Here is a 72,089-nt window from a genome sequence, read left to right on the forward strand (position 1 = left end):
ATAAAACTCATAGATAATATATAAAAGCATCAAAGGGTATACAGGGAGTGCAGAATTATTAGGCAAGTTGTATTTTTGAGGATTAATTTTATTATTGAACAACAACCATGTTCTCAATGAACCCAAAAAACTTGTTAATATCAAAGCTGAATATTTTTGGAAGTAGTTTTTAGTTTGTTTTTAGTTTTAGCTATTTTAGGGGGATATCTGTGTGTGCAGGTGACTATTACTGTACATAATTATTAGGCAACTTAACAAAAAACAAATATATACCCATTTCAATTATTAATTTTTACCAGTGAAACCAATATAACATCTCAACATTCACAAATATACATTTCTGACATTCAAAAACAAAACAAAAACAAATCAGTGACCAATATAGCCACCTTTCTTTGCAAGGACACTCAAAAGCCTGCCATCCATGGATTCTGTCAGTGTTTTGATCTGTTCACCATCAACATTGCGTGCAGCAGCAACCACAGCCTCCCAGACACTGTTCAGAGAGGTGTACTGTTTTCCCTCCTTGTAAATCTCACATTTGATGATGGACCACAGGTTCTCAATGGGGTTCAGATCAGGTGAACAAGGAGGCCATGTCATTAGATTTTCTTCTTTTATACCCTTTCTTGCCAGCCACGCTGTGGAGTACTTGGACGCGTGTGATGGAGCATTGTCCTGCATGAAAATCATGTTTTTCTTGAAGGATGCAGACTTCTTCCTGTACCACTGCTTGAAGAAGGTGTCTTCCAGAAACTGGCAGTAGGACTGGGAGTTGAGCTTGACTCCATCCTCAACCCAAAAAGGCCCCACAAGCTCATCTTTGATGATACCAGCCCAAACCAGTACTCCACCTCCACCTTGCTGGCGTCTGAGTCGGACTGGAGCTCTCTGCCCTTTACCAATCCAGCCATCTGGCCCATCAAGACTCACTCTCATTTCATCAGTCCATAAAACCTTAAAAAAATCAGTCTTGAGATATTTCTTGGCCCAGTCTTGACGTTTCAGCTTGTGTGTCTTGTTCAGTGGTGGTCGTCTTTCAGCCTTTCTTACCTTGGCCATGTCTCTGAGTATTGCACACCTTGTGCTTTTGGGCACTCCAGTGATGTTGCAGCTCTGAAATATGGCCAAACTGGTGGCAAGTGGCATCTTGGCAGCTGCACGCTTGACTTTTCTCAGTTCATGGGCAGTTATTTTGCGCCTTGGTTTTTCCACACGCTTCTTGCGACCCTGTTGACTATTTTGAATGAAACGCTTGATTGTTCGATGATCACGCTTCAGAAGCTTTGCAATTTTAAGAGTGCTCTGCAAGATATCTCACTATTTTTGACTTTTCTGAGCCTGTCAAGTCCTTCTTTTGACCCATTTTGCCAAAGGAAAGGAAGTTGCCTAATAATTATGCACACCTGATATAGGGTGTTGATGTCATTAGACCACACCCCTTCTCATTACAGAGATGCACATCACCTAATATGCTTAATTGGTAGTAGGCTTTCGAGCCTATACAGCTTGGAGTAAGACAACATGCATAAAGAGGATGATGTGGTCAAAATACTCATTTGCCTAATAATTCTGCACGTAGTGTACATAACAACAATATAAAATGTCCAGCAGAGTGCATTTAAATATATAAAAATAATGTTTTGCGCAATACATGCATAATAATAAATACTAAAATATATGAATATATAAATATGCAGAGAAAAACACAAAACCTGTACAGGTAAAATATAAGTATCAAAAATAAATAATTTAAATCATCACTTGAATAAAAAAGGGGAAATTTCAATGAATGATATTCATAAATGAATAAAATATACCCTCAGGCGAATCACCCATAGATAAGTACACAAAAAATCTATAAAAAGGAGAGGAAGCTAATATATTACGCATGTATCCAATCTAATTACGTAGACCTATAAGTTTATTTAAAATGCTTCGTTCAAGCCATTTAGGTTGAGACAATTAAGTTTAACAAATCCAAAGCATTTCTTGTTTCCTGAGGGTCTTAATAATATTACGACAACCGTTATTCATCTGTTCGATGGGTGTTCGTGTTGCTCTGCCGCATGTCGTGAAATGCTATGCTGTAAAAATTTCCTTTTCACGTTAAACCTGTGCTTATTCAGCCGATTGCGTAAAGTCTGGGTCATGCGGCCTACATATTGCAGGCCGTATGGACATTCCAGCAGATAAATAACGTTCTGGGACCCACTACTTAAATGTTTTTTTTATGGAGAAAGATTCTCCAGTGGAATTACTGCAGAAAGAGGAAGAGGTACTGATGGTAGCGCAACACAAACATATTGACAAATTACATTTATAGCTCCCTGTGGGTCGTGAGACTAGGCCACTCACAGTAGGTCTCAATTTCTGTAAAAGCGTAGGTCTAGGTCTACTAGGTGCCAAAATATTCTTAAGGGTTTTGGCCCTCCTAAAAGTAAGTAGGGGTTGTGCTGGTAATATTTTCTTCAGATGGGGGTGCCTTTTCAGTATATGCCAATGTTGGGACAATGGTATTATGGTTATTGCCAAATGTCATCAAGAAATTCATACTAAAGCGTTCATTATTGGTTTCCGTTACCACGCTCTTTGTGAGGCATATATCTTGGGATAGGCCCCTGGCGCTTTCATAAGCAGCTTCTATGATCTTAGATGGATAACCCTTCTGTAGGAATCTAACACAAATAATCTCACTTTGGAGGAAAAAGTCCTTGTCAAGGGAACAATTCCGTCTCACTCTTTTAAATTGGCTGAAAGGGATGCTAACCTTCCATTTCTTATAGTGTGTGCTAGAATAATCCAAATAACTATTACAATCCACTTTTTTTTTTTAAAGTGCGTGTGATGATTTCCTTTCCTACAGATTCCAATTCTAATGCAAGGTACTCAATCTTGAAACGATTGTGAGTCCCTGATAAGTTGATGCCCCAGTCGGTACAATTTAATTCTTCCAAAAAACGTGGTGATGGAAGTATTATCACCATTCCAAAAAAGAATCAAATCATCTATGTATCTATGGTAAAAGATGATATTATCATTCCAATATCTAGATCCGTATATGAATTCATCCTCAAACCTCCCCATAAAAAAAATTGCAAAACTAGCCGCCAATTTTCATCCCCATCGTGACCCCCTTCTTCTGTAAGTAAAGGGTGCCCTCAAACGTGAATACATTATATGTTAATATGAACTTGATGCAATTCTGTACAAAAACCTTTTGCTCGTCAGGCAGTAGAGGATCATTCTCTAGGTACCATTTGATGCATTCGATACCTTTTTCATGTGAAATATTTGAATATAGGGCTGTCACATCCAAAGTGACCCAATGATATTTGTTCCCCCATTCTATCCCCTTTAGAGACTGTAATAAGGCTGTGGAGTCCCTAAGATATGAGGGTAACTTAATATATTTTTGTAACAGAACATCCACATATTGCGAAAGGTTACAAGTAAGGGAGGAGACCCCTGATATAATTGGTCAACCCGGTGGATCTTTTATATTTTTGTGAATCTTTGGCAAATGATAAAACAATGCTGTCACTGGATTGGATATTAGAATATATATTTTTTTCCTTTTTGTCTAATATATGTGATGCTGATTCAATGTGACCCTTGAACTCATAAATGTTCTGTTCAATGGGATCTATATCCAGAGGTAGATAATATTCAGTATCTAACAGAATGCGGAGTGCCTCCTTAATACAATCCTCCCTATCCTGGATCACCACTCCACCTCCTTTATCAGCGCTGCGGATAACAATATGTGAATTGTTTTGGAGATGTTTGACTGCTATTTTTTACTTAGTGCTGAGACTATGACTGAAAATGGGTTTTTGGTGTATACTACGAAAGTCAGGTGTCAAAAAATTGGGTAGAGACAGGGTGGATTTCAATACTGGAAATATCAAATATTGGCTTAAAGACCCGACCAGCAATAGGCATGTCACCACATCTTCCAATAGAGACAATGGTTCTGGGCCTCCTTCCCTACATACCGGTGCCACCTATTCTAAACAGTGCAAACCACCTCCTCATCCCCCTTGCACTAGGGGACCAACTTTTTACAATAGTCTCAGACTTAATAGGCCATCCAATACCAAATTACACCCTATGTCTGTCCGTTCAGGGCCCTCAGACACTACACCTGTAACCACCTAGACACAAAGCACATTTGTGCCCACCAATTGTTCATTCAGGAGCCATTCCATTGGCCCAGTCACCCCTCAGGTTATTCCATCCAATTCCTACAAAACACCATGTCTTGGAATGGACAACACATCCAAATGCGCTCCACTCAACCTTCCTCCCACTTCCTTCTCCCCCCCCCCCCCCCCCCCCCCCCCAGTTCATGTTCTCAGAAAAATCTATCCCATCCAGGCCCTATACACATTCCATCAGGTCCATTATCACCATCCTCTCCTATAGACCTAGAAGCGGATTCTCTTCTAGCCATCCATGATGTCTCATCCTCCAAATCCCCGTCTCCACCTACCAACCGTCCCTTGGGTGCACCAGCACAGGACAATACATTACAGACCGTTCCAGATCATATTGATCTACTTGACAATACCGCTTTGTCCACTACTGGTCCTTCGTCTTCTTTTTAATCCCTACCTCCCATCCTGAACCCTGTTATGGGCTACCCGATTTTGAAAAGCCTGAATACAGTAATGATCACCAATTATTTCCATCCCTTGGGCCCAAGACCATCAATAAGAAAAAATATAGGAGAGGATGTAGAGGGGGCAAAGGCAAATATAGTTTGCCCTTCCTCCACCCCCCAGGAGATCAAAATCTTCAATCTATCTAAGCATAAATTGACTTTGGAAGAGGTGTCCCTTTTATCTAAAGGCCTCTCCCTCTGCCACTCAATGTCTATTAAGGGCTTTGATCTGTTTTCAGGTTTACATAACTTCATTAGGAAGCTTACTATAAAAAGGCATTTTAGAATCTTAGAAAAATCTGTATAACCGAAGGGCAGTTCTGACTCTAAAGACGTTTCAGAAATTCATGGCCATTCGTATAGGCATACAGGGCTAAAACCACTGTCTAAATATTACCCAATACAACACAAGGGAAATTTAATCGACACATTCTATAATGTAGTAATGGATAACTTCCATAGTATACACCAAAAACCCATTTTCAGTCAGAATCTCATCAATAAGGAAAAGATAGCAGTAAAACATCTCCAAAACAATTCAGATATTGTTATCCACAGTGCTGATAAAGGAGGGGGAGTGGTGATCCAGGATAGGGAGGATTATATTAAGGAGGCACTCCGCATTCTGTAGAATACTGAATATTATCTACCTCTGGATATAGATCCCACTGAACAGCACATTTATGAGTTCAAGGGTCTCATTGAATCAGCATCACATTTATTAGACAAAAAGGAAAAATTATTTATTCTAATATCCAATCCAGTGACAGCATTGTTTTATCATTTGCCAATTATATCAGGGGTCTCCTCCCTTACTTGTAACCTTTCGCAATATGTGGATGCTCTGTTACAAAAATATGTTATTAAGTTACCCTCATATCTTAGGGGGATAGAATGGGAGAACACATATCATTGGGTCACTTTGGATGTGACAGCCCTATATTCAAATATTTCACACGCAAAAAGGTATCGAATGCATCAAATGGTACCTAGAGAATGATCCTCTACTGCCTGACGAGCAAAAGGTTTTTGTACAGAATTGTATCAAGTTCATATTAACACATAATGTATTCACGTTTGAGAGCACCCTTTACTTACAGAAGAAGGGGGCCGCGATGGGGACGAAATTTGCGCCTAGTTTCGCAAATTTATTTATGGGGCGGTTTGAGGATCAATTCCTCTATGGATTTAGATATTGGAATGATAATATCATCTGGCAGATACATAGATGATTTGATTCATATTTGGAATGGTGATAATACTTCTATCACCACTTTTTTGGAAGAATTAAATTGTACCGACTGGGGCATCAACTTATCAGGGACCCACAATCGTTCCAAGATTGAGTACCTTGCCTTAGAATTGGAATCTGTAGAAAAGGAAATCATCACACGCACTTTAGGGTCCATTCACACGTCCTGTTTTTTTTCATCCTGAAAAACGGTCCGTTTTTTGCGGATCCGTTGTTCCTGAAAATGTTTCCGTATGTCATCCGTTTTTTGCGGATCCGCAAAAAACGGAAACATGTATACATTTCAATAATCAAATAAAGTTGTTTGGATTTCTTTGAAAAAAAATTGAAAAAAATAAATAAAAAATAAATAAATAAATTTTGTTATGTGTTTCCAGGAACGGAATCCGCAAAAAACGGATGACATACGGAATGACATCCGAATGTCATCCGTTTTTTGCGGATCCATTGATATTGTATTGTACCAGGATCCGATTTTTCAGGACAAGAATAGGACATGTTTTATATTTAAACGGACATGCGGAACGGAACAACCGAAACGGACAGCACACATTGTGCTGTCCGATTTTTTCCAGGACCCATTGAAAATGAATGGGTCCAGATCTGGTCCTGATCTGTTCCTGAAAAAACGGAACAGATCAGGAAAGAAAAAACGGACGTGTGAATGGACCCTTAAAAAAAAAAGTGGATTGTAATAGTTATTTGGATTATTCTAGCACACACCATAAGAAATTGAAGGTTAACATCCCTTTCAGCCAATTTAAAAGAGTGAGACGGAATTGTTCCCTTGACAAGGACTTTATCCTCCAAAGTGAGATTATTCCTACAGAAGGGTTATCCATCTAAGATCATAGAAGCTTCTTATGAAAGGGCCAGGAGCCTATCCCAAGATATATGCCTCACAAAGAGCGTGGTAACGGAAACCAATAATGAACGCTTTAGTATGAATTTCTTGACGACATTTGGCAATAACCATAATACCATCAAAAACATATTGTCCCAACATTGGCATATACTGAAAAGGCACCCCCATCTAAAGAAAATATTACCAGCACAACCCCTACTTACTTTTAGGAGGGCCAAAACCCTTAAGAATATTTTGGCACCTAGTAGACTTAGACCTATGCTTTTACAGAAATTGAGACCTACTGTGAGTGGCCTAGTCTCACGACCCACTGGGAGCTATAAATGTAATCTGTCCAGATGTTTGTGTTGCGCTACCATCAGTACCTCTTCCTCTTTCTGCAGTAATTCCACTGGAGAATCTTTCTCCATTAAAAAAACATTTAAGCTGTGGGTCCCAGAATGTTATTTATCTGCTGGAATGTCCATGCGGCCTGCAATATGTAGGCCGCATGACCCAGACTTTACGCAATAGGCCGAATAAGCACAGGTTTAACGTGAAAAGGAAATTTTCACGACATGCGTCAGAGCAGCACGATGGTGGTTTTTCTGGCTTTAAGGTTACACCCATCGAACAGATGAATAACGGTTGTCGTAATATTATTCAGAGCCTCAGGAAACGAGAAATGTTTTGGATTTTTATGCCTAATTGTCTCAACCCGAATGGCTTGAACGGAGCATTTGAAATAAACTTGTAGGTCTACGTAATTTGATTGGATACATACGTCATATATTAGCTTCCTCTCCTTTTTATTGATTTTTGTGTGTACATATCTATGGGTGACTCGCCTGAGGGTATATTTTATTTATTTATGAATATCATTCATTGAAATTTCCCCTTTTTTTATTCAAGTGATGATTTTAATTATTTATTTTTGATACTTATATTTTACCCATACAGGTTTTGTGTTTTTTTCTACATATTTATATATTCACATATTTTTATATTTATTATTATGCATGTAATACGCAAAACATTCTTTTTATATATTTAAATGCACTCTGCTAGACATTTTATATTGTTGTTATGTATACCCTTTGATGCTTTTATATATATTATCTATGAGTTTTATGTTAAGATATCATATCTTTTTCATATTGTATTATATCTATAAGATCCCCCCTCTTTCTTGTCCTCTAGGGCTATGCCTAGCCCTTTTTCCAGTGAGTGGCTCCCTGCGCGCCATACTGACAGCGCTGCAGGCAGCAGCTTTAAAATCATGTGACGTCCGCCTCTCCTTAGTGCCGGGCTCTCAGTTATGCCGGCTCGGGAGCGTCGCATTGCTAGGCAACGGCTCGCATCGCTGGGTCACGCTGTGGTCACATGGTCGGAGTAGCGATCATGGGACCCATGGTGACGTCAGCGATCATCCGATGTGAGGTGCCGCTCTTGTTTCATTCAGGAGCAGTGTGTGTTCTTTTTATATCAGCAGTAAATCTATTTCATGTTTCATAAGCCCAATGTGACATGTTATCTTTGTATGTGTTTCACATTTTTGTTTAATTGTTCCTATCATTTAGTCATGGGGTTGCTTTGGGGAACTGCCCACCTCCCCCTTTGACCTTGATTGTTTGCATGTGGGTGTTTGTGTATATATACCCAGTGTGTTTGTTAAGTTTGTTATGCAACACTATTCACCTGATGAAGGGGAAGTGGTCCCTGAAACGCGTAGTGAGTTTGCATTAAATACCTCTGAAGATTCTCTATTCGCATCTGGTTGGTTCCTTGCGCCGAGGGAATGTTCCTTTCTTTTACTTTGCATTAATCCTCCGTGAGGGCCCAGGCACACTCATCTGAAGAGACCTGCATCCGTGGCTGCATACCTACCTTTCCATTGGGGATTGATTTTATTCCAGACACGTCATCAATAGTATTGTGCCTATCATTTGCACAACCATTTAAGGTGAGCCTCCAATTTGGAGTATATTTTACTTTTCCCATACGTTTTCACCCTATGGTGCGCCCTGTCTTTTTGTTTATATAGCAAACATACGCCTGAATATTTGAGGTAATTTTTCAGGAACCTCTGCACCACCAAATTCAGCAGATGCACCAGGCAAGGGATGTGCATCAAACCGGCTAACCCCAGTGCTTCTACGGGATTTCACCCGTTATCGCACACCACCAGGCCAGGCTTGGGTCTCAGCGGCAACAACCACACATTGGTCTTTGTTCCATGCCCATCCACAGTTGCTGCGTGGTGTGGGGTTTTTCCCCCAAACACATGAGTTTCAAAACAGCCTGCTATTGTTTCCCCCTGGCTGTGCTGAAGTTGGTGGTGAAGGTATTACGCTGAACGAATGAGGAGGCAGTAGAGGAGGAAGTGGAGTAGGAGGAGGAGGCAACAGGAGGCATCGAGAAATGTCCTGCAATCCTCTGTGGCGAAAAGACATGCGCCAAACTGCTATCCGCCTCAGGCCTGCATTTATTCAGTGTGCAGTTAGGGAGATATAATGTTCCTGCCCTTTCCAACTGGTCCACGTATTGGTAGTTATGTGGCCTTGCCACAGATAACGTAGCGCAGTGAACACCTGACTTTGTCCGCCTCTTGGTTGTGCAGGGCAGGGATAGATCGCCTGAAAAAGTAATGGCGGCTGGAAACCACATACTTTATAACAGCCACAGCTATAAGGTTTTTAAAAGTCTCTGTCTCCACCAGACGGAATGACAGCATTTCAAAGGCCAGGAATTTTGAAATGCTGGCATTCAGGGCCAAGGATCCCTGGTGGGTAGGGGGGTACTTCCTCTTTCTCTCCAATGTTTGGGGGATGGACAACTAAACGCTTCTATGGGACAGTGTGGACATGCTGAGTGACGATGGTAGAGGTGGAGGTGTTGCTGCCACATCCTCTTCTTGCGGGGTGGCAGGTGCCACTGTCACTCCAGAGGGGGAGGAAGAGGCCGAGACTGCAGCAGAAGAGGGACAAGAGGAGCCTGAGATCTTTTGTGGTTTTTCAGGTGTGTACTCCACTGCAGCTCGTGCTTTGCATTTAGATGCCTGGTCATGCAAGTGGTTCTCAGGTTTAGAACATTTATGCCTCGCTTCAGGCTCTGAATGCACTAGAGTTGTTGCGATACCAAATTTCTGATTCAATTTCGATACCATAAAAAAGTATTGCAATACTCAATACCATTCGATACCATGCGGAAAAAAAATAAACCCAAAAAACCATGTGCATTCCGCATTTTTTAAGAATAGCGAATCACGCAGTTTTTCTTTTTCTTTTTTTTCTTTTCTGGCGTTCACCGCATAGATTTTTTTCATATTTTAATAGTTTGGACTTTTTGGACGTGGCGATATGTGATATGTTTATTTATTGTTTATATATTTTATGTTTAAAATTGGGAAAGCGGGTGATTTATACTTAATATTTTGTTGTTGTTTTTTTTTTTTTTTTTTTTTCTTTTATAAATATTTCCCCCCTCAGGGGCTAGAACCTGGGATTTTTTCATACCTTGTAATTTTCACCCTGATAGAGCTCTTTCAGGGTGATAGGATCTTACACTCTTCCTGCTGCCCTGTGCATTGTGCACAGAGCAGTAGGGATGTTACCATGGCAGCCAGGGCTTCAGTAGCGTCCTGGCTACCATGGTAACCAATCGAGCCCCAGGATTACACTGCTGGGGCTCCGATCAGAAGCTGCCACTTCACCACTAATGAAAGGAGGTGAGGGGACTCTGTGGCCACTGCCACCAATGATTTAATACTAGGGAGGGTTGAGGGGGGGGCAGGCGCACCAATGATAATTAACAGTTAATACAGGAGGCAGGTAGTTGCAGCAAATTAGCGTCAGTTAACCCCTCAGGTACCGCACCTGAGGAGTTAACTGCCACTGATCACAGCTCCCTGCCATAGGCAAGGTGTCGGCACCTGCCTCCTGTATTAAAAGTTAAAGACAACCTTTCGTGGGTTCGGACTTAGTTAAGTTAGCAGGCTACATAGAGCGGCACCCAGGTATCTCCCTGCACCTACTATTATTCCTGGGATCCGCTCCATTTTCCCACTGTGCCCCAGTTACAGTCTCCTGCTCCATATGCTAATTACTACTATCGGAGCAATGGGGAGGAGACATCAGCTTCTCTCCTGGGCGTTCCGAGAAGGAACACCCAGGAGAGAAGCTGATGTCTCCTCCCCATCGCTCCGATAGTAGTATTTAGCATACGGAGCAAGAGACTCTAACTGGGGCACAGCGGGCGAACGGAGCGGCGCCCAGGAATAATAGTGCAGGTAGATCCCTGGGCGCCGCTCTATGTAGCCTGCTAACTTAACTAAGTCTGGACACATGAAAGGTCGTGTTATCATTGGTGACGCAGTGCACCCGCCCCTCCTCCGCCTCTCTCTCCTCATTAGTGGCAGCGGCACAGGGGGGAGGGAGAGACTGCTTCCTTCTCCCCTGTGCTGCTGAGGGAACATGAGCGCAGCCCAGTATCGAAAAAATGGAAATCCTGGTATCGTATCGGAACAAAAGTATCGATTGGGGGGCGTGGTCTGGCTGCCTAGGCGGATGGGTGTGTAGAGTCTGGGCTCCCGTGCCGGCACCGAGTAAAGCGACTGAAAGCGAACTCAGCGTTTAACATTGAGACCCCACTGCACTTCTAGAGGGGAGGAATCCTCTCCAGCCATGACGGGACGAAGAAAGAAGGCGGCCAAACAGCCCAAGCTTACGAAATTTAACTTTTCTAGAGACGCCGGAGAAATCCAAGATGGTGCCGGAAACGACATGGTCCCTCCTGGTAAGCGCGCAGTGACTGCAGATGCGCCGCTGACTTCCCCTGCAACAAGCCTGCGGAGATCACTGTCCGACTCGGCGCTTCATTCCCAGCTAGATCTGGTGGACGGAGACTTAGACGCAGGCGGGGGACCAGACAAAGCCGCAAGTCGGAACGATGCATATGGCCAGGTGAGCAGAGCCCATTCACCCAGCAGAACTTTGCGGGAACTCGCCTCGGGCCACCAAGACATTCCGTGGTCAAAGACCAGTTGGGGGGCTGTTTTTACACCTCCGAAGGGGGCCACTAAGCCTGCCCAGACAACCCCGGATGATGATGGGGAAGCGGCGCTGCAAGCGTTACCAGTATCTAATACTGCCCTCACAGACACTGCCATGAGGGACATGCTTATTCTACAGAGACGCTCAATGTTGCTGGACATAAAGTCCATAATAGCTCCGCTACGCTCGGATATTGCAGATCTGGGGGCCCGGACGGACCACCTAGAAAATAAATTTGGGGACTTTGCGGCTTCACATAATGCGTTAATTGACGCGCACGCAGACCTGGAAGCAGGCGTGGAGAGCATTAAAGCCAAAATGGCCGACCTGGAAGACAGAAGCAGGCGAAATAATATCAAGCTGAGAGGGATCCCAGAGTCGGTGTCCCCCAAAGACATTCCTGATTACATGCGGTCTCTTCTGAAAGCGGTGTTACCGGACTGTCACGAGAGAGATGTGGAAATAGACAGAGCGCACCGTGTACCGCGTCCGCGCCACCTGGAAGAATCGATACCCCGAGATGTACTAGCTAGGGTGCATTTCTTTAAAATCAAAGAACAGCTGCTGGCGTCGGCGAGGAAAAACGGAGGCCTTCCTGCGCCTTTCCACAAGGTGCTCTTATATGCGGATCTGTCTGCAGCTACCCTGCGACTGAGGAGAGCCTTTTTACCAGTCACATCGGCCCTTAGAAGTGCGGACATACCTTATCGGTGGGGTTTCCCGGTACGCCTGCTGATCCATCATGGTGGAGAAATCCATGCTGTCAAAGCTTTGGAAGAGGGGCTGACGCTACTGCAAGGTTGGAATATTCCTGTCAACACAGCTGAGGAAGCTACACGCCAGGCCCCTGCTAAAGTCCGGAAAGACTGGTCGAGAGTTCGCTGAATACAGCTTCATCCAGGGTGAGTGTACCTCGCCAATCAGGTGCTGTACGTTAGTACAGGTTTTGTCACCCTAACATGCCTTGTTGTCCTAGGTTGCAGACAGGACATTTGCCCTACACTTAGTACGGAGTCTTATCAGGCTCTATATGTTTTATGTTGAGATGTTATTGCTGTCTTACCTCCTATGTTTTGGGGGGCTTCAGATGTTTAGTATTAATGATCTGCCTGTATCTGTGAGTGCTACCTTTGTCAGGAAGACGCGGACGTCCTCGCTGGGAGTCGTTCCGTGTTTGATATTTCTTTTATTACCTACTACTATGCAATTGTTTATTCTGATATATAATGGTAATAACCTTTGCTAGTCTGAATGCCAATGGCTTAAACAGTCCTATGCGTAGGTCCCATTTGTGGAGAGAAGCCAAATTGTTGAAATGTGACATTTTGGGAATTCAGGAAACACACTTGCTTCAACGGGATAGGTTTAGATTGAAGCACCCGCTGTTTCCCCACATATTTAAATCACACTTTCACGCTAAATCTAGGGGGGTCATGTTAGCAGTTAAGAATACAGTTGCGTTTAAGCATATAGCTGATCAAGCGGATCCTATGGGGAGATATGTTATATTGATCTGTACACTGAACAACGTGTTGTTCACGATAGTAGCATTATATGCACCCAATAAGGGTCAATTGCATTTCCTCCACAAAGTGTTGAAGGTGGTTAAAAGACGGCAGCAGGGAAAATTGGTGGTTTGTGGGGACTTTAATTTAACCTCTGACCCTACGGTTGACACCTCCTCGCCCACGACAAGGGCCACCCCCTCCCTGGCAGATACTTTCTGGAGAGAAGAACTTTATGATGTCTGGCGTATACACCACACGTCTGCCAGAGACTATACATTCCACTCGGGAGTTCACAATATGTACTCCAGATTGGACATGTTTCTAGTGGACAGAGCACTTCTCCCACACGCCCAAGCCTCCTCCCTGGAAACTATCAAATGGTCAGACCACGCTGCTATCACTCTGTCAATCTCAGAAAAGGTTAGCTCCCCCCAAACATATATGTGGAGAAGTAGCCCATTCCTATTGTCTCATCCCCAATATAGGTCAAAAATAGAAGCAGATGTAAAGGAGTTCTTCCAGCTAAACGATCCGTCACAAACGGACCCCGTAATTCTGTGGAACGCCCACAAGGCATTCGTTAGGGGATCCTTTATACAGCAGGGGGCGATTAGAAAAAAACGTATGGAAGCCAAAATGACAGACATATTAACCAGATTACGACTTGCAGAAACTAATAACAAGGCGGGCCCTTCTCCACTTTTAGCTGAAGAAATAAGAGGCCTCAGACAGGAGTTGAGAGGGTATATGCTTTCCACCTTTGAAAAAATGCATAGAAAATCGAAGGCGTCTTACTACTCGCAAGATAATAAGGCGGGAAAGTTGTTGGCTTCGCGATTTAAGGCCCGGTATACTAAAAGTAGAAAACCTCATATCTTTCACCCACACACGCAGGAGAAGGTCTATTCTCCAATAGATATTGCCAATGGATTTAAGGCATACTATGCTGATCTGTACAACTTGCGCAATGCCCAACCTACGCCAGGTGAGATCAATGCTCAAGTTAACCAGTATCTCAGGTCCCTGGAATTGCCCACACTGGATAGCTCCCAGCTTCTAGGTCTTAACTCTCCGATTGAGACCGTGGAGGTGGAAGCAGTAATTACGTCTCTTCCAAGAGACAAAGCGCCTGGCCCTGATGGCTTTGCAAGTCACTATTATAAGGAGCTTAAACAGATCATCAGCCCCTATCTAAAAGAATTCTGTCAGTCGGCTATGAACCAAGGATCCCTGCCAGCGGAAAATCTGCAAGCTCTAATAATAACTCTCCCTAAACCGGGCAAAGAACCGGACAGGCCCCAAAATTTTAGCCCAATTTCCCTGCTGAACCAGGATGTAAAGATCTATGCTAAACTATTGGCCACTCGTTTAGCTAAAATTCTCCCCTCAATCATACATGTAGACCAAGCGGGATTCGTCCCGACCAGGCAGACTTACTACAACACAAGACGCCTCCTAGGTATTTTACACCATGTCCAGAAGTATAAGACCCCTACATTGGCTCTTGCTCTTGATGCGGAAAAGGCCTTTGATAGGTTACGTTGGGCCTTTGCCTTTTCGGTACTGGAAACTATGGGGATAACAGGACATATGCTCACGGCCATTAAGGCACTTTATAGCAGCCCTACGGCCAGGACATTTGTGAATGGAGCCTTATCAGATATATTTGAGCTCACAAATGGGACCCGTCAAGGGTGCCCCCTCTCGCCCCTTATATTTATAATAGCCATGGAGCCATTAGCTCAGGCGATAAGAAGGGACAACAACATAACAGGGGTTACCATAGGTGGGTGCTCTCATGTCATATCCCTGTATGCAGATGACGTCTGCTTGACCCTGACCAATCCTCTAGTGTCTCTGAAGGGGGCAATGGCTCAAATTTCCAAATATGGGGACCTTTCATATTATCACCTGAATGCTTCCAAAACGCAGGCCTTGCCTTTTAACATGCCGGACCACCAGGTGGTGACTCTGCACGACTCATGGAAGTTTGACTGGAGATTGGATAGCATTAAGTACCTAGGAGTAAATGTGTCCTCATCCCGAAGCCTGCTGTACACCCAGAATTATGAAGCTTTATTGCAGTCCACAGAGAAGGAACTCTCAGAATTTGCCAAGCATGACACCTCGTGGTTGGGGAAGATTGCCACCTTCAAAATTTTTGTCCTGCCCAAGTTCTTATATTTGTACCGCACCCTGCCAATTCCCGTCCCTGACAGGTTTTTCTCTAGAGCACACTCACTGTTATCTAAATATATATGGAACAAAAAGCACCCTAGGATAGCCCGAGAAATTATGATAAGGGAACGCAATATGGGAGGCCTAGCGCTACCAGATTTGAAAATGTATTGTATCACTTCATTAGTCTCCATGTTAAAGGGGTGGACAAAACCTTCCCAGGATCTACCATGGGTCCAGCTTGAGGCTTACCAGGCCGCTCCATATTCTTTGGAGGGTCTGTTAAGCTTGCCATTTTGGACAATACCCACTCCCACACAGTTAGGCCCGACGGTGTCAGTATCTTTGAAGGCGTGGTCCAGATATCACGTTCTAGCAGACGCAGACAACCCCTCTACAATTGCTTCTCTCCCTTTTTCAACAATTCGCGCGTTGCTTCCCCAAACAGATTTGTCACATTGGGCGTCAGCAGGTATACAGAATGTGGGAGACTTGTTGGTGCAGGGGGTGATGCAATCATTCCAGTGGATCAGAGACAAGTTCTCCATTCCTAACCAGGAGTTTTTCAAGTATCTCCAGCTTCGTCACTTACTGCAGGGCCTGCAGCCATCCGGAGTAAAAATGGACAGATTGGCAAGGATGTATCTTACCAGTGGTCTGAAAGGCCTAAAATCCCTTTATAACACCATTCTTCATTCAGGGTCCTTTAAACGTTCGCATCTGATGGTGGCGTGGGAGAAGGACATGAATCTGTCTATTTCTGAAAAGGAATGGCTGCAGGCCCTCAGAACGATACACAAATATTTGAAGTGCGTATCTCATGTGGAATCTGCTATTAAGACAGTTTTACGGTGGTATTATACCCCGGATAAACTAGCAATAATGTATGACTCGGTTTCAGACAGATGTTGGAGAGGTTGCGGATGTAGAGGTACCTTGTACCACATTTTGTGGCAATGCTCTGAGATACAAACATATTGGTCGCAATGTAAAGAGTTATTGGCCGAAATTGTACCGCGAGGAGTGGTTTGGTCACCACAAATGGTCCTACTATTGATAGGTCTTGACGCTTTACCGGTCCGCTTAAGGGCCATTCACTGTATCTTCTGTGTAACAGCGAAGCTACTATTGTTGCGTAAGTGGAAAACCCAAGATATACCAGATATCTCTGAACTGATAGCTGCAATTAACACTTCGTATACATATGAGAGAATTATAGCTATGGGAGGAGTTGGGTATGATAAATTCCTCCAAAATTGGAGACCGTGGTCAGATTCTAGTTATAGTATCCAATTTTAGCATTCCGGGGCGGGATATGGGGAGGCCTTACTGAAAGCAGACGAGCCTGAAACTGTCTTGGGCTGGGAAGGGATTCTATGGAATTTTTGAAGGTTGGCCACTGGCTTCAGGAATCTTAGACTTAGGTAGCCACTTACTCCAAATCAATGATACCTTCGCTGATAACAGGCATTTACTGTATTTGTATTGATACATTATATTGTTTGCCAATCGGGAATGCCCGAGGCTTTTTTGTTCATTTGTACCTTGATAAACTTAATAAAAAACTATTGAATAAAAAAAAAAGTATAGATTGGGTATCGAAATTTCGATACCCGCAACAACCCTAGATTGCACAGCGTGCAAACCACTTGAATCTTGTCGTCAACACATTGTCTGAAGAACTGCCATGCCATGGAACTCCTTGGAGCTGGCTTTGGTGTGCTCAGTCCTTGGGTGCGGTGGGCACTAGCAGGCATACTGGCTAGGGGATGGTTAATCTGCTTGTGCACCCTGCTCCCTCTTTTGCTGTGCGGCGGGCGCTGTGTGACCACCACTTCTTCCTCCGAACGCCACATGTCACTCGCATGAACTTGATCTCATTTGGGGTCTAGGACCTTATCATCCTCCACATCATCTTCCACCCACTCGTTATCCCTGCCCTCCTTGCCAGTCTGCACACGGCAGAAAGCGGCAGCAGTTGGCACCTGTGTTTCGTCATCATCATCAGAAACGTGCTGCAGTGGTCCTCCCATGTCCACATCCTGAAACATAAGGGGTTGGGCATCAGTGCACTCAATCTCTTCCACTTCTGGGGCAGGGCTAAGTGGATGGCCCACGGAAACTCCACCAGCAGAGTCATCAAAGCATAAGAGACTGCTGCATGACTTGGGGCTCAGACTGCTTGGCTGATTAGCAAGGGGGTGAGGTGAAACACAGTGAAAGGTACTCTTTAATTATTATATTTCTGTGTCTGGGGTACAAAGCCGGTGTTTTGCACCCACAAAAAATTATTATAGGTCACCCACAAAACAAATAGCCAAATTACTAACACTCTCCCTCGCTTCAGCTGTCTGCTTCCTGTCCCTGCACTACTCAGAGCTGATGGGCGGTGCTACACGTGATCCAGCTTGTATAGAGGCTGGGTCACATGATGCAGCGGCCAATCACAGCCATACCATTACTAGGCATGGCCGTGATGGCTTCTAAGTGCTCACAGCTTAAAAGCTTGTTGATTGGTTGCCCTGCAGCCTTTCAAAAGCTTTATTAAATGCCCGAACACCGAACTCGAACCAGAACTTTTCTGGCAAAGTTTGCAAAGTTCAGTACGGACCCGAACTTTACCGTTCGGGTTTGCTCAACTCTACTTATGCATCAATAGCACACATGGAATGCAAACTATGCTGTTTTTATAGTTCTCTATAATCCGTCATACATATAGGTTAAAAAAAACATTCAGATGTAACAACTGATACATTTGTAAAGTTCTAATTTACTAGTCTTCTGATGTCATAAGCGAAACTGCGGAATAATAGATTAGTTTAGCAAAGATCTACAGTATGGAATTTTCCAACTATATACAGTGGATATAAAAAGTCTACACACCCCTGTTAAAATGTCAAGTTTCTGTGCTGTAAAAAATGAGACAAAGATAAATAATTTCAGAACTTTTTCCACATTTAATGGAAACTATATAACTCAATTGAAAAACAAACTGAAATCTTTTAGGTGGAGGTAAAAAAAACATAAAAAACTAAAATAATGTGGTTGCATAAGTTTGCACACCCTCTTATAACTGGGGATATAGCTGTGTTCAGAATTAAACAATCACATTCAAAATCATGTTAAATAGGAGTCAGCATACACCTGCCATCATGTAAAGTGCCTCTGATTAGCCCCAAATAAAGTTCAGCTGCTATAGTTGGTCTTTTCAGAAATTTTCTTAGTCACATCCCACAGCAAAAGCCATGGTCCACAGAGAGCTTCCTAAGCATCAGAGGGATCTCATTGTTAAAAGGTATCAGTCAGGAGAAGGGTACAAAAGAATTTCCAAGGCATTAGATATACCATGGAACACAGTGAAGACAGTCATCATCAAGTGGAGAAAATATGGCACAACAGTGACATTACCAAGAACTGGACGTCCCTCCAAAATTGATGAAAAGACGAGAAAAAAACTGGTCTGGGAGGTTACCAAGAGGCAACATTAAAGGAGCTGCAGGAATATCTGGCAAGTACTGGCTGTGTGGTACATGTGACAACAATCTCCCGGATTGTTCATATGTCTGGGCTATGGGGTAGAGTGGCAAGACGAAAGCCTTTTCTTGCGAAGAAAAACATGCAAGCCAGGCTACATTTTGCAAAAACACATCTGAAGTCTCCCAAAAGCATGTGGGCAAAGGTGTTATGGTCTGATGAAACTAAGGTTGAACTTTTTGGCCATGATTCCAAAAGATATGTTTGGCCCAAAAACAACACTGCACATCACCAAAAGAATGCCATACCCACAGTGAAGCATGGTGGTGGCAGCATCATGCTTTGGGGCTGTTTTTCTTCAGCTGGAACTGGGGCCTTAGTTAAGCTAGAGGGAATTATGAACAATTCCAAATACCAGTCAATATTGGCACAAAACCTTCAGGCTTCTGCTAGAAAGCTGAACATGAAGAGGAACGTCATCTTTCAGCATGACAACGACCTAAAGCATACATCCAAATCAACAAAGGAATGGCTTCACCAGAAGAAGATTAAAGTTTTGGAATGGCACAGCCAGAGCCCAGACCTGAATCCAATTGAAAATCTGTGGGGTGATCTGAAGAGGGCTGTGCACAGGAGATGCCCTCGCAATCTGACAGATTTGGAGTGTTTTTGCAAAGAAGAGTGGGCATATCTTCCCAAGTCAAAATGTGCCATGCTGATAGACTCATACCCAAAAAGACTGAGTGCTGTAATAAAATCAAAAGGTGCTTCAACAAAGTATTAGTTTAAGGGTGTGCACACTTATGCAACCATATTATTTTATTTTTATATTTTTTCTTCCCTCCACCTAAAATATTTCAGTTTGTTTTTCAATTGAGTTGTACAGTTTATAGGTCATATTAAAGGTGGAAAAAGTTCTGAAATTATTTATCTTTGTCAAAAAAATTTTTTTGCATCACAGAAACCTGACATTTTAACAGGGGTGTGTAGACTTTTTATATCAACTGTATATTGTGAGGCAGTGAAAGGCCTCATAGCTATTAGGGGAGGTGTATGTCAGGATTTTCCATATCTTCCTCATCAGTTGCCAGGCCTGAGGCAATACCAGGTGCCACAATCACCTGAGAATAAAAGAAACGTCAGAGTGAGAGACGGTGGAGAGTGGAATCCTGGGAAGTGTGATCCTGAAGATTGTGGAAGCAGAGTCTGGCAGAGGCTCTGGAAGTGTGGTTTCAGCCAGGAGGCTGAGAGACCACGAGGCTGGAAGAAAGCCTGGAGTTGGGGGACAAAGTGATGCCTGGGAGGGTACCAGGGCCATAATCAGGTGGACTACTGAGCCCCAATCCCCCACAAGAGACATTGAGCTTGTTACAGCCAGGAGGCTGTGTGACGGGCTGGCTGGGAAAGCCGCATCGGCTCACGAGTATGAAATGGGTCTTATAAGTGAGTTAGGGATACATTGTTTATGTTTAGTTGGAGCCTAGACGGGCAGGTGTTCATTTTGTATTATTTTTGTGCGCTGGCATTAAAATAAAAGCACGATTTGGGACATGAAAACCTGTTGTCTGCGAAGGTATTTGTGAGTTTGTGAGAATGATCCCCTGAAAGAAAGCTACCTGAGAGAGAGAGCACAACAATGGGTATACAGAAGCACTCCAAAGAAAAAGCCCAGGTGCAAATGATTCCTTTGGACAAAAATCCACAGTAAATAGAACAATATGAAGGCAGCACTCCGGTATAGTGAAGAAGTGGATCCTTTTATTTCACCACACTGCAACGTTTCAACTGCTCAATGCAGTCTTTGTCAAGCAATGACTACAAGTGTTTCTCACATATAAGAACTCGTATCAAAAGTGAATCAACAATAATGACATAATTGGTATAATAATGATAAAAGTGTATAATTTCAAAATAATAAATATCATTTTTACATAATTAATTAAAGTGACATGGTGTTTAAAAGTGACTAGTGAATAAAATTCCATATTTCCAGAGGAATAAATCAGTAATTTTCATAATTGTGTTAATAATTAATCCGATATACACCTGTGAAAATCCATAAAAAAATTCCAATTTGCACATGATCTGAATCAACATACCCTGACTTCAGACACACCAAAGATCAAAACTGCCACATCCGGAAGAAGCAAGTACGCCTGCGCTAGCATTACCTACAATAATGATGCAAAAGAACAGGATGTGGGTTCAAAAAATTGCAGTGCGCATGCGCAGACGTCTGCGTCATACGTAACCGGGTTCATTGCCAATATTAACTAAGGATAAGTTCAGGCACTCCAAGATATAGTGCACATGTCTCAACCAGATCATAACCTAGTAACCAATAAATAAAAATACATAGCATACGGGAAACCAATCGATGCTTATAGACAAATAAATATATATATACACATGTATATTGATTATCTCTATGACAGTATAACTCCCATATAATCTACAGTTACATCAGCAAATAAACCTATGTAGTTGTAAACATAGACTATATACACTTTAGAATCTTATCAAGAGAAGCCCTCATCTAGACGCCGTCCAAGTCGGAGCGACCTCGAGCAGAGAGAGGGTGGGCTGCAGCCCCAATCCCTCACTCATGAGACCCAAAGTGTACCCAGACATTCAGTACATGAATAGTCCCCTCACCAAAGGGACACCCCAACTAAGATTATTCATCACAGGAGGGGTGACCCCGATATTGGCAATTGCATTTACGCGACAACGACAACCCGCTCATAGGGACCAAAACATGACCTTCTGTCACAGCGAGTTAACTTAGATTCCACATAGAGGGACCACTCATGTGTTACACAGATGAAACCCTCACAGTTATAAGAATATTAATAATTTGAGCACTGTATACATGGGAGCAGTGTCATCAACATCCAATATTTAACTAATCTATGTCAATATCATCAGACTGGATCCCAATATCATATCATGTAATATATAAAAAATAATTTAACAATATCGAGTGCATGAAACCGACCCATATATATTGGCATATGCATATATCAACAAAACAGCAAAAATTGGTGGTCTAAGGTAAAGATGGTAGTCCGAGTCATGATCCAGATGGAATTCAAGCTTGATATATTCTAAAAAAAGGAGATAATAAAACAATTAATTATAATAATATTTGATGCACAACCACAATACATTACACTTGTATTTCCTTACAGTCAAAATCCTGAGGTCCCAAACTATTACTCCAAATCAGACTACCCTAAACTCTACATTTAACCCATTCGGTTTCAGCGATTGTAGGTGATAAATATAATAGAGTTCTCTCCTTTTAAGGAGAGTCACCCCATATCCTCCTCGTCTGAGTACCGTAATCTGGTCAATAACCCTAAAACGGAGATCTTTTTCTGTATGTTTCGCCTCCGTAAAATGTTTAGAATCTGGCAAGTCCATCCTTTTTCTCTAATGGAAAACCGATGCTAATTTAAATGAGTCTTCACATTCCAAGTCGTCTCCCCCACATAGAGGAGACGACATGGGCACTCAAGAACATATACAATGTGGGTAGAGTCACATGTGAGGTATCTCTTAATTTGAAAGACCTCACCAGTGACCTTCTTAGTCCCTACATCCGCTTTAACCAGCCGGTCTTTGAGATTATGTGTGTGGTGATATGACAACAGGGGGTATTTTAAATTCAAGGATCTGTTTAAGGATACTCCCCAAGATCCCTCAATATTTTTTTAAGGATAACACCATTCTGTGGACTCTGAAGTGTATAATTAGAAACAAAATGGATCCGGGATTTCCTCTGACACTTCTCTTCCCTTGTGATAGTAGAGACCCTATCTTTATGTTGTCTAATGAGAGATCTTGGATAGCCCCTCTGGACAAATTTCTGCCCCATCTCATCAAGACGTTTATTGACCAAGGTAGTATCATCAACAATTCTTTTTACCCTTAATAGTTGACTATGAGGTAAGGACCTTATCATAGGTTTTGGATGGCCACTATCATATCTGAGTAAGGTATTACAATCTGTATCTTTAGTAAAAAGGTCACTATGTAGGCGACCCCCAACTAGAGAACTCATAGTGTCCAAAAACTGTATCTTTGTGTCCGAGTAAGTCAAAGTGAACTGGATCTTATAATATACAGAATTGAGGAAATCACAAAACAGTTCCAATTCTGGAGCAGTGGCAGTCCAGATGAGGAAGACACCGTCTCTGTATTGCCACAACCCCAGTAAATAACTGGAGTGGTTACTTACATAGACATATCTCTCCTCAAACCGCGACATGAAAATGTTAGCATATGTTGGTGCCATATTAGAACCCATCGCGGTTACACGTAATTGGACGTAAAAATCATCCTGAAACATAAAGTAATCATGCCATAAAACACATTGTAACAAGTCAATCAGAAAATTTTGACATGAATTTGAATATGGAGAGTCAGAAATGCATTCTTTCCCCACTTCAATACCTCTATCATGACTGATAGCGGTATAAAGACTCACAACATCTAATGATGCCAAAAGGGCCCCTTGGAGTAATTGAAGAGTACTTTTTTTATTCAGAAAGTCAGAGGTGTCACTAATATAAGATTTTGCAGCAGTAGCATGTGGACGTAAAATACGATCCAGAAAGATTGCAATATTAGATAACAAAGAATCACATCCCGAAACAATGGGATAACCCAGTGGATTTTCGAATGACTTGAGAATTTTAGGTAATATGTATATTATTGGTGTTTGTGGTTGTTCTACCAACAGAAAAGACCACAATTTCTCATCAATAATCCCTGTTGACTTCGCTGAATCCAACAGCATCCTAATATTTCTCAAAAATCTAAATTTGGGATCACCACTGACCTTCTGATATACCGTCTCATCCTGTAGTTGTCTGGTAATTTCCTCAACGTTTCTGTGTGTATCCATAACAACTACAGCCCCATTCTTATCTGCTGATTTGATTGTAATGTTAGCATTATCCGATAACTCTCTCAATGCCTTAGTTTCATCCTTAGATAAGTTGAATTTTTTGGCACAAGCAGTATGTTTCAGTGCCTCTAAATCCAACTTAACCGCATTAATGAATGTGTCAACTGCCGCATGATTAATAACTGGGTTAAAGTCACTTTTCAAACAAAGATCAAAGGCATCAAGTCTAAGCTCCTGATTAGCAATGGATTCACCCAACACCCCATCATCAGGTCTGTCATGAAACCATAGCTTCAGCTTGATGGACCTGAAAAATCTATGCAGGGTCCAGTTCAAGCTGAAACCAGTCAGTCATAGCAAATGGACAGAAGGACAATCCCTTACTAAGTAAAGCATTTGTGCCGGAGTAAGAGTAATAGATGAGATATCTACCACTATATCATCTTTTTTTGTGGTCAGTTCTTTTTCCTGAGATTCATAACTCTCTGTGATTTCTTTAGTTTGTCTCTTCCTCCATTTTTGTTGCCGACGACCCCCACGTCTGGTCCTGTTGGTTCTGGGCCTTGTCCTAAAAAATCTGAGGATGTTTAAGATGTATTCCCTCTTTAAGATTCCTTCTATGTTTCTGTAGATCTCCTTGCCACATATATACATATACATAACCATTGGTATAATCATCCATATTCATTTGCCATTTTCTTTTTTTTTGCTGTTTGCAATTCACCCCTTAATTTATCAAAATGAATTTTGCAATTGGAAGAATATTTCTCTAAGACCTCAGCAGATAACAGTCCTTTTAATTCCATCTCTATTTGTTCAATCTTTATTTTGAGTGCTGCTATCTCCATTTGGAGGAACTCAACATTCAGCAAGATATTTGAACAAAACATGCGCAAAAATCTGCATTATGAATAAACAGATCTGGACATAAATGTGAGCGGATACCCCTCGGTATTCTATGTAGATGATGGTACTCCCACAGTAAAATTAAATGTAATTCCAGATTAATTAACCGTTTTGATTCAGACTTAAATTTTCTCTTCAAGTCAACAACAGAGGGTGTACAAAGAAAGGAAATGTCCCATCCGGCCACATCCGGTTATTTTGTATCTTTGTAGTAGGTAACGCCAGCAAAGGCGTACTTGCATCTTCCGGACGTGGCAGTTGTGATCTTTGGTGTGTCTGATGTCAGGGTATGTTGATTCAGATCATGTGCAAATTGGAATTTTTTTATGAATTTTCACAGGTGTATATCAGATTATTTATTAACACAATTATGAGAATTACTGATTTATTTATCTGGAAATATGGAATTTTATTCACTAGTCACTTTTAAACACTATGTCACTTTAATTAATTATGTAAAAATGATATTTATTATTTTGAAATTATACACTTTTATCATGTTTTATCATTATACCAATTATGTCCATTATTGTTGATTCACTTTTGAAATGAGTTTTTATATGTGAGAAATACTTGTAGTCATTGCTTGACAAAGACTGCATTGAACAGTTGAAACATTGCAGTATGGTGAAATAAAAGGATCCACTTCTTCACTATACCTAGGTGCTGCCTTCATATTGTTTTATATATATATATATATATATATATATATATATATATCATTCTAATTATGTTACAACCTCTGCCTGATGTTCCCTTTAACTATTTATGTAATGAAAGCTGACAACAACTGAGATGCAGACTGAAATGAAAATCTTTAGAACATCTAATCCCCATGTTGCTGTGTAGAATATTACTTGACAGGAATAGAAAGTTTCAGTCTTGCTTGATGTCATATGCATAGTCATCAGCAATGTATTCTCATAAAATCCCACTCCTCCCACGTAATTTATCTTTCCTTTCAGCTCTACACAGGTGTTGTGCCTAGATGAATACATGCAATTGCTTTCTGGAGATTCATGAGGTACTATCCCCACCTCTGACACACTTGTCTGAACCAGCTTAGTGTGCCTGAAAAAGCTTTATTTAATATGATCTCCACCAACATACCAAGGACTGGTAAGTAAAGCATTGACTGAAGGGGATGTAGCATCAAGTGAGCCATATCATTGGTAATACTGACTACTCCTCCTATGACGTTGATCTGATCCTTAGTTTCCATACTCCTCAAGGCACGTACGGCATTGCAACAGTCACCCAAGCGTCATAAAAAATTGTAACTCACTGGAAAGGGTTTCCAGTGAAGGTAAATTTGGAGATATGTTCTACTCAAAATAGAGTAATTGGATCATTAACACGTTTCACCTTGTTATTTATAACCATAGTAATTGCTAAGACAAGAGTAGGTTACGTCAAGAAACCAAGGTTCCTCTTGTCTGGTAAGTGTTGATGTTTGTTAAGCATTCAAACTAATCATCCCTTCATAACCTTAATTAATCAATTAATACCAACAACCACAGGTTATGTGTGCAAGGACAACCAGATGAGTCATGGACACTCATCGAAGACTAACTTGTCTGGATCGAAAACCTACTGTAGCACAAACTACAAAAATAGTTAATGCTAACTATGATAGGAAGGTGTCAGAACACACAGTATATTGCATCTTGCTTTGTATGGGGCTAGGTAGCCACAGGTTGGTCCTAGTGCCCATGATGACCATGTCTACTGGCCAAAAGCTCATATAATGTACATGTGAGCATCAGAACATGGCCATGGAGCAACACAAAGTGGTTTCTCTGATGAATCACGTTTTTAACATGATATGCCTGTGGATCTCTGCCTACCTGGGGAAGAATTGGCAAAAGGATGTATTATAGGTAGAAGGTAAACTGCCATTGTGAGCTGTCAGAGGCTGTGTGATGCTTTGGCAAAGTTATGCTGGGAAACCTTGGGTCCTGGCATTCAAGTGGAAGTAAGTTTGACAGTTACCACCTACCTAAACATGGTTACAGACCAAGAACACCCCTTTGTGGCATCAGTATTACCTAATGGCAGTGGCTTCTTTCAGCAGAACAATGTGCCCTGGTAGTGTGCATGCATGTCCATCTCTCAATTTTCTCAATGGATTCCTTTGCATCAATCTGGCTGTGGTAAAAATGGCCATGACCCTTTAAAAAAAAAATCAGATAGTTTTTATTAAACAGCTTTTCCAAAATTATATAAACCATAAGGACTCCTTCTTAACAGATAGTATTACAGCCGATCAAATGAATGACATATAGAGCCATTATTTAAACCCACATAAAACAAAAATAAATAAACCCTCCCAATCCCCCCCTACCCCCTAGGGAAGAGACGGTCCGCCATTTGTAATAACCATATCGTATCTCATCATACTGTCCAACTGACAGTCAGTAAAACACATATCCCTCCCATGTACATGCGTAGGGCCTACTGAAATACTGATTTCCAGTCATTCATCCCTGTCTGCCCCCCACCAGCATAAGGGGAGTCTAGACAGACCCAGTGGAGGAGGACTTTGCCCCAGCGGAAAACCACTTATCCCATATTGCCACAAATTTGGCCTCACACTTCCTGTTAACATACACCCCCCTTTCATTTATCCTGTTAAGGAATTCAGCCACTGAGGGAGACTCCAGAGCGAATCCAGTATCAAGCTATCAGTTTTCAGGATTATAATAATAGGTATTGCACCCCAAGACACACCTCATGATTCGCAATGTTCACCACCCCCAGTAGACAGGCCCTAGGCGTAACCGTCGCCTCAATTCGGTATGCATCTTTAATACTTTTTAACACCCCTGCCCAGAAGCTCGAGAGCTCATCGCACACCCAAAATATGTGTATTAGATATGCAGGTCCACGCCCACACCGTAGGCAGGAGGCATCCATTCTAGTCTCAATTTTGAACAGAAAGGATGGGGTAAAGTATACTTGATGGATCAGCAACAATTGGGACACGCAATGTCCCTCACATACCGATAGTTGCAGCGTCAGAACCAATATCTCATTCCATTGTTCATCCAAAATAGGGCCGACATCCTCCTCCCACCTCTGCCTAACGGGGAGTTATCCCTCTCCTATGGACTCTGCAAAAATATTTCTATATATCTTGAAGAGATCAGCACCTTTGTAGAGGACCTAGTAAGGATCTGTTGCAGGAGTGGAACCCTAACACAGGTACTGGGATAGATTTAGCCTGCGTCTGGAACATGCGTCTCAGCTGCAGAAATTGATAGAAGACAGTACGAGGCAGATTAAACGCCTCTCTAAACTGATCAAATGACTTGAATTCTCCATCTTTCTACAGCTGATAGAAGAATTTCACTCCCTTCTTCTCCCATGGGGAGAACCCTTCCAGGCGGAATATCTGAAGCAGAGTGGTGTAACCTGGGTGAAGCCCGCAATGGACAGCAGCTCCTGGAACTTGTGCCAAACCCTACTGATTAAGTTAAAGGGATTCTGTCACCTGGATTTTGCCTATAGAGCTGTGGACATGCGCTGCTAGAACGCTGCTAAGACGTCCGCAATATACATTCCCAATAGCTGTGAGTGCTTTTATTTAGGAAAAAAAAAAGATTTTATATACACTGCCTGTCCAGAAAATAAGTTCCCACCTGGATTTAACTAAGCAAATAGTTATGAGCCTCCTATTGGATAATTATTGCATTATCTTTCAGCTGGCAATACGTTATTTAACCCCAACTGGTACAATGAGTTGCTTCTCATTTCTTAAACAACAATGTCAAAAGACACATGTCGTGGTCATGGAAAAGATGTTAGTCTGTTTGAGAAGGGTCAAATCATTGGCATGTGTTGAGGAAGGGTTGAAAAATATGTATATATACATATATATATATACAGTACAGACCAAAAGTTTGGACACATCTTCTCATTCAAAGAGTTTTCTTTATTTTCATGACAATAAAATTGTAGATTCACACTGAAGGGATCAAAACTATGAATTAACACATGTGGAATTATAATACATAACAAAAAAGTGGGAAGCAACTGAAAATATGTCATATTCTAGGTTCTTCAAAGTAGCCACCTTTTTGCTTTGATTACTGCTTTGCACACTCTTGGCATTCTCTTGATGAGCTTCAAGAGGAAGTCACCAGAAATGGTCTTCCAACAGTCTTGAAGGAGTTCCCAGAAATGCTTAGCACTTGTTGGCCCTTTTGCCTTCACTCTGTGGTCTATCTCGATTGGGTTCAGGTCCGGTGACTGTGGAGGCCAGGTCATCTGGTGCAGCACCCCATCACTCTCCTTCATGGTCAAATAGCCCTTACACAGCCTGGAGGTGTGTTTCGGGTCATTGTCCTGTTGAAAAATAAATGATGGTCCAACTAAACACAAACCGGATGGAATAGCATGCTGCTGCAAGATGCTGTGGTAGCCATGCTGGTTCAGTATGCCTTCAATTTTGAATAAATCCCCAACAGTGTCACCAGCAAAGCACCCCCAAACCATCACACCTCCTCCTCAATGCTTCATGGTGGGAACCAGGCATATAGAGTCCATCCGTTCACCTTTTCTGCGTCGCACAAAGACACGGTGGTTGGAACCAAAGATCTCAAATTTGGACTCATCAGACCAAAGCCCAGATTTCCACTGGTCTAATGTCCATTCCTTGTGTTCTTTAGCCCAAACAAGTCTCTTCTGCTTGTTGCCTGTCCTTAGCAGTGGTTTCCTAGCAGATATTCTACCATGAAGACCTGATTCACACAGTCTCCTGATTCACAGTTGTTCTAGAGATGTGTCTGCTGCTAGAACTCTGTGTGGCATTGACCTGGTCTCTAATCTGAGCTGCTGTTGACCTGCGATTTCTGAGGCTGGTGACTCGGATGAACTTATCCTCCGCAGCAGAGGTGACTCTTGGTCTTCCTTTCCTGGGGCGGTCCGCATGTGAGCCAGTTTCTTTCTAGCGCTTGATGTTTTTTGTGACTGCACTTGGGGACACTTTCAAAGTTTTCCAAATTTTTCGGACTGACTGACCTTCATTTCTTAAAGTAATGATGGCCACTTGTTTTTCTTTACTTAGCTGCTTTTTTCTTGCCATATTTCAAATTCTCACAGTCTATTCAGTAGGACTATCAGCTGTGTATCCACCTGATTTCTTCACAACGCAACTGATGGTCCCAAACCCATTTATAAGGCAAGAAATCCCACTTATTAAACCTGACAGGGCACACCTGTGAAGTGAAAACCATTTCAGGTGACTACCTCTTGAAGCTCATCAAGAGAATGCCAAGAGTGTGCAAAGCAGTAATCAAAGCAAAAGGTGGCTACTTTGAAGAACCTAGAATATGACATATTTTCATTTGTTTCCCACTTTTTTGTTATGTATATAATTCCACATGTGTTAATTCATAGTTTTGATGCCTTCAGTGTGAATCTACAATTTTCATAGTCATGAAAATAAAGAAATCTCTTTGAATGAGAAGGTGTGTCCAAACTTTTGGTCTGTACTGTATATGCATGCAAACACGTACATGCATATATATGTGCATACACTAATATAAGATGATGTGCGCAGATGTGCCCAGCTTCTGCGCACATCTGTCCTTAGTGTCCCCCAGGGGCTCATTGCAGCCCTTATATGTCCCCTCATAGAATTTGTCCCCCTTAATACATATGATATGTCCCCTTATGTGTCCCCTTAAAGAATTTGTCCCCCTTTATACCATAAGATGTCCCCAAATAGAACTGAAACCAGGTGCATCGGTGTGAATGTGCCCTAAGCATTAACACTGATGCAATCTGGTTGATTGCATCAGAATGACCAGACAAGGGTCCGGTCATCCTGGTGACTACAAAGAACTCTGATTCAACAGAATCCGAGTCCTTTGTTTTAATTATCTCCAGCGCTGCTTATGCATAACAGAAATAAGGGAGAAACCTCCCCTCCTTCTATTATGCGCATTCCGGGAGCGCGATTACTACTGCGCTGCCTGGAATGCAAATCGCTACAGGTGGGCGTCAGGGAGTGCGGGCGGCGGGATGTATAAATATCCGGCAGCCCCTGCACTTAGGAGAGTAGAACCTCCCCCCCAACCCCTACCTGTCTAGCCCCTACCTACCCCTAACATACACCCTATATCCCCAACAATAGTAACCCCTTCCCTGCCACCCACACCTCCCATTGCAATCCCTATACTCATGCAGGCCCTGTCCTGCATTACCCCTTTTACCCCTGCGGTACCCCTGATTCTGTGGCCCGAATTACTTCTTGCAGTGCCACCATTAACCCCTTGTTTCCCCCCATAGGACAGCATTTAGAGCCAGGAGGTGGGGCGGTTCTATGTTTCTATGGAATCGGGTCCAACGGAAACAGTATGGATTTATCCTAGTTTGTACGGAGACCCGATCGGTCACCAAAATCATGTATAAGGGATATTATAGGACAGACTCCTTTAAATCCCCAACATAGATTAGCATATCGTCCGCATAAAACCAGCTTGGTGCTCATGAATAATAGTAGTAATTACAGTTTTCAGCCTGTTTGCCAGGACCTTTGCTAGAATTTTAGCGTCTGAGGTCAGTAAGGAAATAGGTCTGTATGAATCAGGTATTTTCCTGGTTTTGGCAGAACCACGACTATTGTCTCCCTCATTGAATCAGGCAGTCTCCCCCTGTGAAAGGCCTCTATAAATATTTCCAAAAGCTGAGGTAGTAGGTCAGTGCTATATTTTTTAAAGAGCTCCACTGGTAAGCTGTCTAGACCAGGGGCCTTTTCATTTGGGAACGATCGAAGCGCCATCTCCAGTTCCTCCAATCTAAGAGGCTGGTCCGAATAGATTGCATGCTCCCTCGAGAGCTTGGGGATAGAAATTCCAGCGAGGTATTGCGCTATGTCTTCCGGGCACCTTGACATAGATGTTTATAGTAAGAGTGAAATTCTGACAGTATATCAATATCAGCAGTGACCATTGAACCTTCAGCATTCTGGATAGCCAACACTCTGGAAGGTCCATCTTGCACCCATACTATTCTAGCTACCTACCTACCGGAGCCCTGCCCAGTCTCAAAGTACTTCTGCCTGAGAAAGAAGCGTTTATTGTCAGCAGTATGCAGTAAATGTTCTTTTAAAGCTAATTATGCCGCCAACCCTAAAGTCTCATTCTCACGGGTAGAAGACTCAACAAACCGCATTTCCGTCTCCACAACTTATTTTTGAAGCAGCTTTAAGGCATTTCTAGACTTTGCTGGATATACAGCCCCCTTTTGAATGCCTTACAGGCATCCCATACATCCTCCTTAGGTGCCGATCCCACATTGGTAGCAAATAATTCCTGTAATTCAACAGTGATTTCCTCCCCACTGTCCACCAGCTGCAGCCAAAAGGGGTTTAGCTTCCATGTACCGACATCAAAGGGGTTCCTGACACGCAATTTGTGAACCACCTGTATAGGGTTATGATTGGACAAGCTACTGGGCAGATAATTAGCGTCCACCACAAATGACAATAGGTCTGACGACCCTATAGCCAAGTCAATCCTGGAGAGAGAGTGATATGAATTAGAGAAGTAGGAGAATTGACATGCCTCTGGGTTTTTTACCTGCCAGATATTAGACAGATCCAATTAGCTTAAAAGCTTAGCAAATACCGTGTCACTGTTTGCCCCTGCTGAGGTCTGTCACTCCCAACCTATCCAACCGCGGTGAGGGGCATGTATTAAAGTCACCTATTAAAATAATCGGACATGGGGAACACACCTCTGTAAAAGCCATTGCCTCCTTTAGGACCTCATTATTGTATGGTGGAGGAATATATACTGCTATTAAAACAAAATAAAAATGATAACAAGTGCACTGTAAGCACACATATCGGCCCATAGGATCTAGTCGTGAAGAATTGCAAATAAACGGGATAGCTTTATGTACGAGGACGCTCACCCCCGAGAGTGTGTAGATAATGTAGAATGGAAGGATTGACCCACCCATGGTCTGCTCAGCAGGCGGGTAGTGGCAGACACCAAATGCGTCTCAGACAAGCAAATAATAACGGGCTGACATTGCTGGAGTGTGAGACATATTGCCGCGCGTTTCATTGCTAGAGATGTCGCGAACATAAAATTGTTCGTGAACGGGCGAACCGCCATTGACTTAAATGGGCAGGTGAATTTTAAAACCCACTGGGACTCTTTCTGGCCACAATAGTGATGGAAAAGTTGTTTCAAGGGGACTAACACCTGGACTGTGGCATGCCGGAGGGGGATCCATGGCAAAACTCTCATGGAAAATTACATAGTTGACGCAGAGTTGGATTTTAATCCATAAAGGGCATAAATCACCTAACAATCCAAATTTTTTTTTAACAACGTGGTTTAAAACATCCAGTGTGTGTATACGATGTTGTATTGATCAGGTAGTGTAAGGGTTACGCCCGCTTCACAGACATTGACAGACCAAACTCCCCTTTTAATGCACTGCAAACCACCGCAAACAGTCCATTTGCCCAACCGCAAACTTACCATTTGCACAAGGTTGGATACCAAGCTAGCCATGTCCCGTTGATGTCATTGAAGGTTTCTTCCTCCACCCAGCCACGTACAACACCAAGTGTCCCGGAAAGGTGAATTGAATTGACTTTTCGAATGGGGAGATGGTTAAAAAAAACGCTGGCTCCCTCCCCTTTGTTTGAATCCACGGTTACTGCGTCTGTGCCGTGCAATTTACTGTCCCACCCGATATGAGTGCTATTTTCTATAGTTCTCTCTTCTCATCAGTTTAATCCCTGTTACGTCCCCAATCTGGGGTCCATTTATTAAATAGATTTTTCGAATGGGGAGATGGTTAAAAAATTGCTGGCTCCCTCCCCTTTGTTTGAATCCACGCCACGGTCACTGCATCATCGCCGTGCAATTTACTGTCCCACCCGATATGAGTGGTATTTCCTGTAGTTCTCTCTTCTCATCAGTTTAATCCCTGTTACGTCCCCAATCTGGGGTCCATTTATTAAATAGATTTTTCGAACGGGAAGATGGTTAAAAAATTGCTGGCTCCCTCCCTTTGTTTGAATCCACGCCACGGTCACTGCGTCTGCGCCGTGCAATTTACTGTCACACCCGATATGAGTGCTATTTTCTGTAGTACTATTCTCATCAGTTTAATCCCTGTTACGTCCCATATCAGGGTGGGATTGCCTTTTGTGAAAAAAAATTTAGGCCGGGTATCTTCGACTGCCTTCACAGTGACAGACCAAACTCTGATACACCAAACTGAATTGATTTTAGGAACCGGGAGATGGAAAAAGCAGCTTGGTCGGTCCTCTTACTCCCAAGTTGGGGCACTGCGCGTGCACGGAGCAATGTGCTGTGACACCCTATATGAGTGGTGTCTTAACTAGTCCTATTCCTATCAGTTTAATCCCTGTTACGTCCCCATTGTCGAATTAACGAACCATTACGACATCCTGGAATAATTTAGTTCTGAGCTTTGTACTTGATTTGTATTGGAATTGTTGGGGATTTTTTAAATTGTCTGCATTATTTCTAATAAACTATTAAGAGACTTTATTATGATTTTTTTATTTTATGTATTAAAAACCCACCCATACAACTTAAAAAAAGATAAATAAAAAAATTACGTTTTTTCTATGAAAAAACATCCAGCCGTCCCGATCGCTTTTGGTCTGATCATAATGAAGCAACGGCCTTATCATCTGGGGTGTGGCAACATTGCCAACACACTCATAGAGGTGATGATCGCTTCATTGTGATACGCAAGCCCCTTCACCACAACAAGGTAACGATCACGAAAGGGGAATTGACACTTGTATGTGCCTTTTTTTTGTTTTGTTTTTGCAGCCACAGTGCAGCACCAGAGGCCAGAAAAATTAGGCATGTACACATGCCTGAAAAACAATGTTATTGTTGCAGCCGCTGTTGTAGCAGCGGCTGGAAAAATTCATGTTTTCAAGGCAGAAAGGTGACTAAAACATTGCGGCTTGAACCCTAGTTGGTGGCGGAGAATTCACAAAAGTCATCCGGTATGCAGACATTAAATACAGCAGCGTGGGGACCATTTTGAGGCCAAGGCATGTCAGGCCTTTTGTTAGTTAAACGTATCCCATACTGTCAGTCCCTTCGGGATCCATGCCTCATTCATCTTAATGAAGGTGAGGTAATCAACACTTTTTTGACCGAGGCGACTTCTTTTGTCAGTGACAATGCCTCCTGCTGCACTGAAGGTCCTTTCTGACAGGACACTTGAAGCGGGGCAGGCCAGAAGTTCTATCGCAAACTGGGATAGCTCAGGCCACAGGTCAAGCCTGCACACCCAGTAGTCAAGGGGTTCATCGCTCCTCAGAGTGTCGATATCTGCAGTTAAGGCGAGGTAGTCTGCCACCTGTCGGTCGAGTCGTTCTCTAAGGCTGGATCCCGAAGGGCTGTGGCGATGTGTAGGACTGAAAAAGCTCTGCATGTCCTCCATCAACAACACATCTGTAAAGCGTCCTGTCCTTGCCGCCGTGGTCGTGGTAGGAGGAGGATTACTTTGACCTCTTCCCCAGTTAGATTCCCGTTGTGCTGTGACATCCCCCTTATAAGCTGTGTAAAGCATATTTTTTAGTTTGGTTTTGAACTGCTGCATCCTTTCTGACTTCCGGTAATTTGGTAACATTTCCGCCACTTTCTGCTTATACCGGGGGTCTAGTAGCGTGGCCACCCAGTACAGGTCGTTCTCCTTCATCCTTTTTATACGAGGGTCCCTCAACAGACATGACAGCATGAAAGACCCCATTTGCACAAGGTTGGATGCCGAGCTACTCATTTCCCGTTCCTCCTCCTCACTGATGTCATTGACGGTCTGTTCTTCCCCCCAGCCACGTACAAGACCACGGGTCCCAGATAGGTGACAACAACGAGCACCCTGGGATGCCTGCTGTGGTTGGTCTTCCTCCTCCTCAAAGCCACATTCCTCCTCTGACTCCTCTTCCTCATACTCCTCTTGCAGCGTTGCCGCAGGTCCGGCAAGCGATGATGACAAGGCTGTTTCTGGTGGTGATGGTGACCACAACTCTTCCTCTTCACGCTCATCTACAGCCTGATCCAGCACTCTTCGCAGGGCACGCTCCAGGAAGAAAACAAATGGGATGAGGTCGCTGATGGTGCCTTCGGTGCGACTGACTAGGTTTGTCACCTCCTCAAAAGGACGCATGAGCCTACAGGCATTGCGCATGAGCGTCCAGTAACGTGGCAAAAAAATTCCCAGCTCCGCAGAGGCTGTCCTAGCACCCCGGTCATACAAATACTCGTTGACGGCTTTTTCTTGTTGGAGCAGGCGGTCGAACATTAGGAGTGTTGAATTCCAACGTGTCGGGCTGTCGCAAATCAAGCGCCTCACTGGCATGTTGTTTCGGCGCTGAATGTCTGCAAAGTGCGCCATGGCCGTGTAGGAACGCCTGAAATGGCCACACACCTTCCTGGCCTGCTTGAGGACGTCCTGTAAGCCTGGGTACTTAGACACAAAGCGTTGTACGATGAGATTCAACACATGTGCCATGCACGGCACATGTGACAACTTGCCCAAATTCAATGCCGCCAACAAATTGCTTCCATTGTCACACACCACTTTGCCGATCTCCAGTTGGTGCGGGGTCAGCCACTGATCCACCTGTGCGTTCAGGGCGGACAGGAGTGCTGGTCCGGTGTGGCTCTCTGCTTTAGGCAAGTCAACCCAAGACAGCGTGACACTGTCGTATCCGGGATGTGGAATAGCCCCTGGGGAGCTGGGGGGGTTCAGTTGATGTGCAGCCAGACTGCCGCAGCAGAAGAGGACTCAGCCGAGGAGGTTATGGAAGAGGATGGAGTAGGAGGAGTAGAGGAGGTGGCAGTAGGCCTGCCTGCAAGTCGTGGCGGTGTCACCAACTCCGCTGCAGAGCCACGCATTCCATGCTTGGCAGCCGTCAGCAGGTTGACCCAATGCGCAGTGTAGGTGATATACCTGCCCTGACCGTGCTTTGCAGACCAGGTATCAGTGGTCAGATGGACCCTTGCCCCAACACTGTATGCCAGAGATGCCATGACTTCCTTTTCAATCACCGAGTAGAGGTTTGGGATTGCCTTATTAGAAAAAAAAATTAGTCCGGGTACCTTCCACTGTGGTGTCCCAATAGCGACAAATTTTTTGAAGGCCTCAGACTCCACCAGCTGGTATGGTAAAAGCTGGCGGGCTAAGAGTTCCGTCAAGCCAGCTGTCAGACGCCGGGCAAGGGGGTGACTCTGTGACATTGGCTTCTTACGCTCAAACATTTCCTTAACAGACACCTGACTGTGGGCAGATGAGATGGAACTGCTCAAGGTGAGAGGCGGAGTGGCGGGTGGTTGAGAGGGGGCAAGGAGGACAGCAGTGGTTGACGTGGCTGAAGATGCTGGACCAGGAGGAGGATGGTGGCTTTGAGCTTGTGTGCTGCTTCTACTCGTCATCATGTGTTGATCCCATAGGCGTTTGTGATGTGCGATCATGTGCCTTCGCAAAGCAGTTGTACCTAGGTGGGTGTTGGATTTCCCACGACTCAGTTTCTTTTGGCACAGGTTGCAAATGGCATCGCTGTTGTCAGAGGCAGACACACAAAAAAAATGCCACACTGCTGAGCTTTGCAATGACGGCATTCTGGTGGTGGCAACAGCATGCGTTGATTGGCGTGCTGTCTGGCTGACCCCGGGTGCCGATACATGCTGTCTGACTGTGCCACTAGCTCCTTGCGACGACCTCCCCCTGCTTCCAACTCGTCTCCTCCTTCTCTCTGTCTCCCCTTCTGAACTTTCCCCCTCTTCTTCTTCTCTTCGAGCAGGCACCCACGTGGCATCCACGGACACATCGTCATCATCAACCGCTTCACTTGTATCTGACACCTCAGCAAAGGAAGCAGCAGCGGGTACAACATCATCATCATCATCACACTGTACGTCCATGTGTGTAATGCTGCCTGACTGAGACATATCCCTGTTATCTACATCCCCTGGCAATAATGGTTGTGCATCACTAATTTCATCCAACTGATGTGTAAATAACTCCTCTGAGGGATCAAGTGAAGTGGCTGTGGTGGTAGTGGTGGTGGTGGCGGCGGGCGGGAGAGTGGTGACCAAAGCTGAGCTGGAGGAGGATGGTGCGTAAAGGTTCTTAGCGGATGCTGTTGAAGATTGGGTGTCCTGTGTAAGCCAGTCAACTATTTTCTCAGAATTTTTTGGGTTCAGGGTACGTGGCCTCTGAACACTGGGCATTATTCCAGGGCCAGTGGAAATCACAGCACCACGAACACGACGGCCCCTGCGGCGTGGCCTGCCTCTGCCTGTCATTTTTTTGTATTAAATAAGTGTTACTATGCGTGCAAGGTACTGTGCCACTCTATATAAGTGGTGGGCAGTGGGCACAGTACAGTCTGTGTGTGCCTGGCTGACACACACGGGCTTGCTAATGTGATTAGATCACAGTTAAATTTTTAATATTTTTTTTTTTTCTGAAAGGTATTTGGGTGAATGACACCATGTAACGGTATGAGTGCAGGCGTAGCCAGCCACTAGCCAGTGGCCACATTACAGTATGTGTGGGCACCTGACACACACGGGCTTGCAAATGTGATTAGAAAAATAGTAAATCGAATTTGTTTTTATCTGCAAGGTATTTTCTGTCACACCCTATATGAATGGTGTGCACTGTGCACACAGTGCTGTCTATGACTGAGCCTGCAGCCTCTCATACATGGGCAGCCAGGCAACTGCAATATATATATATATGAAAAAAAAAAAAAGCAGACAGATGTACCAGCCCTGAAAAGGGCTTTTTGGGGTGCTGTCTGGATGCTGTCCTTACAGCAGATGAGTCTGTGGACACAGAACAATGCACTAGCTAACGCTTTCCCTATTGAATCAGCAGCAGCTACACTCTCCCTCCTCTCTCTGTGAAAGCAGATTCCGAATGAATCTAAAATGGATGCTGTCCAGGAGGCGGGAGGGTCTGGGAGGGAGGGGCTGCTGCTGATTGGCTGGAATGTGTCTGCTGACTGTGAGGTAGAGGGTCAAAGTTTACTCAATGATGATGCATAGGGGCGGACCGAACATCGCATATTCGGGACTTCACTATTCATTGCCTCCGCCAGTCCTCTAGCATTCCATCCCACAACTTTAAGTTTTTCTGCCATAATCTAGGTGTTGACATATTGCGACAGGATAGACAGGCCATGAACAGTGTGGAAGTAGCCACCACCGCTCATTGGTCCATATTTTTAGCCCAACTGTCTCTTCACTGGCCCTCCCAAGCCCACCAAGCAAACATGAATTATAAACATAACAGTAAATCTCATAAAAAAAAAGGTTATATAAATTAGACAAAAAAGCGTCCTGAAGCAGAGTAGCAGCTAAGTAAGGAAATCAAATAGCAAAAAACTGTAATCAGACACGTATTAAGGTAGCACCACTAGCTTACCTCCCAAAGAATAGATTCTGCAGTGGACATCATACTAATAAAAGCGCCATTATAGAAATAGGGCACCTAACCAGTGCTCCTGTGCCAAGTACTAGTACTCCTGTGTAGAGCTGAGCGGACACCTATGATGTTCAGGTTCGGCCGAACTTCACAAAAAAGTTTGAGTTTGGGACCCGAACTGGTCAATGGGGATTCGAACTTTAGAGCACTAAAATGTCTCTAAAATAGTCATGGAAAGGGCTAGAGGGCTGCAAATGGCAGCAAAATGCAGTCAAGAGCATGGCAAGTGCTCTGCAAGCAAATGTGGATAGGGAAATGACTTAAAATAACATAAAATACATAAAAAAATGAAAATAATCTAGGAGGACGAGGTCCATATGGAGTAGGAGGTTGAGGAGACGGTGAATGTGGTGGTGTAGGTGAAAGCGGCGGTGGAGAAGGAGGAGGTAGCTAACACTGGTTTTTGTTTTTTATTTTATTTTTATTTATTTTTAAATTTGGGTAGACCCCAAAACATATGTAAATATAACCTGTGATAACCCCCACCAGCTGTGCTAAAAAAAACGTTCAGACAATACACTGGCTGCAGGGCAGGCCAGCACCTCCAAGTTGTTAAGGGTAGGGATGAGCGAACCCGAACTGTATACTTCGGGTTCGTACCGAATTTTGGGGTGTCCGTGACACGGACCCGAACCCGAACATTTTCATAAAAGTCCGGGTTTCGGGTTCGGTGTTCGTCGCTTTCTTGGCGCTTTTTGAAAGGCTGCAAAGCAGCCAATCAACAAGCGTCATACTACTTGCCCCAAGAGGCCATCACAGCCATGCCTACTATTGGCATGGCTGTGATTGGCCAGTGCAGTGTGTGACCCAGCCTCTATTTAAGCTGAAGTCACGTATCGCCGCACGTCACCTTGCTCTAAACAGTGTAGGGAGAGGTTGCAGCTGCGACTGTTAGGGTGAGATTAGGCAGTGATTAACTCCTCCAAAACACTAAAGTCAGTGATCGATCTACAGCTGTGGATCATTGAACTGCTGCTATTCAAATGCTCACTGTTTTTAGGCTGCCCAGTGCGTTTTTCAGTCACTTTTTTCTGGGGTGATCGGCGGCCATTTTGTGTCTTGTGGTGCGCCAGCACAAGCTGCCACCAAGTACATTTAACCATGGGGTTATTTTTGGGCTATATCCTACATCAGGGGCAAGCTGTCACCAAGTGCATTTAACCATCAATAGTGTGGTTATTTTTTGGCTATATTCTACATCAGGGGCAAGCTGTCTCCAAGTGCATTTAACCATCAAAAGTGTGGTTATTTTTTGGCTATATCCTACATCAGGGGCAAGCTGTCACCAAGTGCATTTAACCATCAATAGTGTGGTTATTTTTTGGCTATATCCTACACCAGGGGCAAGCTGTCACCAAGTGCATTTAACCATCAATAGTGTGGTTATTTTTTGGCTATATCCTACATGAGGGGCAAGCTGTCACCAAGTGCATTTAACCATCAATAGTGTGGTTATTTTTTGGCTATATCCTACATCAGGGGCTTGGCTGTGCTTGCTATTTTATTGAGGGGTGAAATACAATTGCCAAAATAGCAGTACACTAAATCTGGTGTTTCAGCTGTGGCCAGCCAATTGTAATACTGTCTGCTGTCTGGCAAAGGATATATTTTTGTTCAGGGTTGAAATACAATTCCCAACTTGGCAATTTCCTAAATTAGTGGTTTTTGCTGTATCAGGGCTACTTTAAATCAATTCATTAAAAGGGTATATTAGATTCAAGGTGCTGATAGGGTCATTCTCAATAACTTCACACACACGCTACCGTGCATTTCCAAGTCTAATTCTGTCTGTAAACGTATACCTGTCATCCAGGGCCTAAATACTAGGCCTACAATTTATATTCCGCTAAATCTGTCATTATTGCTGTGGCTGGTCAAGTTATTTGGTGTCCGTCAAAGCACAGTTTTTGTTCAGGGTTAAAATACAATTCCCAACTTAGCAATTCTCTAAATTAGTGGTTTCTGCTGTATCAGGCCTACTTTAAATCTATCCCTAAAAGGGTATATTAGATTCAAGGTGCTGATAGGGTCATTCTCAATAACTTCACACACGCTACTGTGCAATTCCAAGTCTAATTCTGTCTGTAAACGTATACCTGTCACCCAGCGCCTAAATAATAGGCCTCAAATTTATATTCAGCTAAATCTGTCGTTACTGCTGTGCCTTTATTAGTGTAATACGATACCTAAATAGATAGCCAAATAGTGTTAGGTGTCTGTAAAAAAAGGCCTGAATTAGAATTCAATACATTGGGCCAAATAATATTTTTCTTATTGTGGTGAACGGTAACAATGAGGAAAACATCTAGTAAGGGACGCGGACATGGTCGTGGTGGTGTTAGTAGACCCTCTGGTGCTGGGAGAGGACGTGGCCGTTCTGCCACAGCCACACGTCCTAGTGTACCAACTACCTCAGGTCCCAGTAGCCGCCATAATTTACAGCGATATTTGGTGGGGCCCAATGTCGTTCTAAGGATGGTAAGGCCTGAGCAGGTACAGGCATTAGTCAATTGGGTGGCCGACAGTGGATCCAGCACGTTCACATTATCTCCCACCCAGTCTTCTGCACAAAGCGCACAGATGGCGCCTGAAAACCAAGCCCATCAGTCTGTCACATCACCCCCATGCATACCAGGGAAACTGTCTGAGCCTCAAGTTATGCAGCAGTCTCTTATGCTGTTTGAAGACTCCGCTGGCAGGGTTTCCCAAGGGCATCCACCTAGCCCTTCCCCAGCGGTGGAAGACATAAAATGCACTGACGCACAACCACTTATGTTGCCTGATGATGAGGACATGGGAATACCACCTCAGCACGTCTCTGATGATGACGAAACACAGGTGCCAACTGCTGCGTCTTTCTGCAGTGTGCAGACTGAACAGGAGGTCAGGGATCAAGACTGGGTGGAAGACGATGCAGGGGACGATGAGGTCCTAGACCCCACATGGAATGAAGGTCGTGCCACTGACTTTCACAGTTCGGAGGAAGAGGCAGTGGTGAGACCGAGCCAACAGCGTAGCAAAAGAGGGAGCAGTGGGCAAAAGCAGAACACCCGCCGCCAAGAGACTCCGTCTGCTACTGACCGCTGCCATCTGGGACCGAGCACCCCAAAGGCAGCTTCAAGGAGTTCCCTGGCATGGCACTTCTTCAAACAATGTGCTGACGACAAGACCGAAGTGGTTTGCACGCTGTGCCATCAGAGCCTGAAGCGAGGCATTAACGTTCTGAACCTTAGCACAACCTGCATGACCAGGCACCTGCATGCAAAGCATGAACTGCAGTGGAGTAAACATCTTAAAAACAAGGAAGTCACTCAGGCTCCCCCTGCTACCTCTTCTGCTGCTGCCGCCTCGGCCTCTTCTGCTGCTGCCGCCTCGGCCTCTTCCTCCACCTCTGGAGGAACATTGGCACCTGCCGCCCAGAAAACAGAGGATGTACCACCAACACCACCACCTCCGTCACCAAGCATCTCAACCATGTCACACGCCAGCGTTCAGCTCTCCATCTCACAAACATTTGAGAGAAAGCGTAAATTCACACCTAGCCACCCTTAATCCCTGGCCCTGAATGCCAGCTTTTCTAAACTACTGGCCTATGAAATGCTGTTATTTAGGCTGGTGGACACAGACAGCTTCAAACAGCTCATGTCGCTTGCTGTCCCACAGTATGTTGTTCCCAGCCGGTACTACTTCTCCAAGAGAGCCGTGCCTTCCCTGCACAACCAAGTATCCGATAAAATCAAGTGTGCACTGCGCAACGCCATCTGTGGCAAGGTCCACCTAACCACAGATACGTGGACCAGTAAGCACGGCCAGGGACGCTATAGCTGTTTGGGCCCCAGGCGGAGAGCTGTTTGGCGCACGTCCTTCCGCCGCCAAGGATCGCAGGGCAACATTCTTTGCCTCCTGTTGCCTCCTCCTCCTACTCGGCTTCCTCCTCCTCTTCTTCCACCTGCTCATCCAGTCAGCCACACACCTTCACCACCAACTTCAGCACAGCCCGGGGTAAACGTCAGCAGGCCATTCTGAAACTCATATGTTTGGGGGACAGGCCCCACACCGCACAGGAGTTGTAGCGGGGTACAGAACAACAGACCGACGAGTGGTTGCTGCCGGTGAGCCTCAAGCCCGGCCTGGTGGTCAGCGTTTTGTCTGAACGTGTATTCAGCACGGCAGGGGGCGTCATTACAGACAAACGCAGCCGCCTGTCTACAGCCAATGTGGACAAGCTGACATTCATAAAAATGAACCAGGCATGGATTTCCTCTGCCTGGGTGCCGGGGCCTAAATATATGACAATGGACTGTTCCAGTTTTGGCTGACGCGAAGCCTGATTCTCTGCTATGACATGAAGACTGATTCTCTGCTGACATGAAGCCAGATTCTCTGTTACGGGACCTCTCTCCTCTGCCTGGGTGCCGGGGCCTAAATATATGACAATGGACTGTTACAGTGGTGGGTGACGTGTAGCCAGATTCTCTGCTATGGGACCTCTCTCCAATTGATATTGGCTAATTTTTATTTATTTTATTTTAATTTTAATTCATTTCCCTATCCACATTTGTTTGCAGGGGATTTACCTACATGTTGCTGCCTTTTGCAGCCCTCTAGCCCTTTCCTGGGCTGTTTTACAGCCTTTTTAGTGCCGAAAAATTCGGGTCCCCATTGACTTCAATGGGGTTCGGGTTCGGGACGAAGTTCGGGTCGGGTTCGGATCCCGAACCCGAACATTTCCGGGAAGTTCGGCCGAACTTCTCGAACCCGAACATCCAGGTGTTCGCTCAACTCTAGTTAAGGGCAAGCTCAGGCCATGTGCCCAATTTGGAGACCCAGAAGTTGAAGGGGGCATCAGTCAGTACGTGTAGGCGTGTGCACGCATACTGCTCCACCATGTCGCATGTCCCCGTAATGTCCACAATCCAATTGGATATCTCAACTTTCGATGTTCTTTTCTGCGTCTACCATGTTGATCACAGTTAGCAGCGAATCAGGGTTCCACGCCAGAGAGGTTGCGTGAGAAAAGAGATACCACATCCAAGGGAGGTCAATGTATGAATTTAAGTGTGATCGAGCGGAAATGTGGGACAAATTATTTAAGCTGAAGCTTCCAAGTAAAGGAGGGGGCGCTCGGCAATTACCCACTCCGGACTCTGGGAGGTAGTGACGATAAATAACAATACAGGACTCTTAAGATGCCCTGTTATTGGAATGATTAATAAAAAATTATAGGGAATGTCACTGGGGTATTTTGGATTTGGAAACGTTACACAGGAGAGGCTGTCGCTTTGTTGTGCACACGACAAACTGTTTAGGTCCTACAGGAGGTTTTTCACGCTATTTAATTATAATACATGAATTTCAGATGTCACTAGGACCAAAGCGTGACTTGAATCACCTCTCTGACTATCTTTTTATTTGTGTTTCATAAAACATATACCTTTATTTATTACATTTAAAATTGTAACTCTAAATCAAAATGATTAAAATTCCTTAGAATGGGAGGTGAGGCTATAGTTTTGTCTGTGTATCACTTTTCTCGGTACACGTTGATTTCTGGAGGGCACCTGATGATATCTCAGGACTTGCCCAACTGTTCTCTATCTCTATAACAACTGTATATTTAGTTGTATATGATTCCCCACTGTGGAGGCTCTACCTCTCCAATTCTGAACTAAAATTGCGCCCGCATCCCTACATGTTTTGCAGGTTCATCTGCATTTATCCCCTGAAGACGCCGGCAGTACGGTGAAACATGTAGGGATGCAGGCGCAATTTTAGTTCAGAATTGGAGAGGTAAAGCCTCCACAGTGGGGAATCATATACAACTAAATATACAGTTGTTATAGAGATAGAGAACAGTTGGGCAAGTCCTGAGATATCATCAGGTGCCCTCCAGAAATCAACGTGTACCGAGAAAAGTGATACACAGACAAAACTATAGCCTCACCTCCCATTCTGAGGAATTTTAATCATTTTGATTTAGAGTTACAATTTTAAATGTAATAAATAAAGGTATATGTTTTATGAAACACAAATAAAAAGATAGTCAGAGAGGTGATTCAAGTCACGCTTTGGTCCTAGTGACCTCTGAAATTCATGCTGTCGCTTTGTTGACTCTGGATAACTTCTGCCTGATCACACGTCCCCGTGACGTCCACGATCCAATTGGCTATCTTCTTTATTAACTTTCGATGTTCTTTTCTGCGCCTACCATGTTGATCACTGTTAACAGCGAATCAGGGTTCCACGCCGGAGAGGGAGCATGAGAAAGGGATACCACATCTGAAAGAGATCTGCTTCTGTATGCAACCTGATTTCTCCTTCATCTCCAAAGACAGGCGCCTGGAGAGCGGTCAATGACACAGACACAATATGGTCTCTGAAACAGCTCTGAGTTTATTCTGAGAATACAGCTTCTTATACCTACAGCCATACATACAGGAAACAGATATGGTTCACATTACAATAGTGCTGAGAAGAGACAATTCCTTATATGGAAATAAGGCTAAAGTAAATACATTCACCCTCTAGTATGATGTCACCCAACATCCTGTCATTCATACAGATCATATAGCTTATTCTATTTAACCCTTAAATCCCCTCTTAAGTCATGAATATGACTTATCTTCTTTCTCTCATAGAGAGGTAAGTAACATTTAAATGTCCAGGATCTGTGGGTTTTGGACACATTACACAAAACATCTGTATGAGGGAAGGGATACATTGGATACAACAACATATGATAATCAAGGAAGCAATTATAATTATAATACTGACAAATAATGTTCTTAACCAACTCAAATCCGGCAGCCAGCTCAATAACCAGTCCCACCAAGAGGATGAATCAACATCTTTCTTGATATTATTGGCAATTTCATGTAACGCTTGAATATGGGACTGGATGTATCTGGGATGGTCAGATAAATTAAAGCAACACATTCCTTAAAAATCTTGACATCCTATATTATGTTTAAGTAACAGATAATCCACAGCAAATTTCTAGCACTGCTCCTCTTACGCCTTGTAGATCTAAAAGCATGTCTGATAGGGCGATAGAGGTATGATTCAGAGATTTAGCCAAGTCACATGCAATAGAATTTATAATATATATATAGCCAGTCTAGGCACTCCTAATATAGAGGCGCCCAAACTTGTATATTCTGCACGGCTGAGAAGGGGTAAAATAGAGTCACAGTTTTCTGATAAAGTTTTGGTAACCGATCTGTAAGCTCTCCTGATCGGGGGTTGACTGGGGAGGGCCAAAGTCAGCCAGGATAATGCACAGGGACCTCCAATAACATTAGAAGGAATGTAATTGTAAGTGCTGTTACCACAAGACAAAAAACATCCCTTAGGGAGCATTATATTATAGATAAAACTATGGTCTTATTACAACTCATGGAATTATTCAGGGAGCTAGCAAACCTACTATTCTTTTTACAGGTGTCGTCAATATAATCATATACACTATTCTTAGGTAATCCACTTTTTATGTCTCTACTATCACAATATAAAGTCATATCCTGGGAAAAGGTAAAACAAGTCTCTGCTGTAGTCACATTAATAGTAATTATTCTAATATTATCCCTGCTATTTCCTAATTTCTGACAATCCCCACAGAAGTCATACAAGGGAATAAAAGATTGTGTATTGTTAGCCATCGACCAGACTTCCAGGAGGGATTCATCGGGTGTAGGCACAGCAATAACACATGTTTGTATAAGATCCCATGGGCTCTGTAAGTCTTTAAGGCACAATGAACTAACATTTAGGGCATTTGCCATCCTGACTATATTATTCTGTTTAGAATAAAAGGGGATGGGAGCAAAGGGATCTTGCTCCTGAGCTCTTTTATATACTGACCGATTATTTGGTGCACCGCAGAAGAAACTCATCTCCTCTGTGTGATAAATACATGTAGTAATAAGCCAGACTGGCAAGAAAACACAAAGATTAATAATTATCAGCAGACAAACAAATCTCCCAGAATATTGTGGGGTCATCTTCAGCCTGTGGCAAGGCACTTTTCAGGGAAACTTCCTCTGAGTTTTCCTCTTTGTTCAGGGATTTCACACCTGCTTCACCCTCTTTGTCTTTGTCCGTTACCGGAGAAGAAGCCTCAGAGACCCTTTTCACTCTGCTAGCGTGAATCCAGATTGGAGCCTCTTCTGTGAGAATCGCTGTTCTGGTGACTGCTACCACTCGGGTGGGTGGTCCAAATGGAAACTCAGTCTGTTTTCGTCCGTTTGCCAGGGGCTGGACTATAACCACGTCTCCTGGTTGGAAAGGATGCATAGGTTCCTGTGGAGAGAAAGGAGAGGCACGAGCAACATAAAATTTTACATTTAATTTGATCTAAAGTTTCTACAAGTTTCCTCACATATTCTGCCTGTACTACTTCTATATCCCCTTTTTCTATCACGGGGGCCTTTGGACCCCAAGGGGTGGGGAATGGTCTTCCCATTAGGACCTCAAATGGTGAGTAACCAGTATTCTTATTAGGCTGCATCCTAATTTCTGCTAGGGCTATAGGCAAGAACTTTTTCCAATTAGGGAACGTGCCTCCAGAAATTTTCCGTATTTTTTCTTTAATTGTTCTATTCATCCTTTCTACTACCCCAGAACTCTGTGGGTGATAAGGGAGGTGGAACTTCCAGCCAATCCTAAAGGCTTTGGAAAGCTCCTTACATATAGTAATGAGTGGCAGGTGCCATATTCGATTTCGACGAAATTCGCGAATATTCGATAGAATATTCGTTTTATATTTGTCGAAATCGAATATTCGTCATTATTCTTGTTATCGCGATTAATATATGATTTAAATAATCGCGTATTGCGATTTTAACTTAAAGGCTACTCTCCTATTGAAATAGCAATGCGATTAATTCAAGTTATAATAATCGAATTTCGATTTTAACTTAGCACTGCTATATTCCATATTAGGCTAGAATTAACGAATATGGAATATAGCAGTGCTAAGTTAAAATCGAAATTCGATTATTATAACTTGAATTAATCGAATTGCGATTTCAACTTGGACCTGGTTTACTATGGTTGGCTTGGTAGAATTAGCGAATATGACGAATGTATTCGTCATATTCCACAAAACGAAGATAACGAAGTATTCTGCATCTTCGTTTTAGCTACCTATTCATCAACTTCGTTAATTCTAGCAATCATATAGGAAAGTTTACTATAGAGACACCTAAGTTTAATTCGCTATGCGATTATATTACTTAGCTTTTTTTTTATAAATAGAATAATTATAATAATTATCAGGTATTATAATTATTCTATTTATTTAAAAAAAAGCAGTCATATAATCGCATAGCGAATTAAACTTAGCTGTCTCTATAGTAAACTTTCCTATATAATTGCTAGAATTAGCGAAGTTGACGAATAGGTAGCTAAAACGAAGATGCAGAATACTTCGTTATCTTCGTTTTGTGGAATATAACGAATATATTCGTCATATTCGCTAATTCTACCAAGCCAATAATAGTAAACCAGGTCCAAGTTGAAATCGCAATGCGATTAATATAACTCGAAGTAATCGCATGGCGATTTCAACATCCGTCTCCCATTGACTTTCAGTCCCCTATTAATATACCATCAGATCTGAGTTTTCTCCAATCCGATGGTATATTTTAACTTGAAGCGTCCCCATCACCATGGGAACGCCTCTATGTTAGAATATACCATCGAATTTGAGTTACATCGTGAAACTCAGATCCGACAGTATATTCTAACACAGAGGCGTTCCCATGGTGACGGGGACGCTTCAAGTTAGAATATACTGAGAACTGTGTACATGACTGCCCCCTGCTGCCTGGCAGGTGCTGCCAGGCAGCAGGGGGCAGACCCCCCCTCTCCCCCCTGTATTTAACTCATTGGTGGCAAAGTACGGCCCCCCTCCCTCCCTCCCCAGTATTAAATGTGACCAGTGCAGCCCCCCTCCCTCTATATTTATTGGTGGCCATTGCGGATTCCCAGTATTAAATTAGACCAGTGCGGCCCCCCCTCCCTCCCTCCCCAGTATTAAATGTGACCAGAATGCTCCAGCTTTCTGCCTGTCTTTGGGATATGGGTGAAGTCAATTTGTAAGTGAGTGCATGGCGAAGTCAAGTAATTCAGATGCTGGTGTTGGGCCTTCTTTGAATTTTTTGGGTTGTTTCTGAGACATATATTTCACGGTGTATTATAAGATTGTAACTTTGATCTAAGACTTGGTATAAAAAAATATCTCCGAATTAGGTCAGTGGTTGCCTGTGCTCCCCTATGGCCAAGACACTGATAGTGTGCAATTAAAATTGGGGAGCCTGCAACTGGAATACATGGTTTACACTCTTTGCAGATAAGACCCGTATCAGGGTCTTGTACTGCACCTACCGACTGCCATTCTATTTTGTCACTACTGGTAGCCAAATCCTGGAGGCTTAGCAATAAATTGTCAGTAAGGGTAATGTCTGGAACTAGGGAGGGCATTTGAACTGTTGCTGCCGTTCTAATAGCAGCCTCTTTTTCTGCCTGATCAGCTAGGGCATTCCCTTTAGCTATGTGCGTTTGGAGACCAGTATGTGCCTTACAATGGATAATAGCAACTTTGCTTGATAATTGGATGGCAGACAGGAGATCATGTACAAGGGTGGAATGTGAGATTTGCCTCCCATCTGCAGCTATGAAGCCTCTCCTCTGCCAGATTACCCCATGATCATGTACAACCCCAAAGGCATATTTGGAATCGGTGTATACATTTAAATCTCTCCCCTCAAAAAGATAGCAAGCTCTAGTGAGGGCAATCAGTTCAGCTGCTTGGGCTGACTGAAAAGGTATAGGATTCGATTCCAGAACAACATCAGGGAGTTGAACCACAGCGTATCCTGCATGATAAGTGTTGTCATTAGGGCGGGAACAGGATCCATGCACAAAAATATCAGGTGCTCCTTCAATGGGTGTGGACTGTAAGTCAGGCCTAGATGAGGTATGTTCATGTATAAGTTCACTACATGCATGGGAAGGAGGCAAATCATCCTGCTCTCCCTTGTAGCCAAGTAGGGCATTCAGTATAGCCATTGGACCGAATGTGGGTGCTGAGTATTTGAGATGAAGTTGAGGATTGGATAGTAGCAAAACTTCATATCCACTCAGTCTTTGTGCTGACATATGTTATGTATGTATGTTCTTCAATAGGGCCTGAACATTGTGTGAGGTATGCAGAGTTGTGGGATGACCTAGGGTGATAGGCGTGGCCATCTCAGCAACCATAACACAGGCTGCCAAACTCCGAGAACCATGAGGGGCAGTCCAAGGGCGCAATGTAACTTGGAGGACAATGGAGTAGACTACTGGGGAGTCTAAATAACCCTGAGGCATTCTACACCAAGTATACTGGCGAAATTTAAATATGAAGGCAAAATGTGTCCGTGTCTCCTTGTCAACTGGGACAGAAAAAAATGCATTCTTTAAATCAATAGCAGAAAAAAACTCTGCATGGTCAGGAATAGCCGATAGCAGACATGGTACGTCTGGAACCACAGGGGCTATGGGTATGATAACAATCTTATTAATATCATCTACTTCAATAGGTTTCTTTAACAAGGTGTCCCCTACAGTCATAAAAGGTAACTGTTTCTCAAGGTCATTGTCCTCATCAGGATGAGGTATATGTTCAGGTTTGGGAAAATACTTTTGTGATCTAAGGCGCATGGGAGATATGACATTCCCAGAACCAACAGAACCAGCGCTGGATCCTGACCACTCTGATCAAGGATAGGTTGGTGCAACTGCGAAGGTGGCTGCAGGAGCTGGGGAGCTGTAGGTGGTTGGATGTTGGTAGCAATATATCCAGCCAGTAAATCTAAGTCATCTTTTGAAAGGGATGGATATATCTGTGGGATATTTCCTAAATAGGGAGGAGGGGGCTTCTGAAGTGAACCCCTTGTCAATTCTTTTTCTAACTCATGTTTCTTTTTATATCCCTTCTGGTTCTTTGCCTTCTGTTTCTTAACCTTTTTATTTGGTCTGTGATACCAATATGGTGCATAAGTAAGCCAATTTTCCACTCCCAACTTCATATACTGCATGTCCCACTGGGGGTCTGGACCATAATATGGGTAAGCTTCAGTGTCACCCAAACATAACCCCTTTACCATGTCCATAGGTGTCATTAGCCCCTTCCCGACGGAACAAATTTATTCTCTTCATCCCCTCTGTCCATCCTGCCATATTATCCACCAAGGGAGTAACTAAATAATAATCAGTCCCATAGACCCGGGTTACATAATCCTTTCATGTTTCTCCTACATACGGAGGGGGTGGAGAGACCTTTCCTTGCTTTGCACCCATTTCTTATAACTTAATTGAGACGCAGAACTCTCCCTAGGACTGGCTGTACTGAACCGTAAAGGCTCCGACAATTCCTGTCAACTGGGTAGAGGACTTATGTCTATGCTCAACTTCCTTCTCAACTGTCTGTTAGTATTATCCCTTAAAACCGTCACTCGCTTTAACCAGTTTCTGAGTTAGCGTGTTTCCCCTCACCAGAGTCTTACGGTTCTCCAGGACACACACAATAAAGTTAGTACAGTTTTCACAGTATCATTTGCTGCTTACCTTCAGCATAAAATAAAATTACTTAAAATCATAAAATAAAAGAAAGCATAAGAAAGTGACAGATAAGAAGCGATAGAAATTGGCTGACAAGAGAAACCAGGGTGCAGACAATATTTTTTAATTCTTTCCAAAAGAATCCCTCTTGTAAATCCTTCCCTAAAGAATTTATCTGTTAGACTTGACCATTAGTCTATTTAAAGCAGTGATGCCCAACCTGCGGCCCTCCAGCTGTTGTAAAACTACAACTCCCACAATGCCCTGCTGTAGACTGATAGCTGTAAGCTGTCCAGTCATGCTGGGAGTTGTAGTTTTGCAACATCTGGAGGGCCGCAGGTTGAGCATCCCTGATTTAAAGTCTATCTTGCCTAAAGATAGATACTATTCCTTTCCTTGCTGCATGCAGGTTGATGGCATTATCTGCCTGCAAGGGTCTGTCAGGGCCTGCAGAAGGGCTTAGAGGCTCAGCCACCCTGTCTGTAGTGGCGGCAGTTATCGCAGCAGGCGTGGGGGGCACTGAGGATGAGGGAGTAAATTTACCCATGCGGGCCACAACCCCCGCTGCCCGCACTTCTGATGCGGCGCCATCTTGCCTCCGAGTGGCAGGAAGCCCGGCGTCCTTCTGATCCCTCTCTCTCATCCCTGTTCATGTCATAACGACACATGAGATATCCGCTTATTTGGCGGAGACTTCTCGCACCCTGAACCGTTTTTCGTTTTTATCTACTGCAGGAGGAGGAGAATTGAAGAAGGTAGGATCGGATCCTTTTAGAGCTGCACCTTCTTACATGCTCGGCCAGGCCACGCCCTGCCCCCCCACCCCCAAAATAATGGCCATGACCCTTTATTTCCTCACACAATGGATTTTAAACCCTTTGGCTGAGAAATCCTTATTTTATAAACTATGATAATAATGACGATGTAGGGAGATCACAAAGAACCCAAGGCTTATGCTTGATGAACATTAGGCTCTATTGAACAATTATGGACTATAATATGGGTGATTTTGGCCCAGACACTTGCAAGCTGTGTTTTATTTGAATTGGCAAAATTGTGACAAAATTGCTATTTGCAATAATCTCAGGACCCAAAACCTAAAGCACATGTGATTTTATCATGTTTTTTCAGCAAATCATGGGAAAACAATTCACTGAAAGAACCAAACCCATGTATTATCAAATCTAAAATCCTCATAAGATGTGTCTTACCATACAGGATTAGGTTCCTACACAGAGTCACATTTTTCAGGACAATGACTCTGTATAAAAATCTGAGAGCCTAGATAGGGTAATACAGAGGCAGTATAGTATCAGCAGATCTCAGTGAGGTGCAGTTATAGTACATAGAGTATATGGTATGTCGATGCTAGGACACAGCTCTGCCCTTGGCATGCTGATGTCTAACTCTGTCAATCAAGGGGAGGGGAAAGTGTGCAGAGCACAGCGGGTGTTACAAAGTAGTGCTAGTTGTAGGTATAATGGCTGTGGGTAAACGCAAGCCTCTTTATAAACAACTGCACTGTAGGATTTTTTACATTTTACATTGGTCCAAAAAACTTTCACTTTTTGCGGCAAATATCTCCCTGTGCGTACACACGCCAAATAGGGTCATGGGATCCTCCTTCTTCATCTTTCCTGTCTTCAGATCTGAAAAATAGCTAATGCAATTTTGAGAAATTCACTCAAAGTGAATTGGCAAAAATTCAGATTTGGATTTGACCAAAAATTTTGGAAACCTTAGGTCAAATTCAATTCTTCAGAATCAATTAGCTCATCTTTAGTCATACACTAAAGGGGTCCTTTATTAAACTGGTAGTACTGGCTTAGTTGCACATAACAACTAATCAGATTCAACTTTTCATTTTTGACAGCTCCTTTAGAAAATAAAAGGAGGAATCTGATTGGTTGCTATAGGCAAGTAAGACAGTTCTACTTTACACCAGTTTGATAAATCTCCCCCTAAATGTCTTAAATATTTTTAGTTCCTACATCATTGTGATATTTTTATGCAAATGTTGTATATGTTTTACCTAATCTATTCAGGACACAGCGTATTTTTATTTTTTCAATTTTGCCTTTTCTTCTACACCTTCCAAGAGCCATAATTGTTTTAATTTTCTGTTCACACAGTGATATGAAGACTTTTTTTTTGCAGGACAAGTTATATTTTTTAATGGCACCATTTAATTACCATAGCTTACATTGGAAAACAGGAAAGAAATTCTTTGTGAGGTGAAATTGGAAAACAATTGGCAATTTTCAACAAAGTTTGGGGGTTTTGTTTTTATGGCTTTTACTGTGCACTAAAAATGACATTATTCTGCCAGTCAGTATGATTTCGGCAATGCCAAATGCATATCATTTTTACTATGTTTTACTACTTTTAAAAAATTAAAACCTTTGAAAAAAAAAAAGTTTTATTTTTTTGCATAGCCATATTCTGACTCCCATAACCTTTTTTATAGTTCAGTCTACAATGCTATATGATGGCTTGCTTTTTTTGCAGCCAAGCTGTAGTTTTTATTGATACCTTTTCACTGTAAAGATGACTTTTTGATTATTTTTTATTCCATTTTCTAGAGGGAGCAAGTTGACCAAAAACTGGCAAATTGGCCATGTTTATTTTTTCCCCATTATGGCTTCAGCATGCAGGAAAATATGTAAAAAAATGTAATTCTTTTGAAGCAGTGATACCTATAATTTTTTTTATTGTTTAGTTTTATATGTAAAACTGGTAAAAAGTGGTAATTTTTATTAATTTATACTATTTTTGTGTTTGTTAGGCCTCTTTTACATGGGCATCACGGATTAGGTCCGGATGCGTTGAGGGTGCGTTCAGTTAAAAATGTGTGATTTTGCAATTTGCATTGAGTGTTTGCATTTTTTCCATACGGGTGACATCCGGATTGCATTTGTTTTTCACGTGCGTGAAAAAAAACGCAACCATCCTCTTGAGTCACATGTTAATTAGAAAGACATATAAAATACCCCCTGCATGTTCTTCTGTTTGGGAAAGCTCCATTTTGTGAGGATATTGTGTGCAGTCTTTGTTCCTTAGCAGGATGTCAGCTTTCTCATTATCATATCCTGACCATGTACTTTTGCACTGGCTGGTGTACAGATGCTTTGGAGAGCAGAGAGACATGATTGAGGAGGAACCGCAGAGGAAGAGGATGTGGGGTCATCCTATTATTGCACAGAGGGCTTGCAAAGGTCAGTTTGCAAGTCTGTATTCAGACATTTGTTAGCACCCTGCAAAATTTTATAATCACTGCAGAATGTCCATTCCCACCTTTCATAGGCTTTTGGCAGGATTGAGGCCTAGGTTGACCTTCATGGACACCAACATGCGGCGTTGTGTTTCACCTGAGGAACGGCTCATAATATTTCTCAGGTATATAAAAACGTGTGCAGTTATAAAGACATAAAAGTAATGTAGTTACAATTTTTAGACGATGTAAAGTTCCATATAAGTAAAATAAAGAGTTTTTTTTTTTCCACAGATTTTTGTCAACTGGAAATTCATTTACATCCTTACATTTTGAATTTCGCATAGGGACCTCCATAATAGCTGGGATAATAAGGGGAACTTGTTCCACTATTTGGTTGCGGCTGCGAGCTGCTGTGCTGCCACAACCAACAAGGCAGCAGTGGCATCAATTTGCCCAGGGCTTCCTGGAGGGGGCACAATTTCCAAACTGTATTGGTGCCCTTGATTGGAAGCACTTATGGGTGAAGAAGCCACCGCACTCAGGGTCCCGATTCTATAATTATAAACAGTTTTTCTCTGTAGTTTTGTTGGCCTTGGCTGACACAAACTACAGGTTTATAATTGTAGATATCGGGGCCTATGGAAGTTCGGCAGATGCTCGCATCTTCCGGGCTTCCAGAATGAGTCGGTGGCTTCAGTCCAACCAACTGGATATTCCCCAGCCAGCTCCTCTTCCTGGCTCCTCTGGCCCACCAGCACCATTTGTTATAGTTGGCGATGAGGGGTTTGCGCTATCGCCAAACCTAATGCATATTTTCCCCAGGCGCACATTCAATTATAGATTAAGCAGGGCCCAAAGGTTTGTGGAGTGTGCCTTCGGGATCTTAGCCAGCAAATGGAGTATCTTTCTTTCGGCCACCCAGCTTGCCCCGGAAAATGTAAATACAGTAATAAAAGCGTGTAATATATTTGCATATATGAGGCTACTCTGGAAGAAGATGGTGACGTCTTTACAGCAGAAGCCCATGGAGACCCCTCTCAACTTGGAATAGCTGTTTCAGCAGGACTAAGAGTGAGGGAATTATTTTCGGATTATTTCACGTCTCCAGTAGTGTTGAGCGCGAATATTCGAATCGCGAATTTTTTTCTCGAATATCGCAATTTCGAGATTTCGCGAATATTTAGAATATCGTTCTATATATTCGCGAATTCGAATATTCGTCTTTTTTTTTTTTTTTTTTTTTTTTTATTATTATAATTTTTTCCTTTCCCACTTCCCTAAAGTTGTTCTTACCTGTCCTTTGGATTCCTGGCTTCCTGGCTGCTCCAGTCAGTGGCGTTTTCAACTTACTGCTATATTCAATATTAGCTAAATTACAATCTAATCTATATGTGTATTTTACGAAATTTCGCAAAAGCCGAAATTGCGATGCGAGTAATATAATACGAAATAATCGCATGAAGATTTCAATTTAGCACTGCTATATTCCATATTCTAGCCTAATATGGAATATAGCTGTGCTAAGTTAGCACTGCTACATTCCATACTAGGCTAGAATATGGAATATAGCAGTGCTAAAGTTGAAATCTTCATGCGATTATTTCGTATTATATTATTCGCATCGCAATTTCGACTTTTTCAAATGTTCTTATTATTGCTCTAACTTCGTCTTTTCGAAATTTCGTAATATTCTGAAAGACGAAGTTAAAGCAATATTACGAAATTTCGAAAAGACGAAGTTAGAGCAATATTACAAAATTTCGTAAAATACACATAGATTGTATTTAAGCTAATATACTGCTATAGTAATATTTTTTAATAGTGTACATATTTTACAAAACTTAAGTTCAGAAGAGGCAAAAAAAAACTTAGAGGAAAAAAAAGGGATTATAGCACTATATAAGCTAAATTACAATCTATATGTGTATTTTACGAAATTTCGTAATATTGCTCTAACTTCGTCTTTTAGAATATTCGTAATATTGCTTTAACTTCGTCTTTCAGAATATTACGAAATTTCGAAAAGACGAAGTTAGAGCAATAATAAGAACATTTGAATAAGTCGAAATTGCGATGCGAATAATATAATACGAAATAATCGCATGAAGATTTCAACTTTAGCACTGCTATATTCCATATTCTAGCCTAGTATGGAATGTAGCAGTGCTAACTTAGCACAGCTATATTCCATATTAGGCTAGAATATGGAATATAGCAGTGCTAAATTGAAATCTTCATGCGATTATTTCGTATTATATTACTCGCATCGCAATTTCGGCTTTTGCAAATGTTCTTAATATTGCTCTAACTTCGTCTATTAGAATATTACGAATATTCTAAAAGACGAAGTTAGAGCAATATTACGAAATTTCGAAAAGACGAAGTTAGAGCAATATTACGAAATTTCGTAAAATGCACATATTAGCCTAGCCATTGTCAATTAGCATAGGAACGTTGCCTTATACTATCAAGATAAATAATCGCAATACGCGAAAATTTTTATTCGTATATTATTCGCGATAATTGGAATAATTACGAATATTCGATTTCGACGAATATAACACGAATATTCATTCGAATATTCGCGAAATATCGCGAAATCGAATATGGCACCTCCCGCTCATCACTAGTCTCCAGCTGGTTCATTTCCTTTTCATTCACAGCAATATTGCCGTGGAGCTACATAATTATTTTTCATTACCCTCAAGCTGACTATAGAGTGTATATATCCTGGATGGATCATGTTTTTAGTTAGTATTGTTCTATTTTTGTAGTTAGGGACTCGCAAGACAATGAGTACCCTTGACGTGGATTGCGAGCTTACATATTTTGCAGACATCCGGGGGAGATTTATCAGAACTGGTGTAATGTACGACAGCATTTTGATAAATCTCCCCCATATTGTTTTTATAAATGTCTGTGAAACATGGACTAATACCTCATTGTTAGGAACAGAGCAATGTAATGTACAATATCTGAGAAATATGTATACCTGTTACAATAATAGTATTTGGCCTACTTTAATACATTTTTACAGATGTAATGTAGAACTAAAAAAATAAATATTGCTTTTCTATATGTGTATAATACAGTCCATGATATTTTGAGCCCTGACATGTATTGTAATGAAGATGTGTAATAAAGCACCTATTTTTGTATGTCAATTTAAAGCAAGGGTATACTTATTTTACTACTTTATCACACAGTAAAATACATCCTTAGTGTACATTTGGGTCTGTAATGTATAATAAAAAATGTCAACGGAGGGATATGTTGAATGTGTCTGTACACAAAAATAAGTCTGTTTTAATTAATACTACAGAGCCTGACATGTGCTAGGCCACATACTACAGGGTACGACATGTGCTAGGCCACATACTACAGGGTAAGACATGTGCTAGGTCACATACTACAGGGTATGACATGTGCTAGGCCACATACTACAGGGTACGACATGTGCTAGGCCACATACTACAGGGCACAACATGTGCTAGGCCACATACTACAGGGCACAATATGTGCTAGGCCACATACTACAGGGTAAGACATGTGCTAGGTCACATACTACAGGGTAAGACATGTGCTAGGTCACATACTACAGGGTAAAACATGTGCTAGGTCACATACTACAGGGTACGACATGTGCTAGGTCATATACTACAGGGTACGACATGTGCTAGGCAACATACTACAGGGTACGACATGTGCTAGGCAACATACTACAGGGTACGACATGTGCTAGGTCACATACTACAGGGTACGACATGTGCTAGGTCACATACTACAGGGTACAACATGTGCTAGGCCACATACTACAGGGTATGACATGTGCTATGTCACATACTACAGGGTACGACATGTGCTAGGTCACATACTACAGGGTACAACATGTGCTAGGCCACATACTACAGGGTATGACATGTGCTATGTCACATACTACAGGGTACGACATGTGCTAGGTCACATACTACAGGGTACAACATGTGCTAGGCCACATACTACAGGGTATGACATGTGCTATGTCACATACTACAGGGTACGACATGTGCTAAACCTCATACTACAGGGTATTACATGTTCTAGGCCACATACTACAGGGTACGGCATGTGCTAGGTCACATACTACAGGGTAAGACATGTGCTAGGTCACATACTACAGGGTACGGCATGTGCTAGGTCACATACTACAGGGTACGACATGTGCTAGGTCACATGTTACAGGGTACGACATGTGCTAGGCTACTGAATATATGCTAATGTTCTTGAAAATTATATTCCAATTTGAACTTACCAAGAACATGTTGATTTTTCTCGTCAGTCTTTGGCCAAACATTGGCAAAAAGCTCCTGAGTAATCTCCAGCCAGGCTGCTTCCTTTTTGTACCAGTCATGGTACTCAGCAGAGCGTGTGTCCAAAATGCAGGTCCTCTCCTGCACAAGGATGATCATTTTCTCCACGTCCAGAGGTCTAGGGATTTTGGGCATCTTGTTAGATGCACTGCAAGAGCTGGCAGAAACGTTGGAAGCTGCTCCTCACTCTGCAAACACTCAGCAGATGCTTGCAAACAGCCAAATTCCTGTGTCATGTGACATTAAAGTTGCTAAGTTACATATTTTTTTATTGCAACGCAACACATTACATCCGGATGCAATGTGTTATTCACGTAGCCACGTTCACTTCTATGGGGCCAGTGTTGCGTGAAAAACGCAGAATATAAAACATGGTGCGATTTTCATGCAACGCACAAGTGATGCGTGAAAAACAACGCTCATGTACACAGCCCATTGAAATAAATGGGTCCGGATTCAGTGTGGGTGCAATGTGTTCACGTCACGCATTGCACCCGCACGAAAAACTTGCTCGTATGAAAGGGGCCTTATGTTTTAAAAAAAATCCTTTTCACCCTTTTTATTGTAATTAAAAGACTATATTATTGCAGGCTATGGGATTCTTACAGGCTGTCTGTCAAGTGGTACCAAGGCATGGCTCTGAGGGCACCTCACTATGACAGCACTGGGAGCCTTCACAAGGCCCCAGGCTGTGATGACAACCTACTGGAGCCCTACAATTTCTACTATGGAAGCAACAATCAGAGGACAGAGGGAGCCCTCTTCCTCTGTTTAACCCCTCAGATATGGCAGTTGCGATTGACTGCATCCTTTGAAGGGTTAAATTACCAGGATCAGAATTATGTCCCATCCCGATCATTGGCTGATTGTATTACACAGCCAGCACTCGCCGCTGATTCGGCAAGTGAGCCCATTCCAACCTTTGCACTGCACCAAACACATACATTAAGGTTGTGGTGAGTCAAATTTTTTAACACAGCTACATCCCCAGTTATAAGAGGGTGTGCACACTTATGCAACCACATTATTTTAGTTTTTTTTTTTGTTTTCTTCCCTCCACATCTAAAAGTTTTCAGTACAATTGAGTTGTACAGTTTATAGGTCACATTAAAGGTGGAAAAAGTTCTGAAATGATTTATCTTTGTCTCATTCTTTTACAGCACAGAAACCTGACATTTTACCAGGGGTGTGTAGAATTTTTATATCCACTGTACCTTCAGTGCATCCACCGCCGGTCTAAATCTATGCCAACTTCCTTGCTGGTGTAGATTTAAAACATTTTCTATGTTTTAAATCTAAAGCAGGCATAGAAAATTATAAATGAGACGGGCCTGGCGGGCTGCACCCTTCCCCAACTGGAGTGAGGGGGAAAAGCCACAGATTGCGGCACTAATAACCTTAGTAAATGACCCTCTATGAGACTTAGGCCTCTTGCACACAAACGTATTTTTTTTCCTTTTACGGACCGTCACCAAATCGGTTCGGGCGAAACTGAAGTTGCTCCATTTGCCCTGAAAGTTGGTATATAATCCCCTCTAGCCCCCTAAGACCTCTTTCACATGACAGTATGACTTTTTCAGTATTTTACCTTCCGCAAAAAAAACGGAAGGTACTCCGTATGCCTTCCATTTCCGTATTTCCTTTTTTTCCATTCCGTTCAAAGATAGAACATGTCCTATTATTGTCCTCATAACGGACAAGGACAGGGGCCAGCTGTTCCATTCTGCAAAAATACGTCATCCGTATTTTTGCGAATCCGTTTTTTGCGGACCGCAAAATACTGAAAAAGTCATACTGTCATGTGCAAGAGGTCTTAGGGGGCTAGAGGGGATTATATACCAACTTTCAGGGCAAATGGAGCAACTTCAGTTTGGCCCGAACCGATTTGGTGAACAGGGCCTGAAACGACTGGTTTGCTCATCCCTTTTTGCACCCCTGATTTATAAGGTAAAAATTTATGCAGAAATATAGAACATTCTGAAGAGTTTACAACTTTTAAAGGGGTTGTCCGGGTTCAGAGCTGAACCCGGACATACCCTTATTTTCACCCAGGCAGCCCCCCTGAGGATCATGTCATGCTCCGATGCGCTCCCTTGCCCTGCACTAGATCGCGCAGGGCACGGGCTCTTTTGTTTTGTTCCGCCCAGTGGTGATGTCACCGGCTCTGATGGACGGGCTTTAGCGCTGCCCTAGCCGTTTTACTGCGGTTATAGACAACAAAAAGAGAAGGCGCTCATAGGGTGAGTATGTAAATAATTATTTCCCCTTTCTTACGGGAGGTAATATGCTCACCTGTCAGAGTTGCACCAATTGGGTGCAACTACAATGAAGGCTAAGTACTCGTGAGGGTTGGTTGGTGCCGCCGGCTTTGTCCAAACAACATTCGGTCGGTGCCGAACCGCCGATCGGGTGAGTATGAGAGCTGTGGATTTGGTGGACCAAGGAAGTCCAAGAGAAGCGGACAGAGTAACAGGCGCAAATCCACAACCAATGGTAGAAAACAATTTGGTTTAATCAGGACAACGCGTTTCGGGGTACATGACCCCTTTATCAAGTCTACAGGAAGAAATATATTGATTATATACATGAACTTTGGTGAAGGTAAATAAAAAATAGAAATAGATAATATATCTGAGAAGTCGTAGCAAGGGTATATATGTATATACATATCTAAAAGAGTAAATACGTAAATATATATTCATGTAATAAATTATAGGGAGGATTTAAAAAGTATAAATATATACATACATATATTCTGAGAAGACTAAATGTTCAAAATAGAGACATATTAAAAGGTAAAATGATAAAAGTACAACAGTCTCCAAAAGATTCGAGGACATCTTTGACGTTGGCATTGATTTATGCGCCTATCACTAGCTATATACTGGAATCGCTATACTCTATATACTGGAACTGCTCCTCTTCATTCATAGTGTACCTGGCAGAATGTGAATGCGGCCTACAATATGTAGGTCGCACCATACAGTCACTTAGGGAACGTCTAAACAAACATCGGTGGAACATTGTACACGGATTCCAGAAACATAGTGTTTCAAGACATTTTTTATCACGTCATGACAAAGACCCTGCCAAACTCCACATCATACCAATCGAATCCATCCACGATACTTGTCCGGATAGATTTAGAACACTACAAAAAAGGGAGATGTTTTGGATTTTTAAATTGCAGACGCTAGAACCATATGGTCTAAACGAAAGTCTAGAAAACAGGTGCTTCTGACCCTAAAACCTGTTTTCCTTTCCCTTCCTCCCCCCCCCTTCCCCTGCCACTATCCCACAATAGCTTACCACCCTTATCCAACTACCATTTATTCCTTTCCCTGATCCCATTATCCATAATTTAATAATTTATCCCCATTTTACAAAATAATTATTTAATCCTACACCTAACTACCACATATATGACATTTAATCTATTTCTCTAGGACATTGCATGCAATTATATATATATATATATATATATATATTTTTTTTTTTTACCCACATCTTTTGGCTGTCACTTCCCTAAATACTTATGCAGCACTTGCATCCCCTAGAATTATACTTATCATCAGCCCCTGCCAAAGGTAATTTATTTCAGACTACACCAGTATGATTACACCATATCATCATCGTTAATCTCCCCAGTGGTTCCTGCTTCCAACTTTTTTTTCCTTTCCTCAGCCCTTCCCCGCCGTCCGGCCAGCATCTTGGTTGTAGCCCCGCCCTCCCTGCGACGCCCTACCAGCGCTCAAATGCCGGCTCATCTAAACCCCGGCAGTGCCTCGCCCCTTCCCCGCCCTCCGGCCAGCATCATCATTATAGCCCTGCCCACCGGCAGTGGCTCGCCCCTTCCCCGCCCTCTGCCCGCCCTCCGGCCAGCATCATCATTGTAGCCCCGCCCACCCCGCTATACCCGACCAGCGCTCAAATGCCGGCCCATTTAAACTCTGAAAAATGCGCACGCTTTTTGTGAACACACATCGCATCCGACGCGCCACGTGCTGGGAAACGAGCTTCCTCCACTGTGATCCACCAGGTTGGTTACCTCTCCTTGGTGCATCTATCCAGGCCAGCACCTCTTCTCCCAATGCCAGCATAAGAAATATATTACCTGCTATCACCCACACCTTTATCCCGGCCACACATATAATTTTGTCCCCCAGCTTTGGGACCCAGGCGCATGTGTTTATTCATTTTTTATTATGTAATCCTCTGACTTAAGTAATTCTTATCGCGATGATTTCATATATATATTTATATACAGTACAGACCAAAAGTTTGGACACACCTTCTCATTCAAAAAGTTTTCTTTATTTTCATGACTATGAAAATTGTAGATTCACACTGTAGGCATCAAAACTATGAATTAACACATGTGGAATTATATACATAACAAAAAAGTGTGAAACAACTGAAAATATGTCATATTCTAGGTTCTTCAAAATAGCCACCTTTTGCTTTGATTACTGCTTTGCACACTCTTGGCATTCTCTTGATGAGCTTCAAGAGGTAGTCGCCTGAAATGGTTTTCACTTCACAGGTGTGCCCTGTCAGGTTTAATAAGTGGGATTTCTTGCCTTATAAATGGGGTTGGGACCATCAGTTGCGTTGTGGAGAAGTCAGGTGGATACACAGCTGATAGTCCTACTGAATAGACTGTTAGAATTTGTATTATGGCAAGAAAAAAGCAGCTAAGTAAAGAAAAACGAGTGGCCATCATTACTTTAAAAAATGAAGGTAAGTCAGTGCGAAAAATTGGGAAAACTTTGAAAGTGTCCCCAAGTGCAGTCACAAAAACCATCAAGCACTACAAAGAAACTGGCTCACATGTGGACCGCCCCAGGAAAGGAAGACCAAGAGTCACCTCTGCTGCGGAGGATAAGTTCATCCGAGTCACCAGCCTCAGAAATTGCTGGTTAACAGCAGCTCAGATTAGAGACCAGGTCAATGCCACACAGAGTTCTAGCAGCAGACACATCTCTAGAACAACTGTTAAGAGGAAACTGTGTGAATCAGGCCTTCATGGTAGAATATCTGCTAGGAAACCACTGCTAAGGACAGACAACAAGCAGAAGAGACTTGTTTGGGCTAAAGAACACAAGGAATGGACATTAGACCAGTGGAAATCTGTGCTTTGGTCTGATGAGTCCAAATTTGAGATCTTTGGTTCCAACCACTGTGTCTTTGTGCGACGCAGAAAAGGTGAACGGATGGACTCTACATGCCTGGTTCCCACCGTGAAGCATGGAGGAGGAGGTGTGATGGTGTGGGGGTGCTTTGCTGGTGACACTGTTGGGGATTTATTCCAAATTAAAGGCATACTGATCCAGCATGGCTACCACAGCATCTTGCAGCGGCATGCTATTCCATCCGGTTTGCGTTTAGTTGGACCATCATTTATTTTTCAACAGGACAATGACCCCAAACACACCTCCAGGCTGTGTAAGAGCTAATTGACCATGAAGGAGAGTGATGGGGTGCTGCGCCAGATGACCTGGCCTCCACAGTCACCGGACCTGAACCCAATCGAGATGGTTTGGGGTGAGTTGGACCGCAGAGTGAAGGCAAAAGGGCCAACAAGTGCTAAGCATCTCTGGGAACTCCTTCAAGACTGTTGGAAGACCATTTCAGGTGACTACCTCTTGAAGCTCATCAAGAGAATGCCAAGAGTGTGCAAAGCAGTAATCAAAGCAAAAGGTGGCTACTTTGAAGAACCTAGAATATGACATACTTTCAGTTGTTTCACACTTTTTTGTTATGTATATAATTCCACATGTGTTAATTCATAGTTTTGATGCCTTCAGTGTGAATCTACAATTTTCATAGTCATGAAAATAAAGAAAACTCTTTGAATGAGAAAGTGTGTCCAAACTTTTGGTCTGTACTGTATATCATTCCACATGTGTTAATTCATAGTTTTGATGCCTTCAGTGTGTATCTACAATTTTCATAGTCATGAAAATAAAGAAAACTCTTTGAATGAGAAGGTGTGTCCAAACTTTTGGTCTGTACTGTATGTATATATTTATACTTTTTAAATCCTCCCTATAATTTATTACATGAATATATATTTACTTATTTACTCTTTTATACATATATATACATATATACCCTTGCTACGACTTCTCAGATATATTATCTATTTCTATTTTTTATTTACCTTCACCAAAGTTCATGTATATAATCAACATATTTCTTCCTGTAGACTTGATAAAGGGGTCATGTACCCCGAAACGCGTTGTCCTGATAAAACCAAATTGTTTTCTACTATTGGTTGTGGATTTGCGCCTGTTACTCTGTCCGCTTCTCTTGGACTTTCTTGGTCCACCAAACCCACTAGCCGTTTTACTGGCTAGGGTAGTGCTAAAGCCCGCCCATCAGTGCCGGTGACGTCACCTGGCTTCCTGGCAGCCCCACGGAGAGCCCGATACATCACCGAAACTCCTAAAAATACCTTTGCCATGCACAATTTGGCGCAGGGCAAAGGAGAGCATCGGAGCATTAATTGCTCCGATGCTCTTGTCAGCTGGGCTGCCTGGGTGAAAATGGAGGTATGTCCGGGTTCAGCTCTGAACCCGGACAACCCCTTTAAGCACCACTGTAGATGATATAGTTATAACTGCAATTACAGGTGAGTGAAGTTTTGAAAAATTCAATTTGGCAGCTTCACCAATTTTGCCAAGAAATTCGTATTTGTAGTGATGAGCGGGAGGTGCCATATTCGATTTCGCGATATCGAATATTCGTAATTATTTCATTTATCGCGAATAATATGCGATTTAAATAATCGCGTATTGTGATTATAACTTAAGGCTAGTACATTCCTATTGGTTTGATATCTAGAATTAGCGAAGATGACGAATGTATTCGTCATATTCCTCAAAACGAAGATAACGAAGTATTCTCCATCTTCGTTTTTAGCTACCTATTCATCAACTTCGCTAGTTCTAGCAATCAAATAGGAAAGTTGACTATAGAGACAGCTACGTTTAATTCGCTATGCGATTATATTACTTTGCTTTTTTAAAAAAAAATTAATAGTTAAATACTTGATTATTATAATGATTCTATTTATATAAAAAAAAAAAAAGTTAAGTAATATAATCGCATAGCGAATTAAACACAGCTGTCTCTATAGTCAACCTTCCTACTTGATTGCTAGAATTAGCGAAGTTGACGAATAGGTAGCTAAATTAAACACAGCTGTCTCTATAGTCAACCTTCCTACTTGATTGCTAGAATTAGTGAAGTTGACGAATAGGTAGCTAAAACGAAGATGGAGAATACTTCGTTATCTTCGTTTTGAGGAATATGACGAATACATTCGTCATATTCGCTAATTCTACCAAGCCGACCATAGTAAACCAGGTCCAAGTTGAAATCGCAATTCGATTATTATAACTTGAATTAATCGAATTGCGATTTCAACTTAGCACTGCTATATTCCATATTAGGCTAGAATTAACGAATATGGAATATAGCAGTACTAACTACTAAGTTGAAATCGCCATGCGATTACTTCGAGTTATATTAATCGCATTGCGATTTCAACTTGATGCTGCTGCTGGGTCTCAACTAAACCAGGTCCAAGTTGAAATCGCAATGCGAATAATTCAAGTTATAATAATCAAATTTCGATTTCAACTTAGCACTGCTATATTCCATATTTGTTAATTCTAGCCTAATATGGAATATAGCAGTGCTAAGTTGAAATCGCAATTCGATTAATTCCAGTTATAATAATCGAATTGCGATTTCAACTTGGACCTGGTTTACTATGGTTGGCTTGGTAGAATTAGTGAAAATGACGAATGTATTCGTCATATTCCACAAAACGAAGATAACGAAGTATTCTCCATCTTCGTTTTAGCTACCTATTCATCAACTTCGCTAATTCTAGCAATCATATTGGAAAGTTTACTATAGAGAAGGCTAAGTTTAATTCGCTATGCGATTATATTACTTTGCTTTTTTTTTTATAAATAGAATAATTATAATAATTATCAGGTATTATAATTATTCTATTTATTTTTAAGAAAAGCAAAGTAATATAATCGCATAGCGAATTAAACTTAGCCTTCTCTATAGTAAACTTTCCAATATGATTGCTAGAATTAGCGAAGTTGATGAATAGGTAGCTAAAACGAAGATGGAGAATACTTCGTTATCTTTGTCCAATACTTCGTTATCTTTGAACAGGTCCAAGTTGAAATCGCAATTCGATTATTATAACTGGAATTATTCGAATTGCGATTTCAGCGTAATTCTCAAATCCGACAGTACATTCTAGTATATGGAGACGTTCCCATGGTGATGGGGACACTCCATGAGCACGGAAGTCGGCAGAAGCGGCAACGGGCACTGACTGGAGCAGCCAGGAAGCCAGGAATCCAAAGGACAGGTAAGAACAACTTTAGGGAAGTGGGAAAGAAAAAAATCTAACAATAAAAAAAATAATAATAATCATATTCGATTTCGCGAATATATAGAACTATATTCTAAATATTCGCGAAATCTCGAAGTTACTATATGCGAGAAAAAAATGCGCAATTCGAATATTCACGTTCAACACGGACCGCAAAACACGGACACCAGCAATGTGCGTTCGACACAATGCCGGCACTTAATAGAAAATGCCTATTCTTGTCTGCAATTGCGGACAAGAATAGGACATGTTCTATTTTTTTCAGGATCGGATCGGGTCTGCATTTCCTGATTCGGGCTGCACATCGTGCGGCCCCATCGAAATGAATGGGTCTGCAATTCCGTTCCGATTGCAGATGTGTGAATGGAGCCTAAATCTGGTATACCCAGCCCAATGTGCACCAAGATTCATAGCTGATCTCTTCTGTTACCTGCAGATTTACTGTGTGTCAGTATTACAGGTCAATGTTACCGTCAGGTCTAATTTTTTACCATGGACTTAACTGTGCAGTGCATCAAGATTCAAGTAGTCAGCAGCAGTGGCGGTAACTGTGCACCAAGATTCATAGCTAATCACTTCTGTAAAACAAGAAGAAATGCACACAGTACCCTTCAATAAAGCAAACAATCATTGCATGCTCCTACAGGAGCTACCTCCAAATGGTTCCTTCCAAAATAAAAAGAAATGGAGGCAGCGCCAATTAAGTAGTGGTGAAAAAGAGGTTATTTTAATCCATGTTGTGGAAGTCCAAACTCATGGGGGGGGGGGGTCATTTATTAAGACGGGCATTTTAGACGTCGGTCTTAATAGCCCCAGCGCTGGCGGAGGATTCACCAAAGTTATTTAGTGGTGCTGGCCTCTACATAACTTTGGTGTATCCACTACCAGTCTAAATCTATGCCAGTTTCCTTGCTGGCTTAGATTTCAAACTGTCACGGACGGTGTACAGGAAACAAGGCAAAGCAACATGCATAAATGACTCGCTGGATCCAAAAGCTAAGGAACAAAAGGGAGACCCCTGCAGAAGACCTGGCACTTTCCCTGGCTGCTCAGCCTATGCAAAGATCCGAATGGTGGAAGTTTGCATATCCACGTACCTTGACTATATAACCCCTGAGCACCCTACAATAGTGAGGGGACACGACCACTGGCTCCCTACACAGGATACGGAGGGAGTCAGGGTCACCTGGCATCCAGCAAACAGAAAATAACAGATAAATGTTCAACACTTAGCTTTGTAGCAGACAGGAGAACAAGACCAGCATGCACACACACTCCAGGAAGAAGTATAAGCCGCCCAGAAAAGCATTCTGGGGAGGAATTTAAAGGGAAGCAATTAGTCCAACACATGACAGCTGAGAGAGGCTAACGAGATGAGGAACTGAATACCACAACAAAGAAAGTCAAGGAGGAAGTTCTGAAAGGCCTCTGTCAGAGCTTCTCAGCTGTCTGGTTGTGACACAAACATTTTCTACGCCTAAAACAGGCATTAAAAATGACAAATGAGATGGGCCTGCCGGTCTGCCCCCTTCCCAGCCCACACTCTTTTTTAGTTGGAAAAAGTCACAGATTGCAGCGCAAATAGCCTTTGCACCGCAATCTGCAACAGATATATGCCAGAAAACTAGCGTATGAGTTAGTAAATAACACCTATGGTTTTCAATCCCTTCTGCCGTGGAATTACTGTGCGTCAGCACAGGTCAACGTTACAGTCAGGTCTAATTTATTGCTATAGACTTATCTGTGCAGTGCACACAGATTCAAGTAGTGTCTCCATGTGGGGAGGGTGGCAGCGGCAGCAGTGGTAGTAGCAGTGGCAGTAGTGGCCCCATGACAGAGTGGAGGAATAGTGGCAGCAGCAGCAGTAAGGCTGTGTTCACATCACCATTTATTTTTAATTTTTTCTGATCTGCCAGAAGAACAAAAAAAAAATTTGATAAACCACATCCTGTATTTTTAGCATTCGTAAGGACTATCACACGGTCAGTCCCACTCTCTACCTGAGGAATAGGTTCACTAGTCTGCTAGTTCCTGGTAAGGTGTGCTGTATCTGTCTGCCAGTGTCCTGACTTCAGCTTGATTCCTGGATTCTGAGCGGCCGCTGTCTGACCCAACTTATGCCTGTTTATTTTATTTACACTTTGCTGCCTGCCCTGACTCATGACATTTTTCTTAGATTTGCACATACTTTTACTGACTAGAGGTTTCACTGTCCCTTGACCTTGAAGGTCAGCACCAAACCACACAAAGGTAATGGTTCGGTGCATTCCCTGCAGTGAAGACCAGATCTTTATATAGGTATTTAAAGGGATTCTGTCACCAAGTTTTAGGTTATAGAGCTGCGGACATGCACGGCTAGATCGCCGCTAGCATGTCCGCAATATACCTGTCCTATAGGGCTGTGTGCTTTTATTTTCTTTAAAAAAGGATTTTAGAGATATGTAAATTAGTCTTGTAAGGTGACCAAGGGGCTGTACGAACCTTCCTGGTGCCCAGCCACTGCATGCGCAGTGCCAGTATAGTGTTCCTTCCCTGTGCTGGCATCAGCCTCAGGGAAGGAACTGCGCATGCGCGAGCTTGCGCATTGCGAAATTATGGCTATCTATCGATGACGAAAGGAGGAGATTCGGAGGACATAGGCAGTGCTGGGCTCCTTCACAGGAGGGCGTGGCTGGGCACCAGGAAGGCTCGTACAGCCCCTTGGTCACCTTACAAGACTAATTTACATATCTCTAAAATCCTTTTTTTAAAGAAAATAAAAGCACATAGCCCTATAGGACAGGCATATTGCGGACATGCTAGCGGCGATCTAGCCGTGCATGTCCGCAGCTCTATAACCTAAAACTTGGTGACAGAATCCCTTTAAGGCTAAAAAACAGGTTGCTGCCAGAATAACACCCATAGGTTTTGCCAAAAGCCAAATCAATTGGTTAGCACAGTGGTTCCACAACTACCACTCTTAACAAGAAGTAAATATAGACATTTTCTCTGTGGCTCAGGATATCAGCCATATCTCCTTCTCCGTCTCCCAGCAAAAAAATGTACAGATCAGGAGATTCTCATATATTCTCTGCAGGATCTGTGGTAAATACAATGTCTTTGTTTGCAGATGGACAACAGCAAAAAGAAACAATATAGGAAGAGGTGTCAGAGCTAATCTGTTGAGCCATGTAAAGTAATGTCACCAGGTCAAAACCCTGCCCTTGTTAGGTCACATCCATGGATTACCTCTAGATTTACTAAGTGGACTATGAATAGTGTATATTCTTTGCATCCATAGTCACCACTCCCTGAAGTTTATATGCACCTGACAGATATAGAACCTTGCCATTCTGCCTATCCTAGTGCACTGTGTCCGTGTGTGTGGCGCCAGTTTTGCACTGGGCATGCGTGGCGGGGCATCCAATCAGGACACAGCACTCCACACGGACACAGGGTGTCAGCAGCCTGACTGTCTATAAATACCACCAAGACCCTATAGGCAGGCCACAGCTTCTCCGCCGCCGTCCGCTCCTCTCTCGGCTCACCAGCAGCATAGCACTAACAGCCCGGGCGCGTGCACCGCCTTCGCCGCACAGACCTCTGGGAATTGAAGTCCTGATGAGTGGCCGTGAAGGAGATGCAGAGTGCGCAACCCCCTTTCAGGATGGCAGAGCGGCAGCGGAGTAGAGAGTTAGCTGTAATGTCCAGCTAACACTCTGCTTGAAACTGCCAACATCGGTTCTGACACCAATGTTGGCCGTTTAACCCCTTCCATGCCGTGGTCCTTAGGGACCGCTGTATGGAGGGGCTAATCATCGGGCCGCTGCTCTGCTGTGGTAGTGGCCGATGCTTGAAGGGTAAACTGAGAGAGGGAGCTCCCTCCCCCATCGGGACGCTGCGCTGTGGCAGAGTCCCGGTGGTTACCATGGCAACTGGATGCCTTCACAGGCATCCGGCTTGCCATGGTATATCTAGTCTTATCAGGCTCCTGCTAAAGGCAGGAGCCTGATCAGGCTTAGGGCTTGTTCACACGAACATATGTGTCCCAGCCACCATTTCTGTTCATCAGTCACAGCACTATCAGCCATATAGAGAGGAGCCCCTGTCAGCAGTCTGACCCACCAGTCGCTACCAGCAGTCTCAGCACCAGCAGTCAACTCAGTGCCAGTCATACAGCCACAGCCACCAGTCACAGTGCCAGCAGT

The sequence above is a fragment of the Bufo gargarizans genome, chromosome 5, assembly GCF_014858855.1.
Source record: "Bufo gargarizans isolate SCDJY-AF-19 chromosome 5, ASM1485885v1, whole genome shotgun sequence".
Taxonomy (NCBI): domain Eukaryota; kingdom Metazoa; phylum Chordata; class Amphibia; order Anura; family Bufonidae; genus Bufo; species Bufo gargarizans.